This window comes from Aspergillus pseudonomiae (assembly GCF_009193645.1).
Source record: "Aspergillus pseudonomiae strain CBS 119388 unplaced genomic scaffold BDV37scaffold_87, whole genome shotgun sequence".
Classification (NCBI taxonomy): Eukaryota; Fungi; Ascomycota; class Eurotiomycetes; order Eurotiales; family Aspergillaceae; genus Aspergillus; species Aspergillus pseudonomiae.
In genome coordinates, this window is record NW_022476079.1 from 1 (window position 1) to 61,557 (window position 61,557).

The 61,557-nt window shown below is 50.6% G+C and overlaps 23 protein-coding genes and 1 non-coding gene across 24 annotated transcripts in view; 19 read left to right on the forward strand and 5 right to left on the reverse strand.

Moving 5' to 3' along the window:
- Positions 1–179: 179 nt before the first annotated feature.
- On the forward strand, positions 180–1,842 carry BDV37DRAFT_217409 (protoglobin family protein). Its single transcript, XM_032080104.1, has 3 exons — positions 180–694; positions 773–1,043; positions 1,114–1,842. Exons 1-3 carry the CDS (start codon positions 577–579, stop codon positions 1,574–1,576), a joined length of 852 nt encoding a protein of 283 aa, XP_031937214.1. The 5' UTR covers positions 180–576; the 3' UTR covers positions 1,577–1,842.
- Positions 1,843–3,334: 1,492 nt separating this feature from the next.
- BDV37DRAFT_217980 (aldehyde dehydrogenase) lies at positions 3,335–5,364 on the forward strand. The gene is made up of 4 exons (XM_032080105.1): positions 3,335–3,975; positions 4,055–4,448; positions 4,501–4,943; positions 4,995–5,364. Exons 1-4 carry the CDS (start codon positions 3,512–3,514, stop codon positions 5,137–5,139), a joined length of 1,446 nt encoding a protein of 481 aa, XP_031937215.1. The 5' UTR covers positions 3,335–3,511; the 3' UTR covers positions 5,140–5,364.
- A 2,085-nt stretch (positions 5,365–7,449) lies between these two features.
- BDV37DRAFT_217406 (GPI anchored serine-threonine rich protein) lies at positions 7,450–9,041 on the forward strand. Its single transcript, XM_032080103.1, has one exon. It carries the CDS (start codon positions 7,961–7,963, stop codon positions 8,753–8,755), a length of 795 nt encoding a protein of 264 aa, XP_031937216.1. The 5' UTR covers positions 7,450–7,960; the 3' UTR covers positions 8,756–9,041.
- Positions 9,042–9,316: 275 nt separating this feature from the next.
- On the forward strand, positions 9,317–9,981 carry BDV37DRAFT_259065 (DUF2462 domain-containing protein). Its single transcript, XM_032083099.1, has 3 exons — positions 9,317–9,466; positions 9,610–9,694; positions 9,792–9,981. Exons 1-3 carry the CDS (start codon positions 9,420–9,422, stop codon positions 9,921–9,923), a joined length of 264 nt encoding a protein of 87 aa, XP_031937217.1. The 5' UTR covers positions 9,317–9,419; the 3' UTR covers positions 9,924–9,981.
- A 71-nt stretch (positions 9,982–10,052) lies between these two features.
- BDV37DRAFT_259068 (uncharacterized protein) lies at positions 10,053–13,789 on the reverse strand. Its single transcript, XM_032083100.1, has 5 exons — positions 12,875–13,789; positions 11,653–12,814; positions 11,484–11,592; positions 11,106–11,431; positions 10,053–11,047 (listed from the first exon to the last, which is right to left on the reverse strand). The coding sequence occupies exons 1-5, from the start codon at positions 13,132–13,134 to the stop codon at positions 10,445–10,447; spliced, it is 2,460 nt and encodes an 819-aa protein (XP_031937218.1). The 5' UTR covers positions 13,135–13,789; the 3' UTR covers positions 10,053–10,444.
- BDV37DRAFT_259069 (uncharacterized protein) lies at positions 13,786–14,060 on the reverse strand. The gene has a single exon (XM_032083101.1). It carries the CDS (start codon positions 14,030–14,032, stop codon positions 13,832–13,834), a length of 201 nt encoding a protein of 66 aa, XP_031937219.1. The 5' UTR covers positions 14,033–14,060; the 3' UTR covers positions 13,786–13,831.
- Positions 14,061–14,069: 9 nt separating this feature from the next.
- On the reverse strand, positions 14,070–14,722 carry BDV37DRAFT_218009 (uncharacterized protein). The gene has a single exon (XM_032080106.1). The coding sequence runs from the start codon at positions 14,517–14,519 to the stop codon at positions 14,163–14,165; it is 357 nt and encodes a 118-aa protein (XP_031937220.1). The 5' UTR covers positions 14,520–14,722; the 3' UTR covers positions 14,070–14,162.
- A 698-nt stretch (positions 14,723–15,420) lies between these two features.
- Positions 15,421–17,044, forward strand: BDV37DRAFT_218029 (5'/3'-nucleotidase SurE). Its single transcript, XM_032080107.1, has 3 exons — positions 15,421–15,690; positions 15,873–16,714; positions 16,781–17,044. The coding sequence occupies exons 1-3, from the start codon at positions 15,679–15,681 to the stop codon at positions 16,848–16,850; spliced, it is 924 nt and encodes a 307-aa protein (XP_031937221.1). The 5' UTR covers positions 15,421–15,678; the 3' UTR covers positions 16,851–17,044.
- Positions 17,045–17,237: 193 nt separating this feature from the next.
- On the reverse strand, positions 17,238–18,822 carry BDV37DRAFT_287099 (DUF5427 domain-containing protein MTC1; the record flags this gene model as incomplete). Its single annotated transcript, XM_032088050.1, has 2 exons — positions 17,238–18,214; positions 18,270–18,822. The coding sequence occupies 2 exons, from the start codon at positions 18,820–18,822 to the stop codon at positions 17,238–17,240; spliced, it is 1,530 nt and encodes a 509-aa protein (XP_031937222.1).
- A 1,373-nt stretch (positions 18,823–20,195) lies between these two features.
- BDV37DRAFT_218067 (carboxymuconolactone decarboxylase family protein) lies at positions 20,196–21,085 on the forward strand. Its single transcript, XM_032080108.1, has 2 exons — positions 20,196–20,250; positions 20,305–21,085. Exon 2 carries the CDS (start codon positions 20,383–20,385, stop codon positions 20,938–20,940), a length of 558 nt encoding a protein of 185 aa, XP_031937223.1. The 5' UTR covers positions 20,196–20,250; positions 20,305–20,382; the 3' UTR covers positions 20,941–21,085.
- Positions 21,086–21,926: 841 nt separating this feature from the next.
- BDV37DRAFT_218069 (uncharacterized protein) lies at positions 21,927–22,800 on the forward strand. The gene has a single exon (XM_032080109.1). It carries the CDS (start codon positions 22,317–22,319, stop codon positions 22,758–22,760), a length of 444 nt encoding a protein of 147 aa, XP_031937224.1. The 5' UTR covers positions 21,927–22,316; the 3' UTR covers positions 22,761–22,800.
- Positions 22,801–23,324: 524 nt separating this feature from the next.
- BDV37DRAFT_287101 (uncharacterized protein) lies at positions 23,325–25,559 on the forward strand (the record flags this gene model as incomplete). The annotated part of the gene is made up of 1 exon (XM_032088051.1): positions 23,325–25,559. One exon carries the CDS (start codon positions 23,325–23,327, stop codon positions 25,557–25,559), a length of 2,235 nt encoding a protein of 744 aa, XP_031937225.1.
- Positions 25,560–27,575: 2,016 nt separating this feature from the next.
- BDV37DRAFT_259083 (uncharacterized protein) lies at positions 27,576–30,956 on the forward strand. Its single transcript, XM_032083102.1, is given in 4 exon segments — positions 27,576–29,114; positions 29,165–29,442; positions 29,514–30,720; positions 30,736–30,956. The coding sequence occupies 3 exon segments, from the start codon at positions 28,063–28,065 to the stop codon at positions 30,446–30,448; spliced, it is 2,265 nt and encodes a 754-aa protein (XP_031937226.1). The 5' UTR covers positions 27,576–28,062; the 3' UTR covers positions 30,449–30,720; positions 30,736–30,956.
- Positions 30,957–33,043: 2,087 nt separating this feature from the next.
- On the forward strand, positions 33,044–36,886 carry BDV37DRAFT_218098 (uncharacterized protein). The gene is made up of 2 exons (XM_032080110.1): positions 33,044–35,348; positions 35,411–36,886. The coding sequence occupies exons 1-2, from the start codon at positions 33,195–33,197 to the stop codon at positions 36,749–36,751; spliced, it is 3,495 nt and encodes a 1,164-aa protein (XP_031937227.1). The 5' UTR covers positions 33,044–33,194; the 3' UTR covers positions 36,752–36,886.
- A 607-nt stretch (positions 36,887–37,493) lies between these two features.
- BDV37DRAFT_218462 (RTC4 family protein) lies at positions 37,494–39,517 on the forward strand. Its single transcript, XM_032080114.1, has 2 exons — positions 37,494–38,866; positions 38,932–39,517. The coding sequence occupies exons 1-2, from the start codon at positions 37,617–37,619 to the stop codon at positions 39,203–39,205; spliced, it is 1,524 nt and encodes a 507-aa protein (XP_031937228.1). The 5' UTR covers positions 37,494–37,616; the 3' UTR covers positions 39,206–39,517.
- BDV37DRAFT_218211 (M28 family metallopeptidase) lies at positions 39,351–42,875 on the forward strand. The gene is made up of 3 exons (XM_032080111.1): positions 39,351–40,748; positions 40,813–42,185; positions 42,249–42,875. Exons 1-3 carry the CDS (start codon positions 39,830–39,832, stop codon positions 42,303–42,305), a joined length of 2,349 nt encoding a protein of 782 aa, XP_031937229.1. The 5' UTR covers positions 39,351–39,829; the 3' UTR covers positions 42,306–42,875.
- Positions 42,876–43,331: 456 nt separating this feature from the next.
- BDV37DRAFT_274856 (MFS transporter) lies at positions 43,332–44,887 on the forward strand (the record flags this gene model as incomplete). Its single annotated transcript, XM_032085309.1, has 3 exons — positions 43,332–43,844; positions 43,894–44,251; positions 44,310–44,887. The coding sequence occupies 3 exons, from the start codon at positions 43,332–43,334 to the stop codon at positions 44,885–44,887; spliced, it is 1,449 nt and encodes a 482-aa protein (XP_031937230.1).
- A 360-nt stretch (positions 44,888–45,247) lies between these two features.
- On the forward strand, positions 45,248–45,943 carry BDV37DRAFT_218267 (TMEM14 family protein). Its single transcript, XM_032080112.1, has 2 exons — positions 45,248–45,377; positions 45,443–45,943. Exons 1-2 carry the CDS (start codon positions 45,375–45,377, stop codon positions 45,755–45,757), a joined length of 318 nt encoding a protein of 105 aa, XP_031937231.1. The 5' UTR covers positions 45,248–45,374; the 3' UTR covers positions 45,758–45,943.
- A 444-nt stretch (positions 45,944–46,387) lies between these two features.
- On the reverse strand, positions 46,388–47,989 carry BDV37DRAFT_218379 (putative C2H2 finger domain protein). Its single transcript, XM_032080113.1, has 3 exons — positions 47,718–47,989; positions 47,279–47,655; positions 46,388–47,216 (listed from the first exon to the last, which is right to left on the reverse strand). Exons 1-3 carry the CDS (start codon positions 47,878–47,880, stop codon positions 46,449–46,451), a joined length of 1,308 nt encoding a protein of 435 aa, XP_031937232.1. The 5' UTR covers positions 47,881–47,989; the 3' UTR covers positions 46,388–46,448.
- Positions 47,990–48,341: 352 nt separating this feature from the next.
- Positions 48,342–48,415, forward strand: BDV37DRAFT_t194. Its single transcript has one exon. It is a non-coding gene; the product is annotated as a tRNA-Asn (tRNA).
- A 2,203-nt stretch (positions 48,416–50,618) lies between these two features.
- BDV37DRAFT_218490 (putative mannosylphosphorylation protein (Mnn4)) lies at positions 50,619–52,564 on the forward strand. The gene is made up of 8 exons (XM_032080115.1): positions 50,619–51,273; positions 51,327–51,336; positions 51,405–51,428; positions 51,489–51,633; positions 51,688–51,999; positions 52,054–52,181; positions 52,242–52,283; positions 52,338–52,564. Exons 1-8 carry the CDS (start codon positions 51,105–51,107, stop codon positions 52,417–52,419), a joined length of 912 nt encoding a protein of 303 aa, XP_031937233.1. The 5' UTR covers positions 50,619–51,104; the 3' UTR covers positions 52,420–52,564.
- Positions 52,565–53,629: 1,065 nt separating this feature from the next.
- BDV37DRAFT_274858 (putative C6 transcription factor) lies at positions 53,630–56,096 on the forward strand (the record flags this gene model as incomplete). The annotated part of the gene is made up of 2 exons (XM_032085310.1): positions 53,630–54,160; positions 54,231–56,096. The coding sequence occupies 2 exons, from the start codon at positions 53,630–53,632 to the stop codon at positions 56,094–56,096; spliced, it is 2,397 nt and encodes a 798-aa protein (XP_031937234.1).
- Positions 56,097–56,254: 158 nt separating this feature from the next.
- BDV37DRAFT_218609 (putative oligosaccharyl transferase subunit Dad1) lies at positions 56,255–57,605 on the forward strand. Its single transcript, XM_032080116.1, has 3 exons — positions 56,255–56,970; positions 57,140–57,294; positions 57,424–57,605. The coding sequence occupies exons 1-3, from the start codon at positions 56,737–56,739 to the stop codon at positions 57,488–57,490; spliced, it is 456 nt and encodes a 151-aa protein (XP_031937235.1). The 5' UTR covers positions 56,255–56,736; the 3' UTR covers positions 57,491–57,605.
- Positions 57,606–61,113: 3,508 nt separating this feature from the next.
- BDV37DRAFT_259143 (putative prefoldin subunit 2) overlaps positions 61,114–61,557 on the forward strand; it is a 1,128-nt gene continuing 684 nt past the window's right edge. The window contains exons 1-3 of the mRNA XM_032083103.1: positions 61,114–61,210; positions 61,273–61,363; positions 61,458–61,557. The exon at positions 61,458–61,557 is cut by the window's right edge and continues 93 nt beyond it. Coding sequence (XP_031937236.1) covers positions 61,171–61,210; positions 61,273–61,363; positions 61,458–61,557 — 231 coding nt within the window. The 5' untranslated portion in view covers positions 61,114–61,170. The remainder of the gene's footprint in view (positions 61,211–61,272; positions 61,364–61,457) is intronic.

A 61,557-nucleotide genomic window follows, 5' to 3' on the forward strand; every position in this document is an offset into this window, starting at 1 on the left:
AAAAAAAAAAAAAAAAAGCCTGTTATCCTCGGTAGGTAATATCGCCAGGTTTCGGGATCCTTTTCTTTTCTCTGGCCTGACAAATGCGCCTCGTAATGGAGTTGAATTTATCAGTATTTTTGGCTTTTTCTGCCCTTTTCTTTCATTCTTAGGGTGAAATGATCTGCCTGTGAGCGGTTTTTTTTTTTTTTTTCTTCGGCATTGGATACCATGGAAGGCTTCCGTGTGGATTGATAGTATGCTTTCCTTGTCCTGGCTTTGGGCTCATTAATTATTTCCATTTAATTATTTTTATTATTAAACCCTTAATTATTATTATTTTATTATTTCAATCCTGTGAGCCAAGGTCTCCATAGATCTATATAATCATGCAATACCTCACGTCTCCGGCCAGGTCTTGAGTCATCATCGTTTCTTAGATTCTTCTACCATCCTTCTATCTTTCCCATCTATAACTCCAAGATAACCCCAGGTGTTCGTAACTAAGATCTCTCCTGCTTCTTAGTTCAATCCTTCCAACAGGAAACAATTTGCATCCTTCATCTCTCCCCCCTACTCTACTCCAAGCAAGCCAAGATGGAAGGACTATACTTCGACTCCAGTCGGCCCATAAAACATGTCGACCGAAAGGCACTCTACACCCGGCTCGAGGCCCGCATCAACTATCTCCAGGACTTCCTGGACTTCAATTCTGGTATGCTCTACTGTGGATGTTATCTCTCGTGGATAATCACTGGTCGTAAACGGATGCTAACGCGGTCATCGCCATCAGCTGACATCGAAGCCCTGACAACCGGCTCCAAGTACATCAAAGCCCTCATCCCCGCCGTCGTCAACATCGTCTACAAGAAACTCCTGGAGCAGGATATCACGGCCCGGGCCTTCCACACCCGGGATACGGCCGACGAGAGACCGATCGAAGAGTTCTACAGTGAGGAGAGTCCGCAGATCTTGCGCCGGAAGATGTTCCTCCGGTGGTACTTGACGAAGCTCTGCTCGGATCCCACCCAGACGGAGTTCTGGCGGTATCTGAATAAAGTTGGGTGAGTTTCCTCTTACGTGACCATTGCACGTTGGTGTCGATCTCGGGATCTAACGGTGGTGATTGATCAGCTTGATGCACGCCGCACAAGAACGCATGCACCCTCTCAACATCGAATACATCCACATGGGCGCCTGTCTGGGCTTCATCCAAGACATCTTCACCGAAGCGCTGATGTCGCACCCGCGCCTGCAGCTGCAGCGCAAGGTGGCCCTCGTCCGCGCCATCGGCAAAATCATCTGGATCCAGAACGACCTCATCGCCAAGTGGCGGATCCGCGACGGCGAAGAATATGCCGATGAGATGTCGCAAATGACCCTGGACGAGCGGGAGGGATTCCTCGGCGACAAGAAGATCCTGGGCGACAGCAGCAGCACGTCCGCCAGCTCAAGCGACGACGATCGCTCCAGTGTGCACAGCAGTATAGCCCCCAGCATTGCGCCTTCCACGATCTCGGCATGCCCCTTTGCGGATATGGTCATGAGCAATTCGGCGGCGTCGACGTCGGAGACGAAGATCTGGGCTGGGAAGTGATTGACCAATAATTGCTAATCGGTCGAGAAAGCTTATCTGGGAAGCAAATTATGATGCGCCACGGCAAGGAAAGCATTCAGGAATCAAAAGGCATGGCTGGCGTAAGGGACTAGATGATTACCTCCTTTTTTTTCTTTTTCTATTCTTTGTTCCTCTTTTTCTTTATTTCTTTTCGAGAGTGTTGACGGGGCTTTTGCTCGTCTAGAAGCATGCATGGCGGGTGTTTGGGCTTTCTGATCTTTTGCACAATATAATCCAACGATATCCACTTACTGGTCTATGGCATCCCCTCTCTATCTCTACTTAGCATAGAAGCAAGCAACAGACAGATTTCGGTTTTTTTTTTTTTCATATGATTTTTTGTTGATTATGTGATGTGGATCCTTCGTCACTCCCAACCCGGAAGACAGAGATCATTGCATATCGGAATCGAGACCACCGAAGCCATGGGAATACGGAAACAAACTTTTGTTCTGAAGCCCGATTCATCGGGAGACGGATTTCCAAGCTTCGGGCGGATATATCGCGTGCAATGAAGGTCCCCGACGAAGTTTCGAAGAATCGATGCAGGGCGGATCCACGGTTATGTCAACTAGGGAAGTTGTCAAAATTCAATCTTTTTCAGATTAAGTTTTCATTGCGATCAATTATTGGGCCAAGACATGGCAGCTGGAGATGGCCGAAGCAGATGAGGGATTTTTTGCTCTGTTCTCTTTCTGGAAGACATTAAAACTTTGAAGACCCTCGCAATATCCTGGTCGCTTTTCCTAGCCAGTGGGGAGTGATTCAAACACGATGTAGGCAGAAGAGATAGTTACATAAAATAAGGTAGATTGGACGCTGCAGCTACTTTCGGGTGAAATCACGAGATCGCGTCGATCACCTGCCATCCTTTCAGTTTTCCGTGAGAGGGCCCGAGTCCCGAGTCCAGGGGCGTCAATATATCAGAAACCACTTCAGGAGATCATCTTATTGCCAACGGTATGGAGTATTGGTCTGGAAGACCCACCTCGGTTTTACGGAATAAGCCTTTACGGTAGCGACCAACAGAACTCACAAGGACCCCAACTCGCTCTCACGGATTTAGGGGTTTACGGTGTACGGCAGGTTGGGGTACCTTACAGAAGACCGCGCGGAGCAGCATGGCGGCAAATTGGGCACAATGAATCATGTAGTGACAGCAGGTTGTGATTGGCCCTTGATTGCTGTGTCCAACCCCACCGCGTCCGCATTCCAATGCAAGTCGCCCATGATGCATGTTGGAGGTTAGTGACGTGCCTCGAACATCATCCTGGCCAGCAGCGCCGATATCAATGGTATCGGAACAAAAAGAAACGAGTCAGAGTCGGACAGCGTGTTGATGGTGTTGACATGGTTGTCCCGCACCAGCAACCACGACCATCCCCGAGAGTGAAGTTGATTTGTTGTCGTCCTGCCCCCCTAGTTAATCTTATTTGCAAGAAAAGACGCAACGAACAAAGACAAGATGCGACCATCACGTTCCGGGGTAAAGACAAACTCCCCAAACCTCGATTGGGCTGCAAAGCGTACCACTCCCAGGAGCGAATGAGAAGACCGTAACACCCACAACGAGCCCCAAAGAAGGCTCCAGATCGTCGTCTCCCTTGACCGGAAGTTGTACAGGTTCGGCTCCACTGCCGGGAAAGTTACCGAAATTCTCTCCCCTCACTTTAGTCGATGCATAAGTGTCTCCAACGGCCATGCTTATTGGGAACTGTCTTTTTGGGTTGCGCCGTCGGTCTGGGACCATTCTTTGCTCTCCCGTCCTTTTCCCCCTTTAAATATAACACACCTCTCCCCTCGCGGCCCTACCTTGGCTCCGTTATAGAAAGCCGTTCACTTGACTAAGAATAGTTCGATTCCTTTTCACGGGTGCTGCTGATTCAGCAAGGGGAGAGTAAAAAAATCAAAAGGATGTCTGCAAACGGTACGAACAGCAAAGGGGTAATCCCGCTGATCATTAACAATGACTCGGTCGTGACGGAGACTATCTTCGATGTGCACAACCCGGCGACGGGTGAAGTCATTGACCGCTGTGCCAGTGCGTCCGTTGACGATGTCAACCGTGCGGTGGAGGCAGCGAAGGCAGCCTTCCCGGCGTGGAGCAAGACAAAGCCGTACGATCGTAGGGATATCCTCACGAAGGCGGCAGACATTATGCTTTCCCGAAGGGAGGAATTGATCAAGTATCAAATGGAGGAGACGGGCGCGGGCAGAATGTTCGTGGAGAAGACATTCGAGATGGGCGCCAGATTCATCAAGGACTTCGCTGCACGAATTCCATCCATCGAGGGCTCAGTCCCATCGGTATCCGAAGAGGGCGAATGTGCGATGGTCTTCAAAGAGCCTTACGGGGTGGTCTTGGGAATTGCGCCATGGTATGTACTTCCCACCGTAGACGCAAAGCATCAATCAGCACAGAGATAAGTTTGGTCGTTACTAACCATCTGCATTCAGGAACGCTCCCTATATACTTGGGACCCGCGCCATCGCGCTTCCACTTGCCGCAGGCAATACAGCAGTTTTAAAGGGCTCCGAACTCTCCCCCAAGTGTTTCTGGGCTATTGGCGATATCTTCAGGGAAGCTGGTCTTCCCGCAGGATGTCTCAATGTAGTCTACCACCGACCCGCTGACGCAGCGCCTGTGACCACTGCTCTTATTGCCCATCCAGCCGTTCGCAAAATCAGCTTTACCGGCAGCACCCAAGTAGGATCTATCATCGCATCCACTGCCGGTAAATATGTGAAGCCCGTCGTCCTCGAACTGGGCGGCAAGGCATCAGCTATTGTATTGGACGATGCCAACCTGGAGAGGGCCGCCATGTCTTGTAGTCTTGGGGCATTCATGCATGTAAGTACACTTTATCTGATGGTCGTCACTAGTGTCGTTGACACGATTTTAGTCCGGTCAAATCTGCATGTCCACCGAGCGCATCGTCGTGCAGCGGTCCATCGCTGACCGATTCCGCACCCTGCTGGCGGATGCATCCGAGACCGTGTTCGGGAAACATACACCGGCACCGGTTCTTGTGGCATCTGCTGCAGTAAAAAAAAACAAGCACTTAGTGTCTGATGCGCTTTCGAAGGGTGCCGACCTTGTTTATGGAGAGCGCAATCCCTCTGAGGAGTCCGGTAATAGCCTGCGGCCTGTGATCGTGGGCAATGTCACCAAGGATATGGACCTCTATTCTGCAGAATCATTCGGCCCTACCGTTTCCCTCATGGTCGTCGACACTGAAGAAGAGGCGGTGGCGCTGGCCAATGACACCGAATACGGCCTCACATCGGCAGTTTTCACAGACAATCTCTTCCGGGGACTACGGGTGGCCAAGCAGATTGAGTCTGGGTGAGTACCCCTCGCATGAGTTTATCGTGGCACTTGCTGATGAGCGTTTAGGGCTGTCCATATCAACTCCCTCACCGTGCACGACGAACCAGTCTTGCCACACGGTGGATGGAAAAGCAGCGGGTATGGCCGGTTCGGAGGACCCGCCGCATACGATGAATGGTTGCAAACCAAGACAGTTACCTGGGTGCAGTAGATACCTCTGAGACATTGGCGGGTTCCCCGAAAGGTACCGTTTATCCGCGCCCAGGGTACAAGATTAGGAACCGCCCCTCCACTATAATATATCCCCATTCCATCCAAGAAACCAATTTCAATAGTTCCCGGACTTGTCTCATCATTCACGAGTAGTACCGCATCTAGACCATATCAAAGCGAGGAACGACCAATCAGCACACTCGTTTCTGGAGGAGCTGAAAGTGAACATTTGTAAGGTTGCATCGTCCGCCTCGAAAGCACAAATGCCATCTTCGGTAGTTCAGTGTGCTTTCGGATGTGTTGGGTCCAGTGTTGACCGCTATTTGCAAAGGGAAAAGTGCAAGTACCTTTTTCGGTATACGGCTGTGCACAAGACAGTATAGTCAATCTACCAGCAATTCACCACCGAATACTCTATTCACCAGCCATGGATTTCTTATTCTGGCTAAAGATAGCTGGTGGGCAGTGCAAGTCAAGACATTGGGTAAATCCAACTCAAGCAGGCCATGCTTGGCTCTCGTACCACCAGACTTTGTTTATGTTAATTTTAGTCCCGGCGAACTCCACCCCGGCTGAACCATGGGTTAGGCAGAACTAGCCAGTAGATAGGCAGCCTGGGCTCAGCAATCAGCATCCGAGACACCTGCACTAGTCTCGGACGCCACTGCAGTCTATGGCACATGGTCAGTGACACTGTAGCACTTTGCAGCGACAATGGACATCTGCCAGTCCTTCGGATTGGGCCGACCTGAGTCACAGGGCTCGATGCCTGGGCTTGGCCCCGGAGTCTGGGTTGCGGCGATTTCCATCGGAGATTTTTCTTTTTTCTTTTCCACAGAGTTGGATCTGTACCTGACATGGTTGGTCTTTGAGCCATTGGGTAATTTCCCTGGTGCACCGTAATCAAAACTGTAATCAAAATGTCAGCCCCGTTCCGACGTTTCTAGTGGCAGAAGAATCCGTCGGCCGGCTCCACCGACAAAGTCAGGAACAAGAAATGAGCGACAAAGCCAACGAACATCCCTCCCGAGAAAAGACACGGGATGACTTCATACGTTTATCCCAAGTTGCGATCTTCTCTGTTTGCGGGGATCCGTTGTGATGATCAGGATCGGCTTATCGCAAGGATCAGGATCAGAGTCAGGGGACCTTTTTGAGTCTCAAACAAAAAGGTTTCTGAGACGATTCGATCAGCGACCGTGTGTGGGTGAATGTCGTGACCGCGCATTGCATTGTGTGGGTGGGGGACAGTAAAATTATCCACTGTTCATAATCATTGTTATTACTATAATTATTATTATTATTTCTGTCTCTCCCCTCTGGAGAGTGGACACGAGATACTTAGTTTGATTACTCCGGCAATTAAAATTAAAAATCTCAGTCTCTGGCGGCTAAAAGATGACCGACACCGCCTGGTGGCGCCCATCTCATCTTGTTGATGTCGGAAAAAGAGAGAAAACAATTCCTGTGAAGAAGACAAAGGCAGTGGTAATGAGTCGACCTGAAAAGGAGAAAATCCTGGCAACAAGAAATCGAAAGACGTCGAGGATGAACTGGTGGACATCGTACTGCGTATTTGATGGAGTGTGAAAGTGGAAGTTCGGACATTTTCCGGAAGTTAGAATGAGACAGGGATGAGGGCAAGGTACAGGGTACTTGCTGTATGTATGTGCGCGGTATGTCGCCTGTATGTAGTCTGTACTCCGTCGTACTGTATCTACGGGAGGCTGAAGTCATGGCGCCCATTGTTGGGTGCCTGAGGGCCAAGAAAATTAATCACGCCCCCCCGCGTTGTATTTTTTTTTTTTTTTCTTGTCCTCCCTTCACTCTGTCGATCAGAATTATGCTGGTTCATTCCTCGACGAAACAACCTCCACATCTTTCTCGGATGGCTTGACATGCCACATTCCTGACTCTGGATTAAAACGAGGAAAAGAAAATTCTACGATATCCCACTGCACCAACGCCTCCCCACGGCCATGCAAGGGTGCAGAACGAGGGCTGGGATATACTTCATAAGCTCGGCACCGTTAGTCCTTAGCTTTTGATACTAACGACCCTAACCAAAATGGCAAAGGATCCACGAGACGAGGGGCCCTCCTACAGTACAATTTCGGCCCCTCTTTGATGCGCTTTCGTGAAGTCTCCTATTGTTAGTGCCAGCTAATTGCTGGACACTGAACCAATGATCCGCCAATCATGAGCATCAGGGACTTTCCCAGAGTTCAGGCCTGTTCACAAAGTTCTTGTTGGTTTCTCCAGGATCTGTCGAGCTAGCAGTCACTAAAATTGCGACAAGCCAGTCAGAGGGCCCCGAGTCCAGTGAGGTAACATCCTTTCAGGAGCCTGGACGTCTGGAGGATGGCGAGGTTAGCGTCCAGCATTCCACAATTTAGGATGTCTCAACGAATGCCAGGCACGCGCCCGTTAGGATTGGACGGAGAGTCCTGTACTCCATCTTGATTTCATTTCTTATGGCCCCACTGTTGGTGAAATGAGCCGCAAGAAGAGACAAGATTCCACCTCCCAAGGGGGTCAGTGACAAGGCCACCCTAAGGCTTAGCTGCAGTGACACTCCTCTGGAAACCTTTTTTATTGCCCCCTCTCCCCTCCTCTCGTCCTTTCTTTTCTTCTTTTCCTTCTCTCAGTGTTGTCGTTCTTTTCGCACACCAGTCATTCTTTTGTCTCAGACACTACCTCCCACTCCAGTCACTCCTTGATTTACAGCTTCCCAGCTTTCCAGCTCTCGCATACCATCTCGAGATTATCTCTATTTTTTTCGCGTCGATATCGGACCAATTGAAATAAAGAAAGCAAAAATGCGTTTCTCCATCTTCGGTGCTTTCACTGCCCTCGCGGCTCTGGCTACTGCCCACACCGCCCCTGACTACAACCAGGGTCCCACTGGCAACCCCATCTACACTCCCGGTCTGAACGAGGCCGTGCCCGTGGGCAAGCCCTACTCCATCACCTGGGGCCCGACCACCGAGGGTACCGTCTCTCTGGTCCTTCTCCGTGGCGAGAGCACCAACATGCAGACCCTCGAGACTATTGCCGAGCAGATCCCCAACACCGGCAAGTTCGAATGGACTCCCAGCACCAGCCTTGAGGCCGATGTCACCCACTACGGTCTCCTCCTGGTCGTTGAGGGAACTGGCCAGTACCAGTACTCCACCCAGTTCGGTATCTCCAACCCTAACGGCGGCGCTTCTTCTTCCTCTTCCTCTGCTGCTCCCGAGGTTCCCACCTCGACCGCTGCCAACACCGATGCTCCTTCTTCTTCTGCCACCTCTTACGTGACCTATGAGATCACCACGACTATCTGCCCTGAGACCGAGACCGCTCCCGCCACCGTCGCTCCTACCGCTTCGACCAGCGCTCCTGTCATCCCCCCTGCTCAGTCTCACTCCTGGGGCACTGGCAGCGTTAGCATCCCTGTCGTCTCTCCCACCAACACCCCCTACCTCCCCACCACCCTGCGCAGCACCGCCGCTCCCTCTGGCACTGCCTCCAGCACCACCCCTGGTGTTCCTCTGTTCACCAGCGGTGCTGACCGCAACGCTATCAGCTTCGGTGCCGCCGCTGCTGGTGTTCTTGCTGTCCTCGCTTTCTAAGCGCCTGGCGATCCGGGTAGACCGGCCCAGTCTTCTTGTACACAAGAATTCCCCATCCTTTTTTATTCTCCGAAGGCTTGCCTTCTAGCAGATAGTAATATCAGCTCTTCGTTGCACCTCACCCAGGTGTGTTTTCTCAGACCATAAACACGCCCCACTTCTCGAGTCGTTCGCTCGACTCACGTGATACCTTCTCTTCATGTAATGAACTTCTCATGTATTCTTTCCATGGACATGATTTAGCATTTAGTTTCTAATGGCACATGTTTTCGGCACTCAACTTTCCGTAGTTCAACTCCGTGCGGTCAAGTAGAGTAGAGTATAGTACATAAACTATCCAACTACAAAATCCAATCACTCAACAGTAAACAAAATCCTTTCCACCCAGAACCTCCATTTCAAACAAGCCATAATAATACCCGCACCTCAAACCCATCATCCCATACCCCCAAAAGAAAAACCCCTCACGTGACAGATAAAGACCCCGATAAGGATTTTCCACCCCATCTCCAACCGCAACCAAAAAAACTCGCAAAAAAACAACCCCAAACAAAACCAAACGCACTCTCTCTCTCCCCCCCAAAAGGTGCTGCAGGCAGTACATTCCCAATCCACGGCATACACTTCCTCCTCCATTCCATCCAACAGAAACAAAAACGAAATAATGGTGCAAGGCTCCCTGAAAAAGAAGGCCGGCACGGGCCCGAAACGGTACGCTACAAATCTAACTCTGGAATCCCCTTTTTTTTTTTTTTTCCTCTATCGCATGGAATCCCGAGTAGCTGGGACGCATTCCCGGGAAGATATGATATAATATCTTGTTGCGCAGAGGCTGATGAGAGTGAGTGAATTAGGCCACGTGCTCTGGGCCCAAAGCCTGGTCCGAGGCAGATTGCGCCGAAGAAGCAGTCGTTGATTAAGCAGCAGAAGATGACGAAGGTTTGTCTTTTCTTTTTTTTTTTTCTTTTTCCTTTCCTTGTGTTGCTTTTTGCTTTTGGGGTGCTAGGGCAGGATTTGCTGATTTTTTGCTTTGAAGAAACTTACGGCCGGGTTGATTTCGAAGACGGAGCGGAATCTTGCGCAGAAGGCCGGGCATTTGGAGCTGCTGGCTGGAGGGAAGAAGGATAAGAAGAAAGAGAGTGGGAATGGGAATAAGGGTGGGAAATAAGTTGTGTTGTGTCTGGTGTGGTGGATCTCTTTTTCGCAATTCCTGGACATGTCTTTTTTTTTTTTTTCTTCGACATGCATTGGTTTTGTGAGATTTAGTATGAGGATGATGGGTTGTTCGATAGTATACTATAGCGATACGAGTAATGATATTTATAGATACCCTGTTGAACACTGTGATTGAAGTCGTATGCTGCATGCAGAAGGGGACCTGTGTTGAACCGGACCGGACAGTCTAGAGTCTATGTCTATCTGCTATGTATTTCATGGGAAGGAAAGTATGTACTATCTGTAGGCACATACGTACACGCGATCTATCAAATCGTAGCCCAAGATAAAAACCACCGAATCATCGTAAATCATAAACCTGAGACGACGACGGGAAAGGAAATTAAGCAAAAGAAAAAGCAAGAAAAAAAAATATGTTAATCGAATAGAAAAGACGCTGTAAAGGGTATCTCAAATCTTGTTTCCGTTCCAGTCCACCGCTGATTTCGCCTTTTTAGGGTTTTTTTGTCGCTTCTAATGGGCGATCTTAGAGGTACCATTCGGGGCACCCGCCTGTTCGACCAGCTCCTTGCCTCGGTCGATCCATCGCTGGAATCCATCATCGGTAGGGTCGACTGGGAAGTCATCCCAGACCGCATTCTCGGTGTCGGCGTAGGTCGACCACACCCCCTTGGGAACTTCGGCGGCGCACCAGGAAGGAAGCTTAGCCAACACGCAGGTGTAATACACATAGAGAATCCGACAGAGCAGGTCGACACGATCCACATAGTGCTGCTTGCTCGGGTCGGGCTCTTGGCCACCATCTCCAAGGCGCTTCCACCAGGACACCCGCCAGCGGAGTGTGAGGAGAATATTTCCTAGCTCGTTCAAGAAACGCAGGTGCGTCTCCTGGGAGATCTGCTTCCATTTGATGTTGTAGAAGTCTCGTTCCAACTTCCGGAACCCTTCAACCTCCAGCATCCGGCACACAATGCGGGAAAGCTGCGCCGCTAGGAGAATCTCACGTCGATCGTCCGCATTATGGATATCCATTGGCCTTTCCTGGGCTCCTGAGTGGAGAGGAACAAAACTATAGCTCGCACGACTGGGCATGTTGTTCCAACGTGAGAGTAAAGTCTGCGGTGCAAGATCGTCAGCAATCTCGTTCACGTAATGAGACGGTTGGGATACTCACATAGAAATTGTTCATTGGGTCACAATCTTTGACACAGGTCAGCCAGTTCTTCGACTTATCTTTCGATTCGACGATCCGTCGGTCGATGAACTCGAGGAAGTTCGACCGAGAGTTGCCATTGTAATCGCTCAGGCTCCTCAGGAATTTGTAAGTTTCTCCCAGGTCAAGAACATATAGAGAACCCCAGGCTTGACTAGCGCGGATGTTGAATCGTCCTTGCCGTTCACCGAGGAACGAGATGAGATCGTTCAAGTCGAACTCGACCGGAATATCCATCCGAACGCGGCCTGTCCTATCCAATGTAGGGTGGTTGACGGCCCGTTGAGCTAGGTTTGTTAGTAGATGACCAAAATGGCAACAAATGGAGAGTCTACATACAGACATAGTTACATGTTCCATACTCCACAATGTTTGCAAAGCAAGCCCGTGCACACGGTTGCTCGTGGAGCGTAGGACGACAAGCATCGCATGGAGCGTTTCCGTCACACTGTTCCGATCTCATTAGTACTCGCTACGAGTCAAAAGGGTGATCCCCGGGGAAGCATACCTTTCGCTTGTTCAGACGACACTGCACGCAGGTATCCTTGTTCTTCCTGCGCAATCCAGCGTTTGCCCGACCGACCATGCTCAGAGGTCCTTTACGGCGCGCCCCGCGTGGCGGGGAGACGAAGTCCGCGGAAGCGATGGATCCGCCCTGACCATCCTCTTGAACAATCTGCAGGGGCTTGGGCTGACCGAGGTCCAAAGAATGGTTCGAGCCGCGCTGTTTACGTTTCCGAACAGTCGCCGCAGACTGCAGTGCGAGCGCCTGTGGCCGAACAGTCGACCGTTGTGCTGCCGACGATGATGCCCGAGACCGTGATGGGACCGCAACAAAGAATGACTCTGATGGCGTCTCACTCACCATAAACGCCGTCGCGCTCGGAAGGGGCTGTGCCATCTCAGGCTCATCCTTCTGAGCGCCCTTCCAAGGTCCTTCTTCGTCCAGCTGTCGATCAGCGAATGCCGGGGCATCGTCGCTCGTCGCAGAATAGGAACATTCGTATACACCAGCAGAAAGGTCGCCGGACACCGACGAACTCTCCGACTTGTACTGAAAGCCATCCTGTCCCAGTTTTTCTTCTTTGAAAAATCCCGGGCCCGGCGGGATAGTTGACAGTGAGGCCGGCGAGGTCATGTTCGAGGGAAGCTGGGATTCCAGACTGTCGAGCCAGCGCGATTCGAGGGACCTCAACGGGGTCTGAAAATCGCGGACCATGTTCATTTCCTTGTTTGGCAGTTCCGATCCCAGGGGAATCGTAGCTGGGGTTGTTTGATTCGCCATGCTCTCGGGGGAAGGGTTAGTAGAAGGCTCCGTCCAAACGTCCGGAGCATTGAAGGTGAAGGGCTGGGGCATGCTCTGAAACGCCAAAAAGTGCTCCGGTGGGATGTCCGACAGCCCATGCCCCTGCGGGAGCTCCCCTACATCATCGACAATGACGGTGTTCGTCGAGGCGGCGGGTTCTTTGCTGTAGGGATAGAGGAGCGGCGGTGCATCCATGGGGATTCCGGCCGTCATGGCGTTGAACAGTGGAAAATGTGGCCATGACTCATCCAGCTGGAAGTTATCGTCGGCCGAGGATGGCAAGGTTCTCGGACTGACGGTGCCGCTGACGGTGCCCTCGATCGGTCCATCGTGGATACTAAATTTCTCCGGTGAGGTCGTCTTGCTATCAGGGTGATCCCCATCAGCTTGATACACGGGACAAGAAGGTCAGGGGAAACCGCACCTGTTCTCACCACTGTGGAAACGACAGGATTGATCTAGATAGGCGGCATTGGAATGGTTTTTCGCCAGGGACCCCGGAAGGGAATTCAACTCGACGATATCAGCATCGTCCTGGGTCGAGTCTTGGCTGTTGTCCCACTCTAGCGGTTGCTCGTATGACGGATGTTCCCAGGGGGGGATCGAAAAAGCAGCGTCGGTTTGCCAGTTATCCAGAATTTTGGGGTCAATGCCCGCAGCCGTACCAGTACTCCCGCAGTCCATACAGGGGAATGGGAGTCGGGGGAAGGGGAGAGGGAGAGATGTGGTTGACCTCGACGGAGCTGACCAGGCCTTGGCGCGTGTGTTGTTGAGGATGCGTCGTGGTTCAGGGACGGAGGCTCTCGCAACAACCAAGAGCACCGACAACGACGCGGAATCTATTAAATAGCGAACAATCTGACTCTCTTCGGGAAACGGCAGGGAGGCGATGGAGGTGAGATGATGAAAAGATGATGGTGTGACTTGGATGAGAGGTAGAAATTCGCAATGCGCTGACTTGTTCCCCACCAAAGATTTTGCGGCGATCGGCCTTCCGGTACTAAAACTGATAAGTTCAGGGCCGCACAGACCAAATCCTGATTGTGTAATTCACCACGTTTCACTTTGGGTGGTTGATTCCAGAGAATGTGGTGGGGGGAGGGAGAAAGAGGTCTCCTTATTTATTTTTACTTCCGATCGAAGTGCATGGTATAAGAGTTCAATCTCAGTCTGAACTCTCAGGTGGAGGGGAATGATCATCGACCGGACACCTTGCAGGGTGATTACTGCGCGGTGATCGTCCAGCGCTGAGATGATTTCCTGTACTCCGTCCTACACAGTACTAGTCAGACTGGCTAGTCCGTACTCCATAGGTTGACTGGACTCCATCCATTCTTTTTTTTTATCTTTTTTTTTTTTTTCTTTAATTTCTGTACCACCGCTACATCCGACTGACCCGTACCTTATTTCTGGTTGGTTGGTTAAATAGAGAAGCTAAAGAAGCCACTAATAAGTTTATTGAGACTAAAACTATGACAAGACTGGGATTACGCGACGGAATCATCTCATGGAAAACGAGGACTGGTGGAACGGGCATTGCCCCATGTGCCCTTGGCTGAGCGCTCTGACTCGCACATTCCATCCTGACCCGCTATCGGGGCATCGTGAAAAAAAAAAAAAAAAAAAAAAAAAGATTCAACAACCGATTATCATTGTTGAGCAACCCTAACATCATCTGCAATCAGTCAATCAGAAACAGGGATCATGCTATTCTAGAAGGACCCTTTCTGGTTTGCTCTTGGGATGGCTCCACCGGTCTTGGTGATCATGATCCTCGTCCAAGTTGCCCCTGGGTCTGAAGTCGACTCACGATGCGAGAACAAAGAAAGTAAAAGACAGAAAAAGAACAGATGGCCTGTGGTGTACAGTGTACATAGGGGAATAGGTCCAACGGCGGAGGAGTAATAAATTAAGGTCCACGTTAACCTTCCGTATCGCTGAGGCAGAGTATACTCTGTACTATGATAGATATATATAGAAAAAAGGCATCCCGGCAATTGTTGATATATATAGTTTATTCTTTCTCTCTGTCGCTCTTTCTGTACCCAGAAAGAGTATGCGGAGCTCATTGAACTCAGTCACCAACTAGAAAATTCTGATTTCGGCTTTAGCATCTCCTGATCCTCTCCTGAAGCAAAACCTGGATCCTCACTCGGTGGATATGAATTAGGATGGATTATTAACGTCGCTTCCAGAGTCATAAGGCGCTAGACCTATCCAGGAAGACATCACACGAGCCCCGAAGCCCTGAACAGACGCCAATATGAATTCATGCATATACCCCTTAACAGTCAATCGTATAAGTCCTGGCACAGGGAGTTCACCTGTTGGTCCAAATCATATCTTATCATTGATTGCTGTACTCCGGACCGCAATTGACCATCCCTCCAAACCAAATCGGATCGGACTAGTGATGTGAGACAAGATCTCAAGAAACACAATGTCCGACGAACAAACCCTATAAGGACACAAGAATGTGTCCCTTCGCCGTCGAGTCCCATATCAGTCTAGCATTGTGTATCGTATATATAATACATATATATATCGTCGATTGTCTCGACAATCCCCCGTCTGGCACAAAGGACGAGAGGCAGGAGTATATAAACATCACCCAACCCGGCAGTCTCCCACGTCACCTGATGGCTCTGAAACAGAGTCTTCCGATGAAAGACCATCTGACCATTCGAGAATTTCCATTGCCGCGGCTGTGATTAGTTTCCCAGCTGCTCACTAACCGTTATTTGCGGACGGTGACATTGTCGTTCTCCACGAGTGCGATGGTTCTTCACCGCAGCCTCTTTTCGGGATACCCATGGTCTGGTTCGGTATGGCGCCGTACGGTAATATTTCCATGTTTCTGCAGCGATTCTGGTTCCATGCGGGTGGTATGGTCTCAGTCATGACCCATACACAATACCAACATTCCGAGATGGAACCCCCGCAGCTCCAGTATCTTCACCGTGACCACTTTGGAGAGTCCTTCCCCGGTATGTCTTCGGTAGTAGTCGGGGTATGCAGTAATGGAAATGGGCACTCCAGGCTCAATTCTTACCCAGCAGAGTCTGCCCTATAAATACTATAATTCCAACGCGGAACCGGACGAGCGAGATCCAACGAAGTCCAGACATTTGTAGTTCCCAAAAGAAGAGCGGAATCCCGATTTCATCACCACTTGATTTTCCCACCTCCGCCAAGCCCTATAGATCGACAGGCCGAACTACCTTCAACATGCATATCTTGGTATGGAACTTCTAACCTTGTCGCCTTTCCCTCAATGGCTCACCCCCCCGTCACAAGACCACGACGGACAAATGGAAGAAAAAAAAATTTTTTTAAAAAAAATATTCAATGCAGCCAATCCAAACCGGAGAGCAAGAGCACAAGAACTAACCAGAACCCCCCGCGGATTTGCAAGGAAATAGGTGGTGAACGATGATGGACCGCCCTCGAAGCGTCTCTCGCCCTACATTCACCCATTCGTCAACGCCCTCCAAGACGCAGGCCACCTCGTCTCCGTAGCCATCCCCGCCGCCTCGCGATCCTGGATCGGCAAAGCCCACCTGATAGAAGCCGCCCTGAAGGCAACCTACGTACCCCCGTCTGCCTTCCGGGACGACGGCACATGGGATGAGACCGTCGACTCTGCAGAGACCGAGACCGAGACCCAGCCCGAATGGGTGGTCATCCGAAACGGCACTCCGGCCAGCTGCGTCCAATTGGGCCTGTTCAATCTCTTCCCGGATCGTCCCCCCGTCGACCTAGTCATCTCCGGCCCCAACCATGGTCGCAATGCCTCGACCGTGTACAATCTCTCGTCCGGAACGGTTGGGGGCGCCCTCGAGGCAGCCACCTGCAGCAAGCGCGCGATTGCGATTTCCTTCGGGAGTAAAGATCCGCAGCCAGATGAGATCATCCGCGCCGCGGCGAGACACGCCGTGAAGGTGGTCAATTACCTGTACGAGCATTGGCATGCGGATGTCGAGCTGTATAATCTGAACGTGCCGATGCGGGAGGATGTGGAGAGCAGACCCATCCGCTGGACGGAGGCCTTGCCGTACTACTGGCCGCGGGGTTGCATGTATGGCGAAGTGGCCGCGGACAAGAAGGTGAATGGACACACCGAACCCACCGTCAACGGGTCGAGCGGGTCGCATCTGAAGGAGATTGATTTTACGTGGGCGGCAGAGTTGTCGGAGATGAAGAAGACACTGCAGTCGAGTCGGGAGGGGACGGATGCGCATACCGTGTTGAACGGTGACACAAGGTATGACATTGACGTCTCCGCTTTTCTTCAGGGCGAGTGTGTTAGATCAGAGCTGACTGGTCTTAGTGTCACGGCTCTTCGCGCCAATTTCTGGCATGTCCCTGATCTGGAGGGGCCGATTAATCTTGATGATTGATATGAAGATTGAACAAAACGAGATGATGAGATAACTAGATACCCGCGAAGACTCTCTTTCGGCCTATAGCGCCAGAGACTTCACTGTTGGATTCAATCATTGTATTGGGAGAACATACGGCTGTCGCATATATGCTTTTGTTACATCGCTTGATGATCTTTTTTTATATATAATAGGGACAGGGAACTCGGTGAGGATTATGTACGCCTGAGGCGGCAAATGTATTGGCAAGTAGCTCTGGTGGCATGGCTGTATTAAGGACCCGCAGACAAACAACACAGAAGAACAAGGAGAAAAACGGCATTAGAGTATCATCTGATCGTGGTCTTTAAGAATCCGAATCGCAAGTAGAAACAAATGAAGAGACAGCTATGGAACGAAACCACCCTAGAGCGCCCGCGCCACCTCTCCTGCGCCGCTTTCCACGACTGAAGCCTGCTCAGCGCGCATCTTGCCCTTTGCGGCTCCCGCCTCTCCAACCCCCATTCTCCGGGCCACATAGCGTTGCGCCACCACGCCGATAGCTAAAGTGAGCGCTTCTTCGATCCATTCAGCAGCCCATTCACGAGGGTCAACGCCGCCACTTTCGATGATCTCCGCAATGTCTTCTGGAACAGGAGCTCGGTGCCACATGTCATCGGCTGCAGGGTCTTCGGTGGCTGGAACAGCTGCATCGAGCCAGTCAATCCATTTCTGTGGAACCGCCTGGGAAATGGTGTGGAAGGCGATGCCGTGAATGGGGTCATGGAGGTAGAGAGCGAAGGTCACCTCCTCTTCCGTAGCGCTGGGAGCATCAACTACGCCCGGCGGGGTCGCCTTGTCAGTGGTTGGACCAGCCCGGAACTGCTCGGTGGAGGAAGGTTGGCTAATCGCCTGGATGGCGAGGAAGATATCACTGCTCCGGACAGGGTTGGATTCGCTCAGAACCTGGCTAGCTTGTTTCGCAGCTTCTTCAACTCCACCCTTGGCAGAGAAGAACTCGGTAGCGTAAGACTCTGCGCTTGCGCGAGCGAGCTTGCTAGCCTCTACAGAGCCAGGCACGGCCGAGATGCTGCGAGGGGTTCCAGGCATAACTGTGCGCCACCATGGGCCGTCGCGCCAGCCAGGGGTAGACTGGCTACCCGTTATATCCAACCCCCGTTTTGGCGCAGATTCTTGACCACGTTGGATCACAAGAAGATCTCCACCTTCTACCTGGGACATCACACGAGCGAAGACAGCGTAAACAAGCGGATCAATGGCGGGGTACCCCGAGATATCGTGCGTGATGTGGATTTGAAGGCGTTCATGAGATGAGATCGGGGGGGCGAGAGTGTGGATAAGATTGGTAAACGTAGGAATGGCCATGTTTCGAAGCTCACCACCTTGATAACATTCGTGAGCAAGAAATCGTGCCAGCTGTATGTGGACGGTACATACCGAAGTCTTTCAGAGCGCCGACATTCCCTTTCACCTGCTGAGCCCATTTCTGGGCTTCTTCATTCTGTTGAATTTCTTTCACTGCCGCTTCAGCCTGCTTCATTGCAGCACTGGCAGTCGCGGTCGCAGTTGCGAAAATGCCTCCCCACCATCCACCACCACCGCTCGAGGCGGACTCTTTGGCTGCTGGTTTCTCGGTCTTGGATGACTGCACATCCGCATCTTTGTCGGCCGCAAACGAAACCCGGGCACTCTCCGTGGACTTACGGGGCACGGGTTTCTCCTCACTGGAACGCCCAGTTGAGGGTGTAGCTGCAGCAGGTTTAGGGGATTTGACGGCCGGCCTGGGCTCATTTGTCGATAGACGCGGGGTCCCGGGCCCACTGCTCGGACGCTGGGAAGCTAGGTTATCCAGTTCGGCAAGAATGTCGTCTTCGGTTTGCGCCGTGGTAGCTGGCTTGGAGGCAGGCTGATCTGTGGCCGAGTCGACCCCTAGGTCGTCAAATTGAGCGAGAAGCTCATCGCTGGTTGGTTTCACGGACTTCGGAGGCATCGTGCGTCGCTAATTCTCGTTCTCACCACGAGTGAGTGTTTAGCATCAGTTGAGAATTGGAGAGCGAAGACTGTATGCAGGTGGACGAAGTAATCAAACGTATGCTCCCTGAGAAAGTCAGTGTTTTGGGCGGTGGAGACCTGATGACCTGTGCCAAGAAGCGTTAGTGTCCACTGTAAATAAGTTTAGTAGGAGGCGTCGACTCGGTTGCATAGGAAATGCATATCATAATAAATCTTCCTGTCGGTCCTGTGAAACACGCAATTTCTTGTTGGATAGATTACCTTTGTTCAGTTATGTGTTTCTGGCCGAGAAGTAATAAAAGCATGTTTCAACATGCTAACCACACCGCAGGTTGGCATCGCTACTGGCCAAATTACCTCGGTTGAAAGCGGTCAATATGATAATGAGAACTACAGAGAACGAGATTCATATATGACTTGAAAACATCTGATTTCAATCTCAAGGGTAGATAAAGTGTATATAGCTCTGATATCATGCCAGGAAGATAGCCGAATCGCACACCCTAATACTGTGTAGTGCTTTTAGTAGTAAGCTCAACCACTACTAAACTACTACTCACCCTGACACTAATGACCAAGCCACATGATTCGGATTGTACGTACATGGATCTCCGCTAGTAGAAAAGTATGCTATCATTGGAACAGTAGACTCGTTTCAAGCAATTTAAAAATAACAAAGGAAAATAACTCGAACAGAGAAGTATACCCTTAGACACAGCTTTTTTTTTTTTTTTTTTTTTTATCGGCCCCAAACCATCATGACCATTAGTCATACTGTTAGAGGCCACTTCTCGCTGTACAGTATGTGCCATTATGAGTACCCTTGGCCAGACATTCGTTAGCATATAAATTGGTGGATACATCTTTGAGCTTTGCGTAACATGGAAAATAATATTCACTCCTAAGCTGTCAATGGCCACAAGGGATTCTAAACAGAACTTTACCTCTGTGCTCATGCGAACTATACCACCTACCTTGTATGTACCTCAGCTATACCATGTTTCGAATTAATATAATTTGTTATTATCGTGGCAACATGGCTTTCTGTCAGTAGACACGGAGCCCCGTTGCTATGCATTAAGGTATTACGAAAATGTTAGACTGGTTTGTTACGAGTATATTGATTTATGATCACGTAAAAGTTGTAATCCGGTAGCTTTCGATAACCGAAGGATTGAACTGTCTGAGACTGCGGGGGACATTATAGTTCAACGCGCGGCTACGGCTTCGATCCCGCGCACTTTTCCGCTCCTCGTGGGGTATGATAAGACGATACCATGACTCAAGATAAATAGTGGGATGTTCCCACATGTCTTAGCCTGACAATACAATTAAGGACCTTTTTGCGAACATAATTCCCATACATCGTCTCGGTTAAGGACAGTATTCCTATTCATTCAAGAAGGTCAGTATAGCTTCCCATTACCAGATTAATTAATCCAGAACTCACCGCCGACAGTTAAACAAGACAGTTATCGCCCTCTTCCTTACGCTTTACCAGCCCGGGCATTGCGGCTACCAAGCGAAATTATTCGACATGCGTCTTCCATATGTTCCCAATCCGCCCCCTACCGCCACTCCTGAAGAGGCAGAAATCCTCAACCGGGTGCAAACCCGACGTGGTGAAAAAGGCTTAATACCTCTGGATCTCGCCCTTCTGCACTCGTTCCCAGTTGCCGATGGGTGGAATTCGTTCATCGGAGCTATCCGAACCCGCACTAGCCTCTCGCAAGCCATTCGTGAACTTATCATCTGCCGCATCGCTGTAATCAACGGAGCCTGGTTCGAATGGGATCAACACTCGCCTTTGCTCATGGAAGGCGGATACAGTGCGGAAGCGGTGGCAGTCGTTCGTGACGCTCAGGCTGACATCGCCCAGAAAGCGCAAGAGAAGGTGATAGGTCCCGAAGAGGCTGCGGTGTTGAAGTATACAGATGCCATGACGAAAACGGTTACTGTGCCTGACGATGTGTTTCAAGAATTGAAGGGACTCTTCAATGATCGAGAGGTGGTGGAAATCACTGCCACCGCAGCAGCTTACAACTGTGTTAGTCGGTTTCTAGTTGCACTGGACGTTGGAGAGAAAAACCATTAAAGGGACCGCATGATGATTTGTACATACATATTATGAATAGAGTAGCGATGCAACTATTGTATACTGCATTTCTCCCGTGAGTCATGATCATTGCTCATCATACAGCTTTCTTATCAGGAATTTTGTGATTCCTGATAGTGACCATTACATGATATCTCTGCGAAGTAGTCCCATCGAGTTAAACTCACCTCAAAGAAGTAGAGTTGGGCCTACGGACCTGAGTATGTTGTGGTTACGAATGCAGTTATGATGTCAAGGTTCGGTATCATATATTACAGAACCGAATAAAATTACAGCCTCCCGCCGTCCATTGAGAAACATTGCAGGGCCGATAATAATTGGCAGGGTCTGTGAAACGTCCATTGATACAGGGAGCTATTGATAGCCTCCAATGATATTATCTTTATTCTTTGTGAGACCGACGGCCCTTTAGAATCAGGTGGAAGATACCAAACAAATAGAATAATCATCGGTTGTTGGATTTCTCGGGGGAAGAAAGACAGTCCAAGGTACTCACAGTCAGTACTGTGCTTTCAACGGAAAAGCCAGATTGGGACCTGTGCCCATACCTCCAGAATACAGACAGGTAACAAGTTCAACTCGATCGTGCCTCGGATTGGTTGAGGAGTACTATGTAATGCGGCTAGGCGGAAGATCTGTCCGGAGGCGATTTTTTTCCGGGAGGCCCATCATAATCGACTTTCCCCCCGGTGGGTCCGGCCAGGTAAAATAAGGTAAGAAATATGGCACTACCGTACTGGAGTAAAATAGGGCCCTCAGGCTTAACCATGCCCGTCGATGCTTTGACCAGGTCAGGTTAGGTGGGTAATTAATTCCCGTACCACTCATACTGTATGGTACCAATAGTAAATTCACTACCTTACCTCCTATTGTATACAGAGAAGAGGCTTGTTGCTGTCGGGCTGTTAGTAGGGTCATTTTTTTTCATCTGCCATCATTCACTACAACACAACGCGACATCTCTTCCTGTCCTCCTCCTCGAATCCTATAGTCTCTCCCACCGTGTTCTCTTGTGTTTCTCCTCGATTCCCTCCTCTGTGCGCGTTTAGTTCTCTTGTCTCTTCCCACTTCCCTTCTACCGTCTGTCTACCAACCTTTCGTCAGACGTTCATACTTCTTCTACACTACATGACAACAACTACTCCATCTTGGCCTGTACAACGTCCATTCGTCCAGGAACGTCTACTCCAAACAGCTTGTGCCACCATCTATTACTTCAATCTCTTCTTCATCACTGATCCTTTGCGCTTTCTTCTCGACTGCGCCCATCGCGCTTCTTCTCTTTCGCGAGCGTAATTGGAAGCAAAACTTGCTTATTCGCTCCAGATTTTACCACCTTGACAGCCTCATGCTGCATGCTACCAGCAGAGACTTTCTCTAAAGATTCACAATTTCTCTTTTCATCACGTCTGTACTTGTGCTTTGTCTTGTTTGGAGAGACTTTGGTTATTTCGGTTTCGCCCGTGGTTCAGAGCGTAGTCTTTTTTTTTTTTTTCCCTCATTTTCTTTTTCTGCATACCCGCCCGAATTCCTTACCGCGACAAAGTTCTACTTTGCGGACATCTAAAATTACTACACTACTCCGAAGTCGCCAAATTGTCCATCATCCACTCGACACGTTATCTCATTGGCACACTTTTTGTTCTGTCTTGATCGTGGTTGGGACTATACCGAGATTCTCTGCCTACCGGCTCGGCGCTCGACTTTTCCCTTTCAAGAAGGCAAGACTACGACTTCAATTTACTGTACTATCCCTGGCAGCCGTTCGCGACCAACCCACGGGCTGCGAGCTACTGTAGACCCAAACAACTTTTTCGTCGTCAACTTGTCAACTTGTCAACCAACACCCACACGCTATCCCCCACATCCCTTACTATTCCTGTCCGTATTTTCTACAAACGATTTCTTTACTTCCGTTCGAAAGGTATGTGACATTCCCGTTCAGTACATCTGGCCGGGCACTACTCTTCCAGTCTGGCCACCAGAAGTACCTACTTCAACCTTTTGTTCAGTTTTTCCTACTATTATACTCCCTGTTGGTAGGTCGCTTTTCTTCTAGCGGCCCGCCTGTATTTTTTTTTTTTTTTTTCTCCCTACCACACATGGTTTTCTTTTCCCCATCTGCCATTGCACATGCTACCCTCTGTTGTTCACGATTGCACTGCACGTACTCCGGGTGTCTTGGCACCGGAAGCGAACTTTTCAACCCAAGCTCTACTAACACAGTATATGTAGGCCCCAGTCTTGGGTCTCCTAGAGTGTGAAAATTGCATCACCTCTCATCGTGGATATCCATTTTTCTTTTTTCTTTTTATTTAATACTCTACCTTGACTCGAGTATTTCAAGTCATTTTCTTCTAGCCATGGCTCCAGTCGCTCAAAGCGACATTGACATGGACAGCCATACTTCGGACATGGCCAGCCACGACTCGCAGCTGCGCCGACAATTCTCCGAGCCACTCCATGCTCATTCTACATCGACTCACTCGCCATCCCCTTCACCCACCACCCCCAGAGCTAAGTGCGCATGGTGTGGGAAATTCTTTGAGTCCTCAGATGACGATCCATATTCTCAAAATGAGGCTCTCGAAGAACACATGGCTACGATGCATCCGCACATTGCCAAATTCTCTTTGTATGATGGCGTCGCCGATGAAGAGAAAGAAGAGGCATATGACGTCGACGAACACCCTGGAGATGACACTGTACTCACAGCACCAGTGTCGGAAGCAGATGATGCTCTGGAGGCCGAAGAAGACGGTCTAATGGAAGCCGCCGATGATGGTGTGCATGAAGGTACTGAAGCCATGGAAGGTTACGATAACGAAAATGACCAGAACGACCTTGACGGCCCTGATGCCGAAGGGGACGGAGACGGTCATGAAGGCGAGTCAGACCTTGCTCTATTCAATCAACTCCACGAGTTTTCTCGCCAAGAAGATTCGGTGTCCTTGGACAAACGTATTCATAACCTCTGGAACCTCCATGAAATCAGCAAGTTTTCTGGAGGTTTTGAAGAGACATCGGCCAACATCAGTGGAACCTGGATGAAAGTCTTCGAGGACCCCAAACGTGCCAAGAAACGTGATACATCTGAATTATTAGTACGCCCGGAACCTTACAAAAACTCAAAGAGCTCTAGAGGAGACTTTCTTGAGATCTCGCCTCTGGAAAATTTCTTGGTCCAACTCCGTGATCCTGAACTGCGCTCAAGCGATGAGCTTTACGCCATCACTGAAAACGTTGCCAATGTCCTAAAGGTATGGCAAGACGAGTACTTGGCCATCGAAAAGCTCTGCAAACATGCAACCCGGCAAAATGTAAAGGCAACCAGCGACCCACGGAAACTCGACCGACCCGAGGTTTATGAAGACAAGAAGGAGGCGATGCTCTACGGCTACAAGCATGAAACGAAAGAAGATAAAGTTCGCAACCAGAACCCCTTCGTTCAAGGTGGATTCAAGCCTACGCCAGCTCAGTTCAGAAAGATGACTGCCAAAGCTGGCCCAAATAATCCTAATCCGGACGGTTGGCCAACAATTACGAAATTCGGCGTTGAGCATGTTCCCAAGTTTCAGAACCCTCCGCGAGAGGAGTTCGTCGGTAAGGCAACTCGCAAGCGCAAGGCCGCAGAGTTGGAAGCAGCCAACAAAGCCAACGAGACCGACGAGGCATTGAACGGGACACCAGCACCCATAGAGGAAGAGTCATTTGGGAAGCGGCGCACTCGCACCCGGCGTGCTGGGGAGCTGGATACTCAACCCACAGGGTCTCCGGCCCCCTCACGAGGATCCGTTCGTGGCCGGGGCCGGGGCCGCGGGCGGGGAGCTGCGCGTGGAATGTCTCGTGCGGGCTCGGAGGCTCCGCAGCCTGTGGCGCCAGTGGCGCCAGCTCGGTCGGTTGGTCGTGGCCATGGCCGCGAGGCTGCAACGTCCGCTGGGCCGTTACAATCACGTCCTGCAACGGCTCAGTTGGCGCCAATTGAACCGGCGCCCAGCGGGGATTCAGCCACTGTGACTCCTGTCAGCACTCAGGCAGGCGTTGCCCATGATGAATTACTCGACCCCGCTGAGAAGGCTCGCCGCGAAAAGATCGCCAACTCCAAAAATCCAAAGCGGACAGAGGCCATGCTCAACCACTGGGCCCGGTTCAACCGGGAGGGCCGGACCCGTAACCCGAAACGATCCAAAGCCCAGATTGAGGCCGATCGGGCGGCCGAAGCTGCCAGAAAGGCAGCCGAACCTCCCAAGATTGTCGGCAAAAAGAAGAAATCAGACAGTCCAGTTTTTGGGGGGCCCCCGAGAGCCGACACAGGTCTTGCTCCAGCACCAGCCATGCCTGGGCCAGGCTCGCTGGCGCCCGGCCCTCCCGGTCCACATCCCCAACTGGCACCCATGCCTCCAGCGCGGGGGTCAATGGCGCCGTATGCACCCATCGATCCCCGGACGGTAGCGCCGTTCCCTCCGGCACCCCATGGCCCTCACGGTCTCCAGCCGCCGCCGCCCCAACCCTATCACACCCCATACCCCGAGCTTTACTTCCCGTACGGAGCAGCGGCTGCTGGGCTGCATCCCCCAGGCCACACACGGCCTGCATGAGGCTGCCTAGTTTTCTCTTCGTTTCATCTCCTTCTACAGTTGTACAGTTTTGAAATTTACTTTTTTTTTGGGTGGAGAGATATGGGCCATGTACACTTTGGATTTCTGTCAATATGTATTACCACCCTACGACTCGAGCATCATACTTTAGCTTCGGAGCAACCGTGTCTTAATCCTTGCTTTTGTTTCGTGGGTTGCATTGTCTTCTTGCTTAGCGTGTTGGGCCAGCAATCGGCGCAGGGGATTGACCTGAGTTTATTTTTTATTTTTTTATTTTTATTTTTTTTTTTTTTGTATAATTTTGTGATTTGGGCTCCGTCACTAGACAACATTGGCCGGGTGACGGGCTAGACGGTATTTGTAGGTTTACTTGTTTTGGTTTTGGAGAACAATTACTAGGTACTTGGTACTATTCCAGGATAACATGGGGACCATGTCAAAGGAGAAGGGAGGGGCGGGGAAAGAAAATTGAATGGGTTCATGTTGCTATGGAATTCAGATGTTCGGAATATCAAAATAAAAAAGTGCAATTCGACCTAGCCCCCCTCACGCCCAGTCGAATGCCACCCTCACGGCCCCGCGTAGACGTGAGCCCAAAGTGGCTCGCTGCTCTCAGTATCAATTAATATAACGATTGCAGGCCGGACAATCAATAAGAAACCGTTGAGCCAGCAGTGGGTGGGATCCCTGCCGACATCGATTGGCCCGCCAGGGATGCCTGCAGGGGCCTTACCTTGCAGGCAGTCCCACGTGTTGCGGGAGGGTTGGGGTCCAACCCGTCGAAGGGGGCGAAAAGATAGTATGGACTCGACGTGGTGGTTGTGGTTGTTGTGGTTATTTCCCGACTCAGGCTGCCGGTCTATTCTATCTTAGCGTTGAGGAACCAGGATCATCATAGTCCGAACGCTAGTCTGAGAGGAGGCAATGAGGGTAAAATGACTTGTCGATAGTCGAACTGCTCACTAAACTAACTTAATGAAAGGGACCTTCCCCATCCGGCATAGGGGGGGGGGGGGGGGAGAGAGTCATGGAGACGAGGCCCTGACTGTGGGTGTCGGAAGTCGCGCGCATCTAACTCACCCTTCGCTAAGTAGCAAGGACCTCTAGGCAACATCCCCAATTGCCGGGGTAAGTTCCCTTAGGCTGGGAGGCCAGAATGTATCTCGTCCAATGCCACAGGGCCGATCATCATTACAGCCAATATCGCCAGTTTGTGCTAGGGATCGATTGGGGAATTTCCGTCATGCCAGAGCCGACATCCGCCCAAATCCAGGTGGAGGATCTGAAAAATTCCCCAACGCAGTAATGGATGTACAGGGCTGTCAAGGGTACGGCGGGTGGCGCTGATTGGTGCGAGTCGGTCGCGCTGCGGGGAACGGGTCGCCCTGATTCGTCAGGTTTGAGTCTGCGATCACGCATCCGTGATCGTCTTAGTATTTTCGTTTGGGAATTTTTTAGGATTTTTTAGGTATGGGATTTTCCCACTTTCATGGACCTGCCCCGAGTCCTGGGTACCCGTTCATCCCATCCGACTATCGACTAGACGACGACTAGTTAGTCGCAAGTCTGCTTCATCTCTTCCGCGCGCTCCTGAATTTCATTGGCCGGGTGGAGTATACCCGTACTTTTTTTTCTCTTGTCGACGTTTCAGGGTCTGATGATGAGAACGGAGGAAAAGGTGCATACTCCGGCGAGTACTAGTAGGACACAAGACCGCAGAGAGAGAGAAAAAATGCCCCCCATGCCATCGAGTGTCGTCGACGACGCAATGGCGGTATCGATGCAGTGTCCAAGGGTGTATTCCTCGTGCGGACCTTATCAAACGCCCCCAGTTTTAAAATAAAAACCGTTACGGTTTTATTTGTTTCCTTCTCGTGTGTGTGACCCAGTAGAAACTTTAAAATGAATTTTTTTTTAAAAAAAAATAATAATTAAAAAAAAAAAAACCGATTTCGATCCCACTTGGTGGCTCGAAGATCACATGATTGGGGCTTGTTCAAGGCCCACTACGACCTTCGCGTGCAATCCATGTCAACACTGAATCCTTCTTCAGCATGGGTGACGACTTCTGCAGCGTGAGGGATCGGTGCCGCGGGAATTTTCAATTGGAAGCTTGCCGGTCTGCCTGTCCAGCCTGGATGCACGAGCGGGTGAGAAAACGTGTGGGATTTAGTCGTTCTGCAGCTTACTCGGCGTTCCCCTTTTTGGGGTGCGGAAATACAACTGCTGGGCCGTTAGATGGAGCTACTGCTCCATCGCGTGGTTTGGACTGTGACGGCCAGGGTGCCGCTATCATCGCTTCTCCAATAACCCGGACGACCCCATCGCCATGTACTATCCCTGGTCATATTGAAGAGATGGGGTTTTATAACGTTAGCAGCTTCAGCGGTCTCTGTCAGTTATCGTCGTCGACCTTTTCAGATCCTTCGCTGCGCTTCCGTCAATAACACTTCGGGTTTCCCTTTTCTACGCTAGCTCACGACCTCACCAAAGCCGACAGACCATGTCGGCTACCCCCTCAACACCTGGTGACCCGGGTATACTCCAACAACCAGCCCCCACCCAGCAATTAAATCGATCCTGTGAATCGTGTCGAGGTCTGAAGGTCCGCTGCCTTCCTGACCCCAAATCTCCCAATCAGTGCCAGCGATGTGCCAAGGCCAAGAGAACTTGCGTCTTTGTGGCCCCCCAACGACGACGACCACGCAAGCGAACCGATTCGCGCGTGGCTCAGTTGGAGAGGGAGATGCGACAGATGCGCTCCCTGCTCAAGGACCGCTTCCGCATCGACGAAGAAAGCAGCTCGGGCAGCTGTGGCAGCGAAGTCGAGGACTCCGAGGAACCTGACTTTGGGACTGACCCCCAAGAAACCTTATCCATTGTGCCGGATGCCCCGAGCAGTGCCTCGGGATCCTTCAGAAACATGGAGCTCTCGCCCGGCGTGCCACCCTCGTCGTCGTACTCAAACACCCTGAATAGTGGTTCTGATGCCTTTGCGTCTGCCACGCCGATCCCGCCCAGCTATAGTCTGGAAGAGCCCTCGGGCAGCGACATCATTGACCGGGGGTTAATCTCGCTGGAATTTGCCAATGAGTTGGTGTCCTTTTATATCACCGAGCTCACCGCTTTTGCCCCGATGGTTCTGCTCCCTCCACATACCACCGCCGCACAACTGCGTCGGTCGAAGCCCATGCTGTTTCTCTCCGTGATTGCCGCCGCTGCGATTGCTGTAGATGATAGTTTGGCGGTCGTCCTCAACCGCGAGTTGGTCCGACTCTACGCCGAACGGTTTTTCATCAATGGCGACAAGTCGTTCGAGTTGGTTCAGGCATTGCTCCTGATGATTGTCTTTTACTACCCACCAGAATCTCCGTTGAAACTGCAGAATTATCAGTATACGCACATCGCCGCCACCATGGCCCTGGAGATCGGGTTGGCCTCCAAATGTAAGATACCGAATAATGCAAGTCGCAAAGCGAGCAAGCGTGGTTCGTACGATGAACACATGGCGGAACAGGCCAGAGCAATTCTGGGGTGTTATCATTTGGCCTCCAAGTAAGGACAAGGAATACATGCGTAGAGGGCAGTTGCTAACTGTGACACAGCGTTGCCATGAAAACGCGCCGGCCCAACTTGCTCCTCTTCAACGACTGGATGCACGAATGTGTAAAACATCTGGAGCGTTCACCCCATATGATCGATCGACACATGGCGACCTGGTTCGAATTGCAGAAGATCGTTGACCAAGCGATGGCTTCCTTCGGTCTGGACGATACCAGCTCAACGACCCCGCTGACAGAATCACGAGTCCAGGTCATATTGAGGTGGTTCGACAACCAAATGCAGAATTGGAAAAAGAACGTTTCGGCGGACATGCTCACCGGTAATACTCCTCGGTATCTGGAAGATCGGAACGGTAGCGGGACCAAGGCTGACCACTTTCTTGCTTGTCAGTGACGATGACCTTCGAATACCATTTTACCAACCTCGCTATTTACGAGCTCGGCGTCGGCGAAGGTTATCGAGACCCCGATGCGATTAAGGAACAGTATTATGTACTCCCCGCACCGGACGATGCCCACCAGCGGCCAAAGACCCCTCTGAGTGCTATTCGCGTAGACATCACAATCAAATGGATGAATGCAGCTCAAGAGATGCTCGACTTCTTCCTAAGTTGCGACACGGACTTGATGCGGAAACTCCCCAATCTCATTTACACCCGAGTCGGTGTAGCCGTCATGTCACTCCTGAAGGTTTATTTTTCGGTCAAGTCAGGAGCCTTGGGCGAATTCGTGAGCCCTCAGTCCGTCAATATTGAGATGTACTTAGAGGCCATGACGAGAAGGCTAACTGAGGCAAGCGGAAATATGAAGTACAAGATCCCCAGCCGGTGGTTGTATATTGTCGGGATGAAGGCTCGAAACTGGTACGACCGGTTTCAGCAGCGACAGATGCAGACTGACGTCGGCCTTGCTCCACCGCCGAGTGCGAGTCCACGGCGCTCTGTGAGCCCGGCACCCATACAAACTGCACAGTTCAGCTCGGCCGACTCATCGCAGCCAGTAAGAACCCTTGCAATGAATGCCGAAGTGCCACAGATCGCAGTTATGCACCCGATGGATGGGGCCTATGGAGCATCGGCGGCCACGAACACGATGTGGCAGGCTGATCAAGCTAATCAGCCGGTTTATGTCATGAATCAATATGCCGGCTACCGCTCGCCTGTGGTGCCAACTCAGTACCCATATGGAGAATTTTCGCAGCCAGGTGTTGCGCTGGACCCCCCGCAGCCAAGCCAGCCTCCCGGTCCTCCTCGAACAGGGATGGAGCTTGATGGCTGGCTTCCCGATGGAAGTATCTGCGGGATGCCTCCGTTGCCGGGGATGTAAAGGGGTCCAAATGCAGGTACGATGGTTCGGACGGAGTTAGTTTGGAGTACATTTTTTCCCGGGAAGGTGCCATGGGGGGTTTTTTGCGTGATCAAACGTTCAATGTTCTTAGTCGCTTCTCTCTGGACATGGTGGAATGGGTCATTCTGGACAATGACCAGCGCCGTGGAAAGAGAGACTGAATCCCAGATTCGATAGATTTCTCAGAGGACAGAGGAAGAAAGGGAGGGGTTGAAAGGAAATGAAACGAAATGAAATCAAATCAAATCTAATCAAATCAAATCTAATCAAATCAAATCATCAGGTGAAACCTGTGGGAAAACTTCGGAGGAAGGCCCCCAACGGTTTAGTTCGTAGCAGCGCGTATTTCGACGTTCCCTTTCTCGGAGACTCGGTCGACCCCGAACGTCCGACGGATCGTGGGAATGTTTCCACTTTCGGCATGCTTCCAGAGCATCTGCGGAAGTTTGGCACGGCTAAATTGCCTGGCTAAATACGGAGGTGACTCCGCGAGACTCTTTCCAGCAGTACTAGTATTGATTTTCATGGGTTGCGAACGTTGTGCGTCCCAGCCGTGCGTATTGCGCCCGTTTCGTCGGCAACCGTGAAATTTCCCGTGGTTCTAGAGATAGCCGAGTCAGAGCTCAGTCACTAAAATATGCATACTGGATAGTTTGCCCACTTAGAGTTTCTTAGATCCGGGAGAAGTTTAATTTTGACTAAGTCACAATCTTCGGCATTCCATCGGCAGATAATAAATAGCCTTGTGGAAAGCATGTCAGTGTGGATTCCACTACCAATGATTGGGTCTCCACTCTTGGGGAGGTACGACTTGATCCAACAAAACTACTCCCCTTCGTTTATGTGCACGCTGTATTAAAGTACATTGCTTGAAAACGCATCCATGTTCTTCATCTCCAATTTCCCATCAGGACAGGCTGATGAGCATGGACCCTCTGACGTAGGATTTTGTAACCCTCAGCCCTAACACTCTACAGAGATACAAAAGCCCGTTCAGACAGTTAGATTCTTTTCATAGTAAGAAGCTGCGAGATTCACAAGGCCACGATAACTACACATCAAATAATATGTCAGGCCTTTCTGATCTATCTCTCTGGTCTATCTCACAAGGAGCCCTCGGCCCGTGAGTTCCCTCATAACCTTCGATAATATGATTCCCGTCCTATTGAACAATAACCAACCCATAAACCATGTGACCGGGGACCCTGATGGAACAGGCCAGATCAAAAGCCGACAATGCCAGAGAAGACCTCTCGAACCCGCATGCCGAACCGGTGGCCGGCGTACAAACCGACCAAAGTCGGACTGCTCGACGAGATCTAGATAAGGGTGGTACAGCGAAGACGTTGGCGAAGGGAGGTCATTCTTCTAGAATGTGGGTGTTCCTTCACGGTGACTGGGGGGTTTCAAGCCATCGTGGAAAAATGGTGCTACTGTGGTTCTGTCTAGGGTGGAGAGAATCACGGGTTTTTCTGGGATTCATCAGATATGGTGTTTTCTATGGTTGATTGGGATTGGGTTGCTCGATTTAGTCAGTTTACTTTGTGTCGGGTATGCTTTTTGTGTTCTTTCTCTTTCTTTCTTTCTTTTTTTTTTTTTTTTTTTGTGTGTGCAATATGGACAATTGGAGACCATACATTTGGACGAAAATATATATTTGAAAGGAAACATATTGGACGTCCGTTTGTTGGTTCAAAATTAGAGTGATGTACAAATTTGGTCGTAGGGTTCAAACAGGAATCCAGTCACATGGTCGAGTACTTCTATGAGCGTAGTGTCTACTCCTAAGATCCTTTGCTCTAGTTTACTTTAGAAGTAACTACCACGGAGTAGTATCGTCCTTATACGGAGTTGATAAGCGAGTCCAGGAAATCAACTCCGCAGAGGCCCCGGATTAGCTAATCGATCTGTAACAGACGTGTATCAATGGGTAAATGCAACCAGTATTGCCGACCGACCAGGAGAACCACGATCGTGGTCGGATGTAACCTTATTCATAATGGGTACTGGATCAATGTATCAGATTGAAAGGACTGTCTTAGGGGCATATAAAGATAGCCCAATGCTGACAACAATGGGGGGGGCGCCGCCGACCGTTTTACAATACTCAAGACACCCCCCAAGACACGCTAAAGAGCCCACTGACGTGAGCACTGCTGCCCTGACCATGTCTCGTTCTCTTAAGGTTCTCTTCCGCAAACCACGGGTTCATTCCACCCCCGTTGCCGCTTTCGGGACGATTGCACCACACTGCCCGGTCGCAGAGAGGTCTGTTAGCCAAGACCCGGAATCGTTGTTTCTACAGAAAAGAACAAAAATAATAACACAGGAGAAGAAGAAAAACAAAGAGGTCTTTGCGCTCCCGATCAACTCTTCACACACGCCCTCCACTTCTTTCAACTTTCCTGTTGCCTATCGGTGACACCCCACCCGACGAGGAATCCTGTCCCCCTGAATCTATACCGACGGCTGTATCAATTCCATTCCCCCGAAAGAGATTGAGAACGGTCAGCGTACGACTGAGCTCCCCCGACAGTCTGAGCTCGCCACGATCTGTGCCCGGAACGTGCGAGTACATTGGCAGCGTAGGTAATTCGTGGCGGTGCGTTCGCGCGCATGGGTGATCTTATGCGTGTTCTATGCGGGAATCTTCACGGTGGTTAAAGGGCGAAAGACAGGATTTGGGCGATTGAAACCGATTTCCACCTAGGGATACCGATGAAGTATGACCTCCAGTGCGACCGGTGACCACTCTCGCGACCCCGCTGTTTCGCACGAACCGGAGCATGCCCAGATCACGGCCAGTACAGGATCCCCCGATATCATATCACAGAAGGAGAATGCTAGTCCGGTCGGGGGCAATGCGGGGAGTGAGCCGACGGCAGAATCGACCACGGAGGAGGTAGATGAGTTTGGGCTGCCGATTCGAATTCGTGCTAGGCCTGTACGCTCGAGTGAATCGTCTGATGATGAGGAATTCCATGATGTTGGAGAGGCTGTCTCGGGCCCAGGTGATAACCAGTCAACTTCACAGGAGAGCAAGCCCGTAACAAACGATCCAAAGCCAGAAGCACCCCAGGAGGAGGAAAACACAAAATCAGTTGAGAAGGGAAAGGATGCAGAGAACGGGACGCAATCTTCACCAGCAGTCGAACAGCATCCTGTTGAATCTCCCCGAGAGAAGGATTCAAGCGTGCCTGTGAGCAATGAGAAACATGCTACCTCTGGTGGCTCACTCCCTGACCACGAGGACGGCCCCTCGCCGCCTCCTTACACGGAAAAGCCAAGTGCAGAAAACCCCTCTGCTTCTACACAGTCGGATGCTGTACAAAAGAAACGGTCGAGTCTGAAAGCTTCGGAATGGTCACATCAGCGGCTTTATGAGTCTAAGGAATCGGAGGACGAGGATGAAGTACAAAGTGATGGTGGGTGGCAGGATATGCCTGCTATTGACGAGTTCGATGTTTATGACGACTTTGGGAGACTAGTTGCTCGTGGTGCCAAACCAGAGGATAATGACGCAGTGTACAGGGGCTTGGGAGGCGCTGGAAAGGGCTATACTCGAGTGCAACTTGATGAAGACGCTCAGTCGGCGACAAGTCTAGATGAAGATACAAGCTATCTGTTTAGGGAAGCAGCTCACAACTCTACTGGTGTAGAAGGGGAGGAGGAGCTGCGTGACGCCGTCAGTCAATTGCAGGCCACAAAGGATCTGCTGACAGAGAGTCAAAGGATAGCATACGTCGGAGTTGCCAGATTGGCTATATTCCAGATGACTAAAGACCTGGACCGGGTTCCCGCAACGAAGGGTACACGCAAGGCGAAACAAAAGACCATTGACTCAATGCGTCAATGGGGCCAAACAATCATGGCTAGAATCTATGCTCATATGGATATCGACGCCGCTGAGCAGGTGATGATCGAACAATTGGCGGAACATGGCGTCCAACCTGCAGATCTTGTCCGACCTCTCATGCAGAATGCTCGAGTCAAGAATCCTTTAGCTGAGGAAGTTGACACGCCGAAGAACTCCCTATCATCCCCCGCGACTCCGAGCCTCAAGGATGAATATCGAAGCAGTCTATCCTCCGACGTTGACAGGTCAACGCCTCCTCCGCCTTATGAGACACACGAAGGCGAAGATCTTCCCGAAGTCCGAACCCCCTCTCAGCTTCCCACTTCGTCAAAGATTGATATAGATCTTCGGTGGACGGTGCTCTGTGATCTCTTCCTTGTCCTCATTGCAGATTCGACTTATGATGCACGGTCACGAACGTTACTGGAAAAAGTAGGCGAGTCTATGGAAGTGTCCTGGCTACAAATTGCCCGGTTCGAAAAGCGCGTGGTCGATGCTCTGGAAATGCAGGAACAAGCGGACAAAGAAACCTGGGATGAGTCGGATCACATGGAAAAACGCCGAAAGATGGCCCTGAAGCGAAAATATATCGTTATGGGCCTGGCCACTGTTGGTGGTGGGTTGGTCATTGGTCTCTCCGCTGGGTTGTTGGCCCCAGTAATTGGTGCTGGCCTTGCAGCTGGGTTTACCACTGTAGGTATCACAGGAACTGGTGCATTCCTGGGAGGAGTGGGTGGTACGGCGATTATTGCTTCTGGAGCCACCTTGACCGGATCCACGATTGGGCTGAGGGCTTCCAACAGGCGTACAGGAGCTGTCCAGACTTTCGAGTACCGTCCCCTGCACAACAACAAAAGAGTCAACCTGATTGTCACCGTGTCTGGTTGGATGACTGGTAAGGTGGATGACGTCCGATTGCCCTTCAGTACGGTGGATCCTATCATGGGAGATCTGTATTCGGTTCTCTGGGAGCCTGAAATGCTTCGGAGCATGGGAGATACCATCAATATTCTTGCTACAGAGGTAGGTGTCAGGACGTGTCTCTCTTGTACATCTATCCCTGCGTGGTTGCTAACTGTTACTAGGCATTAACTCAAGGGTTGCAACAAGTCCTTGGAAGCACGGTTCTAGTAGCCCTAATGTCGTCTCTGCAGTTGCCACTTGTCCTGACGAAACTGTCGTACTTGATTGATAACCCATGGATCGTTTCATTGGCCCGCGCGAACGCAGCCGGGCTGATTTTGGCTGATTCTTTGATGGAACGCAATCTTGGGAAGCGGCCTGTCACACTCTTGGGCTTCTCTCTCGGCGCTCGCCTTATTTTTTCTTGCCTCAAAGAGCTTGCAGATCGAGGTGCGCACGGACTCGTGCAGAACGTCTATCTATTCGGGTCGCCTATAGTGGCCAACAAAGATGAATATTTAAAGGCTCGTGGTGTGGTATCGGGCCGTTTTGTGAACGGGTATTCCTCAAATGATTGGATCCTGGGCTATCTCTTTCGTGCAACAAGCGGTGGAATCATGCGCGTGGCTGGTCTCGCTCCCGTGGAGGGGATCCCCGGCCTCGAGAACTTCGACGTTACCAAGCTCGTGAACGGCCATATGGACTACCGAGCAGCAATGCCCCGACTGTTGAAAGAGGTTGGGTGGGAGGTTTTGGGAGACGAGTTCGCAGAGCTCGAGGACCCCGATCCGGAAAACCACGCCGAGCGACAAAGAGAGCTTATCCGTGAGATCGACGAGGCTCGACGAGAAGCTGAGGCAAAACCAGAAAAGAAACGGTTCGGTTTGTTCAAACGAGGCAAGTTGGCTCAAAAGAAAGGCTGGGAAACATACGACGTGGAGCGTAACAATGCCACACCGCGAGATTCGGTCGATAGCAACGGAACTGGAAGTGTGTTGTTTGATATCGATGCGATCAGAGCCGAACTCGCATCCGAAAGTATCGAAGTCAAACAGCTCGAGTCGACGCTGCCTCCTATGAAGCTTGATTTGAATTCTCCGCCCTGCTCAGCCCCAGTTACGCCGGCTCCGTCCGATATCAAGGATACTGCGAAAGCTGTCAATCTCACCAAATCCGCCCCTCAGTCGCCGCCCAAGCCTTACTCTGCGCCCAGCGCTTCCCATGATCTGCAGCCTTCTACCCATAAAGAAGAAGAGATAGAAATGACGTTCGATACCTCCTATCATGAGCCACCACAGCGTTCACATTCATTTTATGAGCCCACAGCTGCTCCTTCATATGATACCAATTCTACACGGCCAGAGCTGCAATCATCTTTGACGACGCCAGCCGGTCTTGGTATCGGTGCTGCTGCTGGTGTCGGTGCCAGTGCACTTGGCGCATTGGCTCTGGAGCCCAATGCCTGGGCTGATCACGACATAGGGAACGGGGAAGAAGGAGAGATTTCTATGAGTTTCGAGTGATGTGGTTCCACGACTATAAAGACTAGAACGAAGATGCATGTGTCAGGCTTGGTTATACGCTATTTGTTGTCTAATTCTCGCTGAAGTACGAATGGTTGTTGCTTCATCCGTTGGCTTGCCTTTGTTATATCTCGCCTTTTCCTATCTTCGACTTCTTCCATCTTCTCTGCCTCTGTCCTTTCCACGTTACCTTTTGCTTTCCACTATCTCATCTTTCGCGTTCATAGAAGGTGCGAATCGTTGACCGTATTTTGCATTGGAGACCCAGGATGCCATATTGTCTATCGAGTTCTGGTTGGGAGAGCATATCTTTTTTGTTCTTGCATATTTTTCAATCAAGGGCACTATGCAGCATAATAATCTGTCACAAGCCCTTTCCTTTCCCTTTTCTTTTTCTTTTTCACTATCTTGAGCGCTTCTTCATGCCTTGCTAGGATTGCAAGCTATTACGATGTGCCGAGTCTTGCGACGCGGTTTAGATTATTGTTAACACCCCTTAGCTGCATTTGATATATATACTATTATTCTTTTTCAAAGATGGCCACTGAATAAAAAATTGATGGAGCTAAATTGCACTGACCATCAATGGCTGTCAGATCTCTTCAAGAGTTGAAGCCAAGGATCAGCTGCGTCTTACTTTTTCTTCTTAGATTGATTTAAATGCGGAGTTATCGATAGCGTGTCACCACACGCGTCTCTCCCCGTCTTCCTGCCAACCCCCCGATCTCCGAGAGTGATCGCTCTTCACTTGGTTCTCCCTCATTCATAAAACAATTCCTATGCCCAATTTCCTTACTTAAACAAATGCGCAATCTCCCCGAAACACGCCGCACCTCCCAAGCCACTCCCCGACCCGAGAGCCACTATGGTCACCCCTCGGCCGAAACCCGATTCGAGCTACGCATCGAACCGCTTGACAAGACAAAATTACCACGGAAAACCTCTGCTGTCGACTTTTCGGGACAAAGAAGCTCCTGAGCCTGTTACTAAGCCTGAACCGGCCACGGATGATGAACCTGTGAGCTCCAGTGAAGAAGAAACGAGAAGCAATGCCAGTCTGGATGACGAGTTCGGGAATGAGAGCACGCCCCGTCGCTCAGGGCCGACTTTGGAGGAGAAACTAGCGGAGACGTCGAGAGACAATAGTACATCGCTACAAACCCCGCGGACAAAGAGAGGATTTGAGAGCCCGAGGCCTCAACGCTCGAGTCGTAAGAGGGCGTTAAAAGATACTGTTACCGTCGATGAGAATGACAATGGCGATCCTTTTCTAGAGTGTGGGTGGTCTTCACAAACCCTGAAGAGGTCTAGGGCCGATTATGGATCTAAGAAGAAGCGCAACTCCGAAGTCTATTCCACGAAATCGAGCACGCCTCTACAAACTGATTCGCCTTCTTCTAGTCGACTGAAGCCGAAGTCGGCTGGCAATTCGCCGAGTGCTGACAAAAAAACAAAGAACATGAACACGGAATCCCAGAAGGATAATGGATTTAAGGTCCCTCAGGATATTGACATCAAAAGCCCGCCGTCTAAATCACGCTCATCCCCCGAGTTCAAGGCTCCTCCCCCTCTTCCGAATGATATTGTCTCTAGCTCCTCCTTTGCGCCCTCCTCCGCCAGAGAACCTGCTATCTTCGAATCGGATGATGACGATGCTTCGCCCCTTAGCTCCCCGCTTAGCGAGCTATCTGAGACCGGTTTACAAGACGTACTATTTGATGATGCGGACGACGTGCAGAAGCCGAAGGAGTCTTTATGTCCCTGGTGTAAAGAAGCTGTAGACCCAGAGCTCTTGTTACGGTTTCAGTCACAGCCTAAACAGCGCATTCGAGAGCAGCAGCAGTTCTGCGATTCGCATAAGAAGACTGCGGCCGAGAAAGAGTGGCACGATAAGGGCTATCCAGCTATTGATTGGGATACGTTCGACGACCGGATCCGTGTCTATTTTGATGACTTAGAGGGCCTCTTGGTCCCAGATAGCCAGTCCTACTACCGAAACATCCTAGACTCGACTTTAAAAGCCGGAAAGGCCAAGAACTTCCGGCTGACACTGGAGGGCGATGGTTTGGAGACGATCTCTTGCGGTTATTACGGGACTCGAGGCTCTGGTAAAATGTGAGGCTTCCTCTGTTACTCGCCCCAATTGTAATACATCCGAAGCTAATGCAAGCGTTGGACAGGTTACAAGCTTTGACCATACGTTTCTCGCATAAGCTACGCCGCCTGGCGGCCAGCGACCACATTGTGAAGTCGGCTGGCGTGGTGGGTTACGCACAAGCTGTGCTCGTGCCTGAACTAGCGGTCCGACTGGTCAAAGAAGACATGGGGGTTAGCGACGAAGCCGCTCGGCAGATCTTGCGCGATAGCATCGATATTGGTGAAAAGTTAAACTTCGCATTGAACGACAAGGTTCCGATTCCCGAAGAACTTGAGGGGCATTCAGTTGATGAGTAACTGTACCCTCATGTTCTTCTTTCTTTGCTTGTTTGTTGATTTTCCCTTCCTGTTCGCATACTGCGTATCTGGTCTTGATTGTATATAAGAGAAGCGTGGCACGTGATACCTCTTGTGTTTGTGATTTCGACGATGTTGATGATGGAAGATTGCCTCATATACGCGACGGATGGCGTGCGATTCGTGGGTTTCAATGTACGGACTTGATTTTTTTCTTACCAGAGTAGCATGCAACGAGCAAGGCGGCCGGGTTGTCAGTTGTATAGGAGCTGTGGTAGGATTGAGACAGTATGGAGTAGGAACTTCTTCCCAGCAAGAATAGTAGGAACTAAGCTGTAGCTATCAAACTGGGCGTTCGGCTAATACGGGAACGTCGATAAGCTTTGAGCTCCGCTTTTGCTCCGGACTCCGCACGGGACCGATAAAGAGACCCAATGACTGTCCATTACGTAGGGCTGCCGATTAGATAAAAAGCCCTCCAGGCGCCCCCAAACCCTCTCGCCCTTTCTCCATCCTTGCATAGGAGCTGTCACACTGAACACGCAGATTGATCAATGCGAGCGATCATCTGTTCCATGTCTGACCGCTGTTTCCTCCGATCCCCTCAATTCACTTAGTTGAACCATGCCCCCCGAGATGAGGGAGAAGTCCATGCCACACACCATGGCGCCCTCCGAATCCACGCCCCTCCTGCAGGTGGTCAGCGTCGCTCCCCAGCGGCACCGGTACCCCCATAATAGGCTACGACGGTTCTGTAGCTTCACTCTCGGAACGCTGCTCGTGTTTTCTCTGTTCTTGTTCCTCCTTCCCACAGCTGTCTTTCCCCGGGAGCATGGCTCCATCTGGTCGTATCTCCCTGGAGCGCGTCCATTCCCCCACAAGGCTTGGCCCCAGGGTCACGGTCTCAAATACGAGGAGCTGCAGGCAATCCTTCAGACGACTCCGTCCGCGGAGAAAGCACGGGAATGGAGCAGTTATTATACGGCGGGCCCTCATCTCGCCGGCAAAAACCTGAGCCAGGCGATCTGGACCCAAGAGCGCTGGCAAGAGTTTGGCATCCAGGACACTGAAATCGTGGCCTACGACGTCTACCTCAACTACCCTCTGGACCACCGCCTGGCTCTGCTAAAGAAGTCCAAGGATCAGACTGAAGTTACGTTCGAGGCTACCCTAGAAGAAGACGTCCTAGAGGAGGATGGCACCAGTGGTCTGCCTGACCGCGTGCCTACTTTCCATGGCTATTCGGCCACTGGAAATGTCACTGCTCCATTCGTCTACGTCAATTACGGCTCTTATCAGGATTACCAAGATTTGGTTGATGCCAATGTCAGTCTTGCTGGCAAGATTGCGATCGCCAAGTATGGCCACATCTTCCGTGGCTTGAAGGTGAAGCGCGCACAGGAGCTGGGAATGGTGGGTGTGATCTTGTATGACGACCCGGAGGGCGATGGTGAGGTTACCGAGGAAAACGGATACAAGCCGTACCCCGAGGGTCCGGCCCGGAATCCTAGTGCTGTGCAACGGGGTAGCACCCAATTCCTGAGTAAGTCCCCACGGCGTTCATGTGCTAGATTGATAGATAGTTGGTTGCCTAATTGGTGAATCAGGCTTTGCACCCGGCGATCCTACTACACCTGGTTGGCCATCCAAGCCCGGATGTGACCGTACGGATCCTAGTCATGCGATCCCATCCATTCCTTCGATTCCAATCTCGTACAAGGAGGCCATACCCCTTTTGAAGGCTCTTAATGGACATGGTCCCAAAGCAGTGGACTTCCCTAAGGGATGGCATGGCGGAAAACTTGGCAGCAAGGGCGTTGAATATAACATTGGCCCTTCACCAGATGATGTGGTAATTAACCTGGACAATCAACAAGAATACGTTACTACCCCCCTGTGGAACGTTATTGGCACCATCAAGGGTGCTATTCCGGACGAGGTGGTCATTCTGGGCAACCACCGGGATGCGTGGATCGCTGGTGGTGCTGGAGACCCGAACAGTGGCTCCGCTGTCCTCAATGAAGTTATTCGCAGCTTTGGCGAAGCTCTTAAGGCAGGCTGGAAGCCATTGCGCACAATCGTCTTTGCCAGCTGGGACGGAGAAGAGTATGGACTGCTAGGATCAACAGAGTGGGTGGAAGACAAGCTTCCGTGGCTTTCCAAAGCCAACGTTGCTTATCTCAATGTTGACGTGGCTGCCTCTGGAACTGTCCTTGGCCCTCGGGCAGCCCCGCTCCTGAACAGTTTGATTTATGAGGTTACTAGCCTCGTCCAGTCTCCCAACCAGACTATCGAAGGCCAAACGGTTCGTGATGTCTGGGATGGCTACATTGCGACCATGGGTAGCGGTAGTGACTTCACTGCTTTCCAGGACTTTGCGGGCGTGGCCAGCCTTGACCTGGGCTTCGGCCGTGGCCCCAAGGACCCCGTATACCACTATCACTCGAACTATGACAGCTTCGACTGGATGGATCGATTTGGTGACCCTAATTGGCTCTACCATGAAGCCTGCACTAAGCTCTGGTCCCTGGCGGCCGCCAAGCTGGTCGAGGCCCCTGTACTGTCATTTAGTGCGTCTGACTATAGTGCTGGTCTTGGTCAATATTTGGAGAAGATCAAGCCCAGTGCAAAGAACTTGCCTGGCGGCGAGTTCGACTTCGGGTCTCTGGACAGAGCAGTCGCCGAGTTCCAGGCTACGGCTCAGAAATTTGACGCCAATGCCGCTGATCTGACCGCCCAGCTGGATGAAGATCTTCCCTGGTACCTGTGGTGGAAGAAGGTTAGGCTCTACTTCCAGATTCGCGTGGTTAATGACAAGTACAAGGCCCTTGAACGGGCTTTCTTGTACGAACCCGGACTCGATGGGCGCGACTGGTTCAAGCATGTGGTGTTTGCGCCCGGCCTTTGGACCGGATACTCGGGTGCGACGTACCCTGGCTTGGTGGAGAGTTTTGATGCCGGTGATGCGGCAAATGCCCAGGTAAGGCAGAAAACACCCTGCTCAGCTTTCATGACGACTCCGCTAACGTGAGCTTTTCCTTAGAAATGGCGCTCTATCATTGTTGATCGCCTGGAAGCCGCTAGGAAAGTGCTTCAATGATACAGATAGATGACAGGAGAAAGCGGAGCTGAGAACATCTACCATCTTAGCTTCAGAATCAGTAGTATACAGAGAAGAATGTGACGTAGCGTTGGTGGTTAGAAATGTATATAGCAGCTGACCGCAGGATGCGTCGTAGTAGGACTTCAATACAGAGTACTATACCTTCTCAGTCATGGTTGCAGATGCATGTTACATGGATCTAAGCCTATTTATTCCCCCGAGGCGTCCGACAAGGGATGAGAGAGGCTGTGGTCTGCAATACGAGTGATATAAAAGCGGAGTAAAGGTTCTCTTGACTCATAAAATCGGAAAAGAATCCGAAGCCCTTGCAGTGGAGAGAGAGTCACGGGTCCAAGCATGACTCTTGACTTGTTTTGATTGTGCTGACCCACCAGCCCATCTTTAGTCTCCACTGCTGCGACGTTCTTTCTTTACTATCTTCAATTGTCGTCGGTTTCACCTCGTCATCTCCGCTCTTTTGCGTTCGACTCCTCTCCTCTCTCTTATCTTTCTTTCCGTTCTTACAGCTGTCGACCGTGATCGACTGCCTATCAAGACCTCATTGATATAATATTTCGAGCACTCCATTTGCCCCGGTCTTCATGCAGGAAAAGCAGCCAAGGCTGCCGGTTCGGCAGCTAATCATTCTCTGTAAGTTAACCTGTCAAATCCTTGTCGCTCGGTTCTATACTGATCGCGTGCCTCGTCACTTCTTCCGCCTCAAATAGCAATATGTCGCTTTGCTGAGCCTGGTACGTACAGTGAACTGAACTCGTCTTGCAGAGTTTTCCGATTCTAGCTACTAGATCGGTCAATGATGGCGCGATCAAGTGCTAAAATGATCTGTTCCCGTCCACAGTGGTTTTGACTTCTGTTTTGCCGTATCTTGTAGGCACCACCTTTATTCCCAGATAATATCGCTCCCCTTGCCTTGCCCTTAGTTGGTTTGGTTGTCACTCCGTTCCTGAATCTGTTCGTTGGCCATGTCTATCTCGCAGATATCTGACTACTGTGCAGCCGGAGATGATCGAATATGTAGGCGTTCCGAAGAATGAGGTCGCCAAATGGGTCGGCATCTCCTCCGCCGTCACGTCCATCAGTCAGGCTGTCATGGCTGTAACTTGGGGCACTGCCTCGGACCACTTCGGTCGCAAGCCGATCATCTTGTTGGGGTTGACCTGCACCATGGTTATTTCCTTGTTGTTCGGTTTCTCGCAAACCCTGGGATGGATAGTGGTCACCCGCGCACTGCTCGGGCTCATGAACGGTAACGTTGGCATTATCCGTACGATGGTAGCCGAAATGGTCCCAGAGAAGGAGCTGCAGCCCCGTGCCTTTAGCGTCATGCCTCTGGTGTGGACTATTGGTACTATCTTTGGCCCTGCTTTCGGAGGCGCCCTAGCACATCCGGCGGAGAAGCACCCGGATATCTTTGGCAACTCGGAGTTTCTAAAGAGGAATCCTTTCATTTTACCTAACATAGCGTCTGCCATTCTCTTTATCGTTGGTATTGCGACGGGGTTCTTGTTCTTGCATGTAAGATGGCCACATAGATTATCTAAGGACAGTGTCTAACAAGATACAGGAAACGCTGGCAACGAGGAAGGACCACCGCGACTACGGCTTGGTATTGGGCAAAATGCTGACCAGTTGCAGTACTTCCCGAGAGGAGAAAGCGCGGTACGCAGTGCAGGACGATGAGAACACCCCTTTGCTGGGTGGGAACCCGCCCCAGCGGAAGAAAGCCCCAGTCAAACGACCGAGTTGGAAGGAAGTGTTCTCGCCACAGTCCAGACTGATACTCATAGCGTATGCCTTGATGGCGCTGCACACGATGGCATTCGACTCACTTCTCCCAGTGTTCCTGCATACTCCTGTCCAGCAAATCCATGATAATCCGGATGTGCACCTACCATTCAAATTCATAGGAGGATTTGGCGTCGGTAAGTCCCTGTGAGATCATGATTTGTCCCCTATCTACCGTCTAATTTCTTCTCTCAGATTCCCAAACGATCGGCTTATATTATACTCTTATTGGAATCATCGGGATGTTTCTGCAATTCCTGGTCTTCCCAAGCGCGGCCAAGCGATTTGGTGTCCTCAATTGTTTGAAGGCCATGGTCCTCGTATTTCCCGTTATCTACCTTGTAACCCCGTTCACTGCTTTGGTACCAGAGTCTCTGCGTCACGTAGCAGTTTTCATCCTCATGCTCTCAAAGCTCGCCGCGACCATCTTCGGCTTCCCCAGCATCACGATCCTGCTGACCAACTCAGCCACCAGCCTAACCGTGCTGGGGACCCTGAACGGAGTTGCCACGAGTATCAGCGCCGTGGGACGAGCCGCCGGGCCCGCCATCTGCGGTGCAGCATTCACATTCGGCGTAAAGAAAGGATACGTCATCTTCCCTTGGTGGATCCTCGCCATTTTCGGCACTTTGAGCGCTGTCCCTATTTATTGGACCGTTGAACCAGATGGATTCCATGGCAACGATGCTGAAGAGGAGCAGGATGAACCACAGGAAACCGGCTACGGGGCAGCTGATCACCGCCAGTCCCCTGAGCCCAGGACAAGCCACTAATCAGTTTCAAACCACAAGCTTTTATAAAAGTCTAGGCTACTTGTGTCGGTGTCTAGCAACCGCATTAAGCTTAACAACCGCCCATCGCAGAACCGATTCCACGACCGGATATAGAAGTGATGATCACGAAAGACATGCAAATGATGGCCATATAAAATGAACGATAGTCGAATGTACCATTTCAGTTATAATAGAATGAAAGCTACATACATTGTGTATCTACTTACACTACTTCAAGTTAGTTACAGTGCATACCTACTTAGTATAGTTACTGTTCTCCTGTGGAGACCCACTCATTGACCAATCATAGCCAACATAATCCACCCCAAGCTGTCATTTCGGAGCTTTCCCTCAGCCAAGCTTAACTCCGAAGCCATACGACCCATAACACCATCCCATCACCTCATCCTCCATCCCTCCTCCATGCAATCCCCCCCAAACAACACAACAACCCCTAAAACGAACTCAGAAGCAATCAACCCTCAAAATGGTCCTTCCACCCCCCCACAAAATAACCCCCCTACATCTCCAACAACCCAAACTAACAGATAGCAGTCCCTCGAAACCAACTCCGCCCTCTCCCTCTCCATCCTCACCTCCCTCGGCGGAGTAATCGGCTACGCCCGCACCGGCTCCGTCCCCTCCATCGCAGCCGGTCTCTCCGTCGGCGCCCTCTACCTCTACAGTTTCCAGCGTCTGCGCTCGGGCCAGGCCTACGGCGACGAACTGGGTCTCTTGGCCTCTATTGTCCTGAGCGGGAGCTCCATCCCCAGGGCGATTAAGACCCGCAAGCCGGTGCCGATTGGGCTGAGCTTTGTGGCTATTTATGGGCTTTTGGTTTTTGGGAGGGCTGTTTTGGGGAGGAATTGATTTGGGGTTGGGTCTACAGTCTCAGTTATTGATTGATTTGTTGATTTATTCAATTGGAGGTTGTAGGGTCGTGGGGTGTATGATTATACCATTTGAGTCCTCTTTTTTTTTCTCTCTCTAAATGTCATTTGATTGATGGTTGTGCGTTGTCATTCATTACATGGGTTATTCTTTGGTCTTAAGATGATACAACTGAACTATCCGAGATTTATTTGCAAATGGATGATTGCCTACCTTCACCAGAACTTACAGTTAAGTAGACCGGTTCGGACCGACGGCAGTAAAAGAAACGCATTGCGCGAAGATCAGCTCCTTCAGTAAAGTTCGACGACCAACTCACCAACACTTATCGTCGCTCATGTCGCGTAACCATGGCGTGGGGGGCGCACGGTCAAAGAGAAAAAAAAAACAAGCCACGGTGGACATGCATGCGATGCCTGCTGCAAGGCCCGTGTATGCAAAGGCCGCCACCTACTGATAGAAGATCAGGGCAGGACGCAGTAAAGCATGACCAGAAGATAGATCATCAAAACGTGTATCTAGAATTTTTGACATGCAATCGAACTTAGCTGGATTTTTGTGGTCCATCCCTGTCCGTTGACCTCGCGAGTCTTGCGCGCTCCATCGGGCCGAACTTCGAGACAGTCGATTATCTCCTGTCGCCAACCATTCGAGTTCTTCGGTAGGGAAATTAATCCGTCGCGTCGAATACCGTATCCGGACCCCGCTCGGCCCCTGTTACGGCCGCAGGAACTTGTTCTTGGAGCGCCGTTTCCCCTAGACGATCGGGAACGAATGCGTACCTGGGCAGTTTCGCCATCTTTTCCTCCGGACTGGTCTCATTGTCAGAATACACCAATCTTGACTGCTTGGATTTGTCCTTCTTGGCGGGCTTCTCTTCTGTGGGAGGGGCAGCGGTGGCGGCTGCTTGGTCTGCTTCTTTGGCAGCACCGGAGATGAGGTCGTCAACAGACGATGAGAACGGTGTGGCTTCGGCTCCTGGGGGCTTCTCGCCATTAGCAGCGCCAGCAGGTGCACCCGTGGCCGGAACCGGATGGCCCATGTGCATTTGCTGTAGCTGATAGGCATTGACCTGTGGCGCACCCACGGCAGGCCGTTGCGGAAGGCCGGGGACAGCTGGTAAGCTCCCAGATCGTTGCGCAAATGCGCCAGCCTGTGGGGGTGTGTTGGTTTGAGGAGTCGGTTGCTGTGGCTGTTGCTGAGGGAAAGGCGGTGGTGTTCCGTAAGCTGCGCCGGTCTGACCGGGGGTGCCCTGGAATGATTGCGGGGAGTACCCCGCTGGAGTATACTGCGCACTAGGGGGGAATTGTGTTTGTCCGCCAGGTGAGAAATTCTGGTAGACCGGACTGGCCGTTTGTTGATAGGGAGAGCCCGCACCCCCGTACGGCTGAGGATATGTGTACTGTGAGTTTGGCGCGGCTGCCGAGGGTGACTGGCTCTGCGTCGCAATCGTTAGCCTCAGGGAACTTTGAACAGCCAAATCTACTATGTCAAACTTACAAAGGAACCCGCATTCTGTGTTTGTCCTGCGCCAACAGGCGTCACGTCACCGCTGCTTCCGCCGGTCAGAGCCTCGGCCTTTTTGGCTTTATGTTCTGCCAGTCGCTTTTTCAGATCCGATACATTTTCAAGCTTCGGTCTCTTCGCTGGCTGTCCGCCAACGCCTGCGCCAGCAGGAGGGTTACCAGTCTGGGCCTGTCGCTCCGCCTCGGCTTGGTGGAACTGTGTTACGACCCGCTGGTTGTGAGTCTGGATGATATCGTCGGGGACACCTTCCATGCCGAAGATCTCAACGTCAAGACTTTGCCGGTTAGGAAGCGCATTGTCAACAGCCGATAACTGTTCCTTATGTACTTGACTCATATGTACCGACAATCCTGTTCGCGCGGGGTTAGAATCGGTCCATCAAAATAGAACAGAGAAAGATATCACAACCCACCTCCAGCAGTGTTCAGCCTTCTCCCACACCTCTCGCATTTAAAATGCTTCGCCTTCTGATGCGATATGAGGATTTTAAGGTCATCGAAATCACGTTCGCAGTAGTAGCACCACGGACGAGCTAGAAGCTCATCCAAGGTGGGTCCACGTCTCTTCTTTCCCATGGTGACTGTGGATTCTTGAGCTGGAGTGTATCCGATGTCCGATTGACGATGATGGTGGATGCGCTGCCGGGGATTGTCGACGCGTTGGCGGCCAGGCGCCGGTGGTGGAACAACTGTCGTGCCTTGAGGTGAGGCTTGCCTCGTCACGTGCAGATCAGATTTATCTGGGTGTTCTTCCTGTGACGTATCCAATACTAGCGCAATACTTGGTATTCACGTGATACCATGGCCATCTTGGCTATGTACTCTGAGATATGTAGTCTATGGATTATTGTTCTTTAAGCCTACTGACTTTCTTAAGACCAGCTACTTTACAAACAACCTTTATTGAATATACATTCACACAAGCATTAGGAAAGACTATCTATGCCAAGAGTCACCACTGCACATAAGTACCTAGACCTGAGGCCAAAAATTTAAGGCTTATAAGTCAAGCCACACTCAGCCAATTCAACAAGATCGTCTCGGTGGCGCAATTGGTTAGCGCGTCTGACTGTTAATCAGGAGGTTGTGAGTTCGATCCTCACCTGGGACGGCGATTTCTTTTTGCATCTACAATTATTCTCAAGCTTTTTTTTTTTTAGCAATCCCCTTTCCAAGAATCATGCTACAATGTGGTAGTCACGCTACGTGGAGATATCACCCGTTCCCAGAAAATATGTTGTCGGGATGTAGCGCTCGTTGGGCCTAAACCATGGATAGGGTATTTTCACTGCCATGTATCCTCCAACGCCCAAGCCATTCACCCATTGCTCAGGCGGGATGCAAGGCTCATCATGCGACACGAGCCTTAGAACCAGTTTCTGTTGCAGAGTACCTACCTATCTTTTCTATGTATCCTAAACGCTCGTATACTAGGATATTCGGACATTAATCAGCACAATACTGTTGCAATGTCCTTCAGGCTACGGAGTACTCCGTACAGTGAGCAGTACTAGAGACCGAACAGGGTTACCCAGCCAACTTCAAGCCACTGCCGGTAGTTTCGGCATTGCGCAGCACGTGTCGTTAGCATGAGTACTTTACAGGGAGAAGTGTCTCGTCACTAAATCTCTTCCAGGTCTGGGCCCATCTTTGGGCTCCAGAAGCTGGCATTCTATACCCAGATGCCGGAATGAGAGGCTACGGCGTTGGCTGGCCAGAAATGACGTCGAAGATGTCAGGAGCCAAGATTTGCGGGGGTACACAATACTACTAGATATACTCTGCAGAAATCAACCCCCTAATCCGTTCCGCATGGAGTTCTCTCAACCCGTCGGATAACAGAACCGACGATTCCCGAGTGCAACGCTCTGCTCTGGTGCAACTTCACGGCACATGGTCGCTTGGGTGTGTTTCAGATAATCAATTTAAGCGATGGATTATCTGTCATGTTCAATAAGGTGTGTGCATCGTTTCTTACACTGTAATTTACGGATCTATAACCCCGGTATACACTTTGTGGCGGCTACATTTAGATTAAATCCACGGGATACAAAGTAGCGGATATGGCGTCTAAATTCGGCTATGCGAGTTCTACCTCGAACAGTATACTCCCAAATAGTATTCATAATACATGTATAACTTCAATCGACGTGATAAGAAATACCATCACTACCGTTTTATACATAGAATAAGAACGCTATAGCAGTCGGCATATTTGTAACATAGAAAGGTAGCCAGTTTGAGGCGACTCTACCTGTGGCTAGTGGAGTAAAAATTGCATAGCGAGGGTAGGACTTGAAGACTTTCCGTGCAGAACCATGGAATTGTCTCGCAGTAGCCCGGTTGACGTCAATACACAACCTCAACAGTCTTCAACTGACAAGCTGTTCAGATCCTTCTCCTTTTTAGTGGTGGGTTAGTTTCCTTGGCATTGCTGGGGGGATTGAAGTTCATATTGCTGCCTGTGTTCGGGGTCTCGATGCTGGATACGTATACCGACACGTCTCTCGAAAAAGGGGAAGCAATTGCGCGATAGGGGCTGAATATGAACCTTTGTGAAATATAATTGCCTTCGTTATCGCGTCTGACGTTGTTTCTTTTATTTTGGGAATTTTTCTTCTCTCTCCCCTGTCTTTTTTTTTTTTTTTTTCGGGTGTCCCTCTTTCTGTCTAGGTCTCTGTTTATCTAGACAGTGGGTCCTCCAGGCTCCACACGCCGTGACTATACATAGTAAAGTAAAAGAGGTATGTTGCACAGGCATGTCGGCAAATGGGTCCGCTCACATCAACTGGCTGGTTCGATGTCTTTTCTTCAAGGTAGAAGAATAGGGGGCCGAGGATACTCTGGCGATACGATCTGGGAGACCAATATAGCATCCCAAAGCTCCAATAGAACCACGTACTGACTCGTTAATCTGATGTTGGGAAAGGCGGGATTACTCAGTACGCAGCCATGACGCGGCCTCATCCCCATATCTTCCCATTCAGCCAATGCCACTGAAAAAAAATCGAGATTCCTCGCGGTACCTGTGGTGGGAAGGGCATGCTACTGGTGGAATTACCACGAACAAAAGGACCTGGAAGACGGTGCATGTCGTGGGCAGTGTTCAGTGTGGGAGGCCTTGAATTCCATCAAATTTTATGAGAAGGGTGTTCTTGTTATGCACGGAAGCACGGAAATTCAAAATGCAGCGAAGAACGGCCCCTCTCTCGACTTAATCATAGTAACGCCGTCGCGCCTCTGAGTGGCCCGATTAAAGAACTACTAGTAATCTGCAGCGCCAAGGTCCACAAGGCTTTCCATGGCAGCAGCAACGAAGGTTGTCTTAGATCAAGGCTATTTAATGACTTGCCACCAAGTAACTGAGCACGCGACTGCCATAAAATCCAAATTGACCCACTGATCTGGCATTCCAGATCCCTACATATCTGCTGGACGGTCCCAATTTCTTCGGGAATTGAAGATTATTTCTCCCAATAACCTCCCTTGTCCCCAAACGATAACTATACTTCCATTCGCTCGCTGTGACACATTGATTTTGCCGATCTCAACTTCGATCTCCCCGGGCGCATATCGGATTCCTGACGGACTTCCGTCCTTCCCGCACCAGCAACCCCGGCCTACCTTATAAACGCCCTGTGCCACCGGTACCACTTGGGCATGCAGGCTTATTCGTCATTGGACTGAATTAGGAAAGGAGGAAATCAAAAATTACATTGACATTCCACAACAACAAAACAACATTGGAAAGGAGTTAAGTTGGCGGAAAACTTGAGACACCACTCGTTCTCTCACACGCAATGTGGATTTCCACATCCCCGTGGCTTCCTGGTCTCTACGGGCTCGTGTTCGCCGTGAGTGCGTTGGCCATCTCGGATACCGACCCCGATTTCAAAAGTGTAAGGACAAAGTTTGTCAAGGACTATAGCGGCACAGGCCCCAGTGAACCAGCGACAGAGAAATACTTCCGTAAGTGCCTACTGTTCCGAGAAATTCTAAGCGACTGCTAACCAAGTCATTAGACGAGTCTAGGTATGTGTTTTACAACGTCATCGGTTTCGCTTTCTCTAGATTTGCTAAACTAACTGGTTCGACAATAGTTTCCACTATCACTATGATGGAAGGTATTATTTTTGAGTTCTCTGTTCCGGGTTGGCGCATGTACTAAAGTTTGTCATTTGTAGGTACGCCGACCAAGAGCTTTCGGAGGAAGAGACGCTGCCACACCTATCCCAACTCATTCGAACATACCTGTCAACCATGGCCGATATGGGTGCTGAAACATGGATAATGCACGGAACTCTTCTGGCGTGGTGGTGGAACCAAAAGGTAGCGTGAGACCATGGGATATGAAGACATATGGCGTTTCCTAACGACGGCTAGATCTTCCCATGGGACAATGATATCGACGTCCAGATTTCGGAGCCGACCATCCATTTCCTGGATGAGTATTACAATATGACCGAGCACCATTTCGATATTCCAGGCGTCGAGGGCGGGCGAACCTATTTACTCGAGATCAACCCGAACTACGTTTTCCGTTCAATCGAAGACAAAATGAACGTCATTGATGCACGGTGGATTGATACCTCGTCGGGATTGTTTATCGATATTACTGCAGTACGGCCGGACGATGAGAAGAGAAAAAAGGGCGACACCGGAGCTTTAATGTGCAAAGACAAACATCATTTTGATGTAAGTAGCTTGCCCTCAGCATCGCACGCCAGTATGACTGATTTTTTGTCCAAGGAAAATGACATCTTCCCGCTCCGGAATAGTCGCTTTGAAGACTTCCCAGTTAAGATTCCCTTCGAATACGTCAAGCTTCTTGAAGAGGAATATGGTTCCAAGGCCTTGACCGCCACGGATTTCCAAGAGTACGTTTGCGCCATTTTCTTTCCGGCGGTCTTGTTGGTAAACTGACACCCACTTCGCAGTCACCATTTCAATGAAGAAACTCTAGTTTGGGATGCAGTTTCGTAAGTCATAGTTGACGGAGTGCTTGATAGACTTCTTGCTTATACTATGCGCAGGAAACGAAAGCGGTCGCTGCGACGACGAGGTGCCGTCGATCTGCCCGTGCGAACGACGCCTCTCAAATATAAGATGACATGATTTTGCCAACGCCACCAAATCACTTTCATATTCGCTCGACGAGCTCTAAACCTCACTCGATTTACCTTGTAATCATGACGACGTGAACCTGCATTGGATTTGGCAAGAATCCCCCATCATTTTACCGGCGTTTCTGCTATTTAGGGTTGCGCATTCTTCCGGCATGGATTGCACTTGGCGTTCGGTTCTTATAGCACATATTTGGTCATATTGGCTTCTTATCGAAGATTCCTGCGGATGCGCTTTATACTCTCGAGCCTCATTGCGTGGGTTTGTGCCACTATGGTTGGTTAATGGATGTACATGACATGTATATATATACAGTATTGGATAAATGTATCCTTTGTGTCTGACGGTCGACAGAAGTGACCGCGACCACCTCTGAACATTATTTCCTGTGCTACCCTCAATTGTTGACTCGAAAACCCTATGAATAGAACTGCAAAACGTCCCAGGCCACGAGGCTGCTGCTTGCCTGAAGCTTGAGTTGTCCACAATACGAGCGGACAAATCATGTCGAGTTTGTGGCTGTCCGTCTAAGCCCTGTCTCAAATGAACCTTAACTCTCGTGGCTTCATGCTACTGGGGGCCAAAACGGGATTGCCCGGTACGAAGAGGTTGACTCACGGATGCAGAGCCGATAATAGGAGTTCCAGTGTCCACAGCTCCGATTACATTTCGATCAGATAAGAAACGGAGATCTGCTGACCTGCACGCACCTCAGGCTGCCATGATTTTAGCTTCTGATCACTCCGGTAGTGCGGAGATGACGTCAGGGGCATTCGTATCATAAGCTCCTGGTAATATTCTGGGACCAAGCGATACACGGTTGAAACCGAGAAGGATGATACTTCTGGTCCTAGCGGTATCGTGATTACTGTAGATTAGTAATGTTTCCAGGTGTCCCAGCCAATGAAACCCGCCAAGATCCTGTCGTTCGGCCTGGACGTTGGCTGGTAGAGCCAATGAAAGGAACGGAAGACCTCGCGCAAGCTCCACTATGAGTCGAAGACTGAAGATCCCGTCTCACTTGCTTTTGGATAGCCCATACTCCTTAGCATCGTATCTTTTTTTTTTTTCCGTTTCTATTTTAATTTTTGTTTTCGCAACTTATGCATGTTCTTCCTATATTATACCCCCTACGTTCTCCCACCCGGTCGAGAATGTTACAGCTGGTGGATGTTTTCTCTGCTATCCCCACTTCTCCGCCATGTCGTTCCCGCCTGCTGAATATCCACAACCTCAATATGGCTCAGATCCCCTCCTAAGAACAAGCCCCCCAGCGATCTCTCATGCTTCGCAGGACAATGGCCAGCGTAGCTGTATAACCTGCCGGAGGAGGAAGGTCCGCTGCAACAAGAAATGCCCGTGTGTCAACTGTGTAAAGGCAGGTATTGAGTGTGTGTTCCCTCCGCCGGGGCGAGCGCCGCGCAAGTCGAAACGGCCGCACGATGCGGAACTTCTATCCCGATTGAAGCGTTTAGAAGGCGTGATCGAGCATCTCAGTGAGAAAAATACGTCTCTGTCAACGGTGCCTTCTCCAACGCAACAGCGCAGTGGGTCCGTGACCACAGCGGAATGTCCTGGCAGCGCCGAACCCCAAAGTGCAGAGCCCGAAGGGTGTCCATTTGACCCAAAGCGAAAGCCGCGAAACTTGGAGCATGAGTTCGGAAGATTGGTGATTGAAGAAGGCCGGAGCCGATACGTCAGCAACCGGCTTTGGGCCAGCTTGGGAGACGAGGTGGGCTTGTACCCTTGATTTAACCATGTCTATTTCCCCCTCGGCGTACACGATGCTGACTCGGCATTAGATTGAAGAGCTTCAGGACCTACTGGACCCGTCATCGTCAGAGGATGAAGATCATCCCTCTCCGGCGTCCTCTTCGACTCACTCAACGAACCACGACGGGTTCTTGTTTGGATTCTACTCACTTTCGCACTCGCTTCGTAGTTTTCATCCTCCGCCATCGAAAGTCCCACTGCTTTGGCAGGCCTATTTGGAAAATGTGGATCCCTTGATACCCATTGTTCATAAGCCGTCGGCTAAGCAATTGTTTACGAACGCCACTGACCATCCGGACGCGCTGGACAAAAATTCCGAAGCTTTGTTACTCTCAATGTATTTCGTAACGATAATAAGCTTGACACCGGACCAATGCATTACTCTACTCGGAGAAGAGCGCGATACTGCCGTAAGTCGATATCGGTTCGCTGTCGAGCAGGCATTATCGAAGGCGAACCTTTTGAATACGCAAAGCCTGATGCTTCTGCAAGCTGCTGTGATATTCCTGATCGCGGTACGCCGAGAAGATGATACTAAATTTGTTTGGTCTATGACCTCTCTCGTCATTCGGCTTGCTCAAGGTTTAGGACTACATCGAGATGGAACGAACTTTGGTCTAAAACCATTTGAAACGGAGATGCGCCGACGATTGTGGTGGCATATCGGACTGCTGGATATTCGATCATCTGAGGACCATGGCACCGAGACTCAGATTACCGAAAGAATGTACGATACACGGCTTCCATTGAATATCAATGATGATGACATCTGCCCCGAGATGCAGGAGCCACCTGAAGAGAGAAATAGCTTTACAGAAATGAGTTTCAGCCTCATGCGCTTTGAGATCACGATTGCTCTTCGGCGAGTGAGCTATTCATGCCCAAATACTAATATTCCTGGACCTCAACAGCCCTCCCCCGAGAAATGTGGCAACTTGATCCAAATCATCAACAAGCGCATCGAGGAAAGGTATATCCAACATTGCGATATGAACGTTCCAATCCAATGGGTCACTGCGACGGTTGCTCGCCTCATTCTGACAAAGTTGTGGCTGGTGGTCCACCATCCGATGACACGGCCATATCAGGGGATAAACTTAACCAACTCTTCCCGCGAAAGTCTCTTCCTGACTTCGGTTGAGGTAGCCGAATTCGCACGTTTATTAACGGCCGATAAGAACACACAGAAATGGGGCTGGATGTTTGCGATCAATATGCAGTGGCATGCGATTGCCTTCGTCCTGGCCGAACTCTGTGTGCGTCCCATTAATCCTCTGACTGAGCGGGCTTGGGCCGCCGTGAGCACACTCTATGGGGGGTGGTTGCAGACAGCAAAACATAGAAAGGGCATGCTCTGGCGGCCGCTCGCCCGGCTGATGAAGCGAGCAGCCGATCACCGAGCTAAACTACAGCAAGAGATGCACGCTCAGCCTGGGCCCAGCACGGTCACTTCCTCGAGTGCTGTATCTCTGAGCATTCCTGAAGGGCCAAAAATTATAGATCCTCCGATGTTGCCACGCATCCCAGATTTCCAGTTTTCGCCCAGCACCTTGCCTGGTCCTACATCGAGTAACCCGCCCGTGAGTGGCCTCGATCTCAGGAAAGGAGGACCAATGGAGGTGATAAATGACTTGTTCCCTGATGTGGACTGGCTTTCTTTGCCAACGCCTGCAGATTCTCTTGGTCAGCAGCCAGCTGCCCATCTGGCGCCAGCGATTGGCATCCCCGAGGGCTCTGCTCTGCCTCCTGAGCTCCAACAAGATTCGTCTAACTTGCAGCTCAACTGGGACGAATGGGATCAAGTGATGCGTGACTTCCAGATGGACATGCAAGATGTACAGCCCACAAACCCTATGGGCAACATGCAAAACAATGTTTCGGGCTGGTTTACCTGATCAACTGACACCTAATGTTTTCGGGCCTGGGTGTGCCTAATTGCTGACTCGACTGTGACCCTGGAGGTCACCCTTACGTTTCATTCATCTCTAGCGCAGATTGGCACAAAAGTCTCGTCTACAGGATGATTATCCATCCAGCTCTCACCGCTCAATTCCTATAATGCGAACGCCTCCCACCTCTGCCTCTTGATTTGGTTCACATCACGACAAAACTCTCCAATCTTAATGATATACGATCTACGACATACGACTGCGTGGTGCTTCTGTCCAGTTGATCTGGATTTTATGGGGTTACACGCTCTATAAAATGGTAGCTTGCGGTCTATTATTCCCTGTATTATAGTGCAATGTATAGTATGCCACATGGAACCCATGGACTACAAAATGAGACCTATACTTTCCAAAGACAAATAGCCACCTCTCTCTAAAAATTAACCCCTATAATACACTTATTCTCCCTACCTTTCTACTATCTTACGCCGTAGTACGCGGCCCAGACTATAGATCACGTGATGGACGCCGGAACCAATGCCGCGGCCAGAGTGTACAGTACTGTACACAGTAGCTTCATCAGCACCTCCGACAACGCCAACAATTCGCTCCTCGCGCGAGAAACATACACACCACCCACGCCGCCATGCCTCCGAAACGCACCGCCGCCGCCACGGCGACTCCCACCGCGACCAAATCCCTCTCGTCCGGCCCCAAGACCCTCACAGCCAACTCCTCCGTCTCGGACATCATCCACCATGTGTGGCAGCAGTACGTGGCGACCACGCCGCAACGAACAATGCTCCTGGACGTCTTCATGGCATTCCTGGTTCTTGTCGGGGGCATCCAATTCATCTACTGTGTTGTAGCGGGCAACTATGTACGTCTACTTTTTTAAACCCCTCCGATATACTACATCCATAAACAACCACCCATTGACTACCTGTACCAATTTCCAACGCGGGCATTGCTATCCAACCACTGTTGTCAGAATAGGGAATTAGATGAAGATGAAGAAACGCTAGACTAACCGATTGTTATAAAAACAGCCCTTCAATGCCTTCCTGAGCGGTTTCTGCGCCGCCGTTGGCCAGTTCGTGCTCACAGCCAGCTTGCGCATGCAGACGAGTTCCTCTCCTTCCCAGGGTTCCGGTAAGACGAGCGCGAAGGGCGGGAAGAGTGCCGATGGGGTTTCGCATGAGAGGTAAGTTTGGCATACTATCCTTTTTTTTTTTTTTTCTATTTCGATTTTCTTTCCTGGTTTGGGGGCTCCGGTGGCATCTTGGTATGGTTGTTATGTGTATGCTGACGTGCTGTTTGTTGTGTTGGGTAGGGCGTTCGCGGATTATATCTTTGGGAGTTTGATCTTGCATTTCTTCTGTATTAATTTTATTAACTGATTGCGTTGCGGCCCTTGTTTTTGTATGTATGGCATGCTGTGGTGGTTGCTTGCTTGCTTGTGGAGGAGGTTAGGTAGTTTCCCTGGTGGATTCTCTTGGTGTCTATTATTATGGTTTGTTAGGGTTAGAGGGTGAATTGATGGGCTTGTTTCCTTTTCTTTTTCTCTCTTGTTCTTGTTCTTCTTTTTTTCCTCTTGGGTAGCACTTTGGTTGGGTGTGTAGAGATACTATGGGTGTAGAGTGAGAAAAGCTATTGATGGAATATCCTCACAACGCCTTTTATATTTCATACCGTCCAATCCTTAACCAATTCATGCAATGCCTAATCAGGGTATATAGTAGTAGTAGTAGTCTATGCGTATACTGTACAGTCCATGCAAGTTGTGACCTTCTAAAATGCTCGTCCGGGTCGTCTCTTCACCTGTGGCTTCTTGACCACACTGCCACCACCACCACCACCAGAGCCATTTCGCGATGTGGACGATGCTGTGACACCCCCGATCTTTTTACCAGTGATGGCTGGACGTCGCACGGCAGAACCTCCCACCTCGACTTCTTTTCTCCGTCTTGAGGGGTCGTTCCGTTCGATTTCTTTTTGCTTTTCTGCTGCAGCCCGCTCCCGGTCTGCGGCGATCTGGGTCTCGATCTCCATGCGGCGATTGAATTCGAGTTCCGTTACGCGGCGTTCCCGCTGCGAGTATCCTTTTTCTTTGACGGAGTAGAAGACGCCTCCGAGTTCAGCGAGCCACTAGAACAGATATTAGTTGCATGCCTTTAAGAGGGGGAGATAGATAGTAACTTACGTGAGGGTCCACGGCAGTGACAGTGGACATGTACTCCTTGCTGGTTAAGATCAATTCGTGGTAGACCACATATTCGGGCACATATCCCAGACCGTACAGCGCGCTGGTTGGGTGCAGCTGCATGGTCACGCTGGTCCGCAGATTGATGAACTCGCCGATACCCTTCACCTTGGCAGCTTGGTGGTAGAATCCCGAGCAAATACATTTACGGATCACATCCCAGTCTGTTCCGCAGCTGACGAGCGGCATCTTCTGCACCGTCATGATGTCATGAAGCTGTTCGCGAACTTCCTTAGCTCGCCGCAGGGCCTTGGAGTGAAGGAAATGTTTGATACACCAGCCATCTGAATAGCCGTTGGTTCTCCACTGGGTATACACATGGAGAAGCGTCAAGTGGTCCGATTCGGGAACGAAAAATTTCTCGCGGGCTGCATCCGACTCTTCCTGGCGCTCTTTGGGACGGTAGAAGACACTCGGCACAGACAACATAGATACGATCGTCAGCATTTCCTCACTGCAACTGTAATCTTCAGCGGCCGTTATGAGAAGCTTGGCGAGCGGCGGATCCATGGGGAATGGTGTCATCTGACGTCCCAACGGCGTTAGATCACCAAGGTTATCCAGCGCACCTAAGGACCAGAGCTCGAACAGTGACGTTGAGATGGTTTCCTGTGGCGGCGGATCCATGAAGTCGAAGTCTAAAAGGTCCTTCACCCCGAGAGACTTGAGGAGAAGAACCGTGTTCGACAAGCTGGTACGCTGGATTTCCGGTATAGTTTGCAGATACAGCTCATTTTTGTATGCCACCTCGGTGTAGAGACGATATGCCTTGCCAGGCCCTGTCCGTCCCGCACGCCCGGAGCGCTGATTGGCATTGGCTTGTGAGATCGGCGTGATCTGCAGTGTATCCATACCCATTCGGGGGTTGTAGACTTTCAGCTTCGAAAATCCAGCATCAACGACATACATGATACCGTCCACCGTCAAGCTGGTTTCGGCAATGTTCGTGGCAACGATCACCTTCCGTACACCTGGGGCCGCTTTTTCGAAAATCTTCGCCTGTTGTTCTGCCGGCATTTGACTGTAAATGGGCAATATGCTAAGTTTTGGCGGGTCGTTCAACAGCTTCAATCGCTCATCGACCAGCTCGCAAGTCGCTTCAATATCCTCCTGTCCTGTCATGAAGACAAGGATGTCGCCGGGACCCTGAGAAACATGGATGGCCAAGACCTGCTTGACCGCACTATCGACGTAATCTTCACAGGGCGTACGGGAGAAATGGAGATCTACCGGGAAGGTCCTTCCAGGGATAATAAATTCCGGAGCACCACCAAAAAATCTTGAAAAGCGTTCTGCATTCATCGTGGCTGAGGTGACGATCAACTTCAGGTCTCTTCTCCGAGCTAATACCTTCTTCAGAAGCCCCATCAGTACGTCGGTATTTAGGGCTCTTTCGTGTGCCTCATCCATGATGATGCAGGAATATTTGTCAAGGTCAGGTTGGGCTAGCGACTCTCGTAGAAGAACACCATCGGTCATATACTTGATGACCGTCTGATCGGTTGTACAGTCTTCAAATCGAATAGCATAACCGACCAGATCACCTAGGTCGACTTCCATCTCCTCACTAACACGCTTTGCGACACTCATGGCAGCCACTCGACGAGGCTGCGTGCAGCCGATCATGCCAAACTTCGAATAGCCGTCTTCGTGCAGGAACTGCGTCAATTGGGTTGTTTTTCCCGAACCTGTCTCACCAACAACCACAATCACCTGGTTATCCCGTATGACTCGTAATAGATCTTCTCTGACGGCAAATGCCGGCAAGTATTCTCTCTGCTCGCGAAGCGTTTTGCTCTTGCTAAATGAGCTCTGACCACCCTCATCTTTCTTCAAATGCTGTGCGAATTTATTCCCATGTTTATATGTTTCCTCCACGGGCATAGCGACAGCACTGTCACCTTCGTCTTCCTTAACTCCCATCAAATTTCCAAGTGCCGTCCCCGCCATTGTCGTCGCCTCTTGCGCTTGCTTCTGTCGCTCTCTCTGTTGACGACGTTCCCGCACAACCTTGCTCCCTTTCCGACTGAACACGGCCATATCACTCTGCGGATCACGTACGGCTGAAATAGGCTCCAGCTGCTTGGTAAAGATCGTGCGGCCATCGAGGAAAGGCGGGCGGAGATCATGAACGAGCAAATGTACACGAGTACCCTCCTCATCTTCGGGCATAAAATCTGCATCGAAGTCTCGTCGTTGGGCGACTCCGGACGTAAGCATTCGGTTCGTTTCCCAGTTGTCGATATCTTTGCGCTTCGCGTCGCGAAGCGGTGGCGGTAGGTTGGAGCTCTTCAGCCTTTTGGCTGGGGGCATGTCGTTGCTTGCCATTGTGAAGGTGTAACTCGATATCGAGTTATAGCAATATTAACCGAATTGGGGTGCCCCGAAAGGTGTGGAAAACTTCACAAAGGGCCACCGGTTGCCTGCCCGAAGCCCTGTGGTTGAGGTTGAAGCGGAAGAGATGTTTGATAGGAAACCATTTCATTATCGCCGATAAATAAATTGACAAACCATGCAAACCGACGATTGTGTCACGTGCGATCAATACCACATTGAGGGGTCCAGCTCAGTGAAAAATGAAAGATTATCTCGTAACCCAGAATCATGTAAAGTGTAGTTTATGGATACCCTGTATGAGTAATGTAGAGATATTATCTCTGTGGTGGCCTCAATCTGATCTAGTTTGGTGGTACCCATAGTATTGTGGGATCTTCGCCGCAGACAAGAACACGGCGCGAAACATCAACTCCGATATCAAACGCCCCGCCCCGCAACTCCAGCTTTGCAACAGCATACTGTTACGACTCGCAGACAAAAATGGCCAGCCAACAGCAAGTAAACCCCAAGAGGCAACAGGGTATGCTTCTCAACTTTCTATGACCGCTGGAGTATGTGTGAACCGAAGCTAATGCGGCGCAGAGCTCCAGCTCCAATACTCAAATTACAAAAACACACTGCAACAGATGGCGCAGAAGATTGGGGATATTGAGCAGGAAGCAGAGGAACATAAGTGGGTCTACCTGACTGCTCTCAATTGAGTGGATTAGCGAACTACGGAGAGTTTGGAATCGTATGAGAATATTGACACTGACATTTGCACCTAGGCTTGTCATCGAGACGCTCGAACCCCTCCCTGAAGAGAGAAAGTGTTTTCGCATGGTGAATGGTGTTCTGGTTGAGCGGACAATCAAAGACGTCCTACCT

Coding starts and splice junctions, on each gene's coding strand:
- BDV37DRAFT_217409 (XM_032080104.1), top strand. CDS start 577: ATGGAAGGACTATACTTCGACTCCAGTCGGCCCATAAAACATGTCGAC. Junction 695..772: donor CTTCCTGGACTTCAATTCTG/GTATGCTCTACT, acceptor CATCGCCATCAG/CTGACATCGAAGCCCTGACA. Junction 1,044..1,113: donor CGGTATCTGAATAAAGTTGG/GTGAGTTTCCTC, acceptor GTGATTGATCAG/CTTGATGCACGCCGCACAAG.
- BDV37DRAFT_217980 (XM_032080105.1), top strand. CDS start 3,512: ATGTCTGCAAACGGTACGAACAGCAAAGGGGTAATCCCGCTGATCATT. Junction 3,976..4,054: donor GTCTTGGGAATTGCGCCATG/GTATGTACTTCC, acceptor ATCTGCATTCAG/GAACGCTCCCTATATACTTG. Junction 4,944..4,994: donor GCCAAGCAGATTGAGTCTGG/GTGAGTACCCCT, acceptor ATGAGCGTTTAG/GGCTGTCCATATCAACTCCC.
- BDV37DRAFT_217406 (XM_032080103.1), top strand. CDS start 7,961: ATGCGTTTCTCCATCTTCGGTGCTTTCACTGCCCTCGCGGCTCTGGCT.
- BDV37DRAFT_259065 (XM_032083099.1), top strand. CDS start 9,420: ATGGTGCAAGGCTCCCTGAAAAAGAAGGCCGGCACGGGCCCGAAACG. Junction 9,467..9,609: donor GCCGGCACGGGCCCGAAACG/GTACGCTACAAA, acceptor TGAGTGAATTAG/GCCACGTGCTCTGGGCCCAA. Junction 9,695..9,791: donor AGCAGCAGAAGATGACGAAG/GTTTGTCTTTTC, acceptor TTTGCTTTGAAG/AAACTTACGGCCGGGTTGAT.
- BDV37DRAFT_259068 (XM_032083100.1), bottom strand. CDS start 13,134: ATGGACTGCGGGAGTACTGGTACGGCTGCGGGCATTGACCCCAAAATT. Junction 12,815..12,874: donor TTCCACAGTGGTGAGAACAG/GTGCGGTTTCCC, acceptor TCACCCTGATAG/CAAGACGACCTCACCGGAGA. Junction 11,432..11,483: donor TGGAACATGTAACTATGTCT/GTATGTAGACTC, acceptor TAACAAACCTAG/CTCAACGGGCCGTCAACCAC.
- BDV37DRAFT_259069 (XM_032083101.1), bottom strand. CDS start 14,032: ATGGAATGTGCGAGTCAGAGCGCTCAGCCAAGGGCACATGGGGCAATG.
- BDV37DRAFT_218009 (XM_032080106.1), bottom strand. CDS start 14,519: ATGAGCTCCGCATACTCTTTCTGGGTACAGAAAGAGCGACAGAGAGAA.
- BDV37DRAFT_218029 (XM_032080107.1), top strand. Junction 16,715..16,780: donor GTGTTGAACGGTGACACAAG/GTATGACATTGA, acceptor GACTGGTCTTAG/TGTCACGGCTCTTCGCGCCA.
- BDV37DRAFT_218067 (XM_032080108.1), top strand. CDS start 20,383: ATGCGTCTTCCATATGTTCCCAATCCGCCCCCTACCGCCACTCCTGAA.
- BDV37DRAFT_218069 (XM_032080109.1), top strand. CDS start 22,317: ATGCTACCAGCAGAGACTTTCTCTAAAGATTCACAATTTCTCTTTTCA.
- BDV37DRAFT_259083 (XM_032083102.1), top strand. CDS start 28,063: ATGTCGGCTACCCCCTCAACACCTGGTGACCCGGGTATACTCCAACAA. Junction 29,115..29,164: donor TGTTATCATTTGGCCTCCAA/GTAAGGACAAGG, acceptor ACTGTGACACAG/CGTTGCCATGAAAACGCGCC. Junction 29,443..29,513: donor TTCGGCGGACATGCTCACCG/GTAATACTCCTC, acceptor CTTGCTTGTCAG/TGACGATGACCTTCGAATAC.
- BDV37DRAFT_218098 (XM_032080110.1), top strand. CDS start 33,195: ATGACCTCCAGTGCGACCGGTGACCACTCTCGCGACCCCGCTGTTTCG. Junction 35,349..35,410: donor TCAATATTCTTGCTACAGAG/GTAGGTGTCAGG, acceptor AACTGTTACTAG/GCATTAACTCAAGGGTTGCA.
- BDV37DRAFT_218462 (XM_032080114.1), top strand. CDS start 37,617: ATGGTCACCCCTCGGCCGAAACCCGATTCGAGCTACGCATCGAACCGC. Junction 38,867..38,931: donor ACTCGAGGCTCTGGTAAAAT/GTGAGGCTTCCT, acceptor AGCGTTGGACAG/GTTACAAGCTTTGACCATAC.
- BDV37DRAFT_218211 (XM_032080111.1), top strand. CDS start 39,830: ATGCCCCCCGAGATGAGGGAGAAGTCCATGCCACACACCATGGCGCCC. Junction 40,749..40,812: donor GGGTAGCACCCAATTCCTGA/GTAAGTCCCCAC, acceptor TTGGTGAATCAG/GCTTTGCACCCGGCGATCCT. Junction 42,186..42,248: donor GTGATGCGGCAAATGCCCAG/GTAAGGCAGAAA, acceptor GCTTTTCCTTAG/AAATGGCGCTCTATCATTGT.
- BDV37DRAFT_218379 (XM_032080113.1), bottom strand. CDS start 47,880: ATGGGAAAGAAGAGACGTGGACCCACCTTGGATGAGCTTCTAGCTCGT. Junction 47,656..47,717: donor AAGGCTGAACACTGCTGGAG/GTGGGTTGTGAT, acceptor CCGCGCGAACAG/GATTGTCGGTACATATGAGT. Junction 47,217..47,278: donor CACAGAATGCGGGTTCCTTT/GTAAGTTTGACA, acceptor ATTGCGACGCAG/AGCCAGTCACCCTCGGCAGC.
- BDV37DRAFT_218490 (XM_032080115.1), top strand. CDS start 51,105: ATGTGGATTTCCACATCCCCGTGGCTTCCTGGTCTCTACGGGCTCGTG. Junction 52,182..52,241: donor ACCGCCACGGATTTCCAAGA/GTACGTTTGCGC, acceptor CCCACTTCGCAG/TCACCATTTCAATGAAGAAA. Junction 52,284..52,337: donor CTAGTTTGGGATGCAGTTTC/GTAAGTCATAGT, acceptor TACTATGCGCAG/GAAACGAAAGCGGTCGCTGC.
- BDV37DRAFT_218609 (XM_032080116.1), top strand. CDS start 56,737: ATGCCTCCGAAACGCACCGCCGCCGCCACGGCGACTCCCACCGCGACC. Junction 56,971..57,139: donor GTGTTGTAGCGGGCAACTAT/GTACGTCTACTT, acceptor TTATAAAAACAG/CCCTTCAATGCCTTCCTGAG. Junction 57,295..57,423: donor GATGGGGTTTCGCATGAGAG/GTAAGTTTGGCA, acceptor TGTGTTGGGTAG/GGCGTTCGCGGATTATATCT.